The sequence below is a fragment of the Triticum urartu genome, chromosome 2 (assembly GCF_003073215.2).
Source record: "Triticum urartu cultivar G1812 chromosome 2, Tu2.1, whole genome shotgun sequence".
In the NCBI taxonomy this organism is placed as follows: Eukaryota; Viridiplantae; Streptophyta; class Magnoliopsida; order Poales; family Poaceae; genus Triticum; species Triticum urartu.
In genome coordinates this window covers 749,121,511-749,193,599 of record NC_053023.1, presented here as the reverse complement: position 1 = coordinate 749,193,599, position 72,089 = coordinate 749,121,511, and the positions used below count along the sequence as shown (strand labels likewise).

Below are 72,089 nucleotides of genomic sequence, written 5' to 3'. Positions count from 1 at the left end.
CAACAGAGTATATCTTCACAAATTCTTCAAGAAGACTGCCTATGAACTCCTCACTGACAAGAAACCCAATGTGAGTTATTTCAAAGTCTTCGGTGCTAAATGCTGGATCAGAGATCCTCATCACAACTCTAAATTTGCACCGAAAGCACGTGAAGGTTTTATGCTTGGTTACGGAAAGGACTCGCACACCTACAGAGTATTCAACAATGTTCTTCACAAGATTGTTGAAACAGTAGATGTGCGGTTCGATGAAACTAATGGCTCGCAAAGAGAGCACCTACCTTCTGTGTTAGATGAACCAGCACCCGAGGATTCTATCAAGCACAAGGCTACTGAAGATGTCATTCCTACTGAAGAATCTGCTGAAGAATTCATTCCAAAACGTGAAGAACGTCGAGCTGATGCACCTGAAGAAAATGCTGAGGAAATTGATGCTGAAGAAAATGCTGATCAAATTCCTCAACGACAACCAGCTCATCCTCGCGTTGCAAAAGAAGTGCAAGTGGAGAAGATCATCGATGACATTAGAGCACCAGGTCCTCTCACACGCTCAAAAGCTTCACATCTATCTAACTTTTGTGGGCACTTTGCTTTTGTCTCTATCACAGAGACCACTAAGGTAGATGAAGCATTTTTGGAGCTCCATGCAAGAAGAATTACATCAGTTCAAGCTCAACAACATCTGGGAACTGGTCAATCGTCCCGATCCTCGCAAGCATAACATCATTGGCACAAAGTGGATCTACCGCAACAAGCAAGATGAAAATGGTGTTGTGGTGAGGAATAAGGCACGACTAGTAGCTCAAGGCTACACACAGGTTGAAGGAGTTGATTTCGATGAAACTTTTGCACCTGCTGCTAGACTTGAGGCTATTCGCATATTGCTTGCTTATGCTAACCATCATGATATCATATTATATCAAATGGATGTGAAAAGTGCATTCCTCAATGGTAAGCTTGAGGAACAAGTATATGTTGCTCAACCCCCAGGTTTTGAAGATCCAAAACATCCTGACAAAGTCTTCAGACTTATCAAGGCCCTATATGGCCTCAAGCAGGCCCCACGGGCGTGGTATGATACTTTGAAGGAATTCTTCATGAAGAAAGGCTTCATAGCCGGTTCACTCGATCCCACTCTTTTTACTAAATCTTATGATGGTGAACTGTTTGTGTGCCAAATATATGTTGATGATATTATCTTTGGCTGTACTGACCAACATTATAGTGATGAATTTGCCTATATGATGAGTGAAGAATGTCAAATGTCTATGATGGGAGAGTTGAAATTCTTCTTAGGTCTTCAAATTTGTCAACAACGCAATGGCATATTCATATCTCAGGAGAAATACCTCAAGGATGTCCTGAAGAAATTCGGCATGCAAGATTGCAAAGGCATAAAAATTCCTATGCCCACAAATGGTCATCTATGCACTGATGAAAATGGTATTGACTTCGATCATAAGGCATACTGCTCCATGATTGGCTCTTTATTGTACTTATGTGCATCTAGGCCAGATATAATGCTTAGTGTTTGCATGTGTGCCCGATTTCAAGCTGCACCGAAGGAATCACACCATAAGGCTGTGAAGCATATTCTTCGATATCTAGCTCACACACCAACACTAGGATTATGGTATCCCAAGTGCTCGGATTTTGATCTCATTGGATATTCTGACTCTGACTATGCTGGTGACCGTGTGGACCGCAAGTCAACATCTGGTACATGTCATTTCCTCGGACGATCCTTGGTCTGTTGGTCCTCGAAGAAACAGAACTGCGTATCACTGTCTACTGCTGAAGCTGAGTACATTGCTGTTGGTTCTTACTGTGCTCAACTGCTATGGATGAAGCAAATACTCAAGGACTATGGCGTCAACGTGAAGAATGTGCCTCTCCTCTATGAAAATGAGAGTGCCATCAAGATTGCTCACAACCCAGTTCAGCACTTGAGGACAAAGCACATTCAGATTCGTCATCATTTTCTTCGCGATCATGTGTTGAAGGGCGATATTTCTATTGAGCATGTGAAGACTGAAGAACAGCTAGCTGATATCTTCACTAAGCCCTTGGATGTGAAGAGATTTAGCAAGTTGCAGTGTGAGCTAAATATCTTAGAGTCTTCGAATGTACTTTGAAAAGGCACTCATCCTAACACTTATGCAAAATTGATGACTTAGATGTGCAACACATGAAAAAACGTTTTTCTTCAATCAATGAATAATAACACTCTAAATGTGAAGAAATTAACGAAGAATTTGATTCTCAGAACCCTACGACAATTGTACGCGCTGTTTGAAATCATCATTCTTATACGGTGGGTCACGCCACCACAAAAGTTGAAAATCTTCAATTTGAGTTTTTCCTCACTTTTGAAATTCCTCAGTTGTTCAAATTCTTCAACCTGCAAAATCTTCACTTGTGCCATCGTTTTTCTTCATTGGCTATATATATATGAGTTTATGTCCTCTACAGCATTCACTTATAGCTATTTCTTCAAGTTGGTTTTTCTGCTAAGTGAATGTGATCGGACCCTTCCCCCTCTATGCTATACTCAATCCAATCTGTTCACAAATTCTTCATGTGCGTTCTATTTGAAACTCGTTCAAAATCTTCACTGTGTCCTTGTCAGCTGAAGAAATTGCGAACGGAACGTTAAAACTAATCTTATCCAAATTTGCGGTTTTGCCGCTCAAACCGTTCCGCATCCCATGATGCATTTGTTTATTCACCCACGATCTTACACGATCTCCACTACACAGTACGTGGGTGACACATGTCGTGCGAAGGAGAAGGGTCAGGGGCACGTTCGTCCCAAATCTTCGGGCGAATAGTTTTTCACTGCTACTATAAATACCCCCTCATCCCTTCCTCACTTCTTTTACTCCGCTCGATCTCTCTCTCCGTCTCGAGCTTCCCAAACCCTAGCGCCGCCGCTACCCCATCGTCGCCGGTGAGGAAGAGCTTCACTGCCTCGACCTCGTCGTCATCGTACTCGCGCCGACCGCGGAAATCTTCACCTCCGCCGCCATCGTAGACGACTTCCTCCGCCAAGTTAGGGCGTGGAAGATCTACACCGACGAACTTCACTGTTTCACCTCTCTGTTCATCGTGTTCTTCATTCAGGGTAATTAAAAGTTACTTTTACTGCCCTCTTTGATTCAAAAGATTTCTACAAAATCTTCAAAGGTGTTTTATTTCTCAAATCCTCACACACAAAACACCTCACATGTAATCTGTTCTTGATTCATTTCCCTAAGCATCATTTTCTTCAAGATTCCTCAATTGTGTGGATCTTTGATCTATACAACTCTGGAACCTAAGATATAGTGCGCTTAGTAAAATTCTTCAAGACGCATCTGGTCAAATTCCTCAAACTTGTTATTTTTGAAAAACCCTCTGAGAACGCATATGACCTCTCCAAATTCCTCGCAACTATATACTCTGTTCACAGGTACACATGTCCGCTGCTGAATCACTAGGTTCTCATCAACTTAACTCATTTGCAGCGTTCCTTGAAGAAAAGTTGCACACTTCTTCAGAGAAATCAATTGTTCAAATTCCTCAACTGAAGAAAATGACTGATGGTAAAATGCCACAGAAAGGAGGAAAGAAGCCTGAGGTCATGACTGCTTTTGAAATCCCTGAGGACATTTATAAAGATTACTGCACGCCTGATAAAGCCAAGTTTGGCAAAGAAGATAAAAATCAGCGCAAGGTGCACATTCAGATGATAGAACGGGGATGGGCAAGAGAATGGAGGGAGTACGGATATGTTACTCCAAAATATATGAAGAAATTCGCTCTCAACCCTCCATGCCCAAGAGCCCCATTGGCACCTGGCCAAGTGGCTGATCCCACTAGCGTCAAACGCGGTGAGGACTTTCCTGAAGAATGGGCAAAGCGACAAGCCAAGTTGGCCAAGCAAGCCAGAGAAGCAGTGAGGAAATTCAATGAAGATTCTGCTGCTGCTGCTGCTGCCACTGAGGCCTCTATCAAGCTGAGGAAATCAATGGCAAAGAAGTCCGCTCGAAAGCCAAGTGCTTCACCCTCAGCTGCGCCCTCACGGCCAGAAAGTTCAAAATGTTCAAGGTTAATTCCTCAAGCTGCCCCTGCTCCTCCGAAATCCTCAGCACTTCCTCCAAAGTCCTCAGCTGTTCCGACAAAGTCCTCAGCACCTGCGCATCTTGCCACGTGTCAAAGGACTGCAGGCATCTCTATTGCCTCTGGTGTCTCAGCAAGTTCCTCAGCTGCACCAAGTTCCTCAGCTGGACTCTCTCTGCTGAAGAAAAAGGCTACTGCTGGACGCGGTACTCTCCCAAGTCCTAAGAAGAAGGAGGTAGTCTTCAGTGTACCGTCTGATGATGATGAAGCTGATGAAGAAGAACTTGCTGAAATCATCAGAGATAGGCAAGCTAAGGCCGCTAGTGCCAAAGGAAGCAATGTGCCGATGCTTATTGATCCAAGGTTGATCCTGGATTTCATTGATCTATGGCACAAAGATCCCAATACGCCTATGCCAGACTTCAAGCTGACGCCTAGCCAAAGTCACATGCTGACTCATTTCATTCAAGAAGAGAAATGGAAGTATGATAAGGCTAGGCAGATCAAGAAATCGCAGTACAGAAAAGAGAAACTGCTGAGGAAAAATGTTGTCACGATGAAACCTGAAGAACTCATCAAGATGCAGGCTGACATCAAAACCCTCAGCGATGAATTTGATGCATACTATGCTGACTAGAAAGGAGCAAAAGTCGGGTTTGTGAAACTGACTGAGAAATTCACAAATGTTGCAGCCCCATCGCAACAAGGAGTTCCTCAAGCTGAACCTTCAGTACAGCCCACTGAAGAACATGCCAGCACCGCTTATGACTTTCGGGCTGCTGAAGAAAATGCTAGTTCCAGGGCTGATGACTCCATCCCAGCCGCTGAAGAAATTGCCAGGGCATCCACTAGTGGTGCGCCTGAAGAAACTGAAGAAGTCAGGGCAACTGCATCAGTTGCGCCTGAGGAAATTCAACCAGATTCCTCAGCTCCACTTGCGCCTACACCAACTCCTATCCTTCCATCTGCATCAGATGTGAAGAAGACCAAGGCTGCAGAGCGGGCTGCAGTGAAGAAAAGGAAAGCATCAAATGCTTCAGAATCTTCAGCTCCAAAGAAAATGAAGCCTATGACCAGCTCGTTTGAAAATCCCATTGATGCTGTTCCAATTTCAACCATGCCATCAAAGGACCTTGTTCCTTTTGGTGAAGATTATGAGATCCCAAGCGGAACTGAAGAAGAAACTCAATCTGCTGCTTCCTCAGAGCAGATTGATGAAGATTTTGAAGTGGATGGAATCCCTTCAACCCTAGTGGTCTCATCACCAATGCCTCAGTTCACTGCTGAAGAGGCTGGTGTTGAAGAATTGGAAGATGAAGACGTGGACATTGGAAGCACAACTCCTTTGATGAATGATGAATTCTGGGAAAGTCAGCATCCCAATTCTCCACTCTTCACCCCACTGCAGCAAATTCCTCACTCCCCTGCACCAACTGTTCCGATGGGCTCTGAAGAAACTCATCCCACTGCATCTGTGCATGAAGAAATTCCAGCCACTAGTGCTGAAGAAACTGCTGCTGAAAATGTGACTGCACCTGAGGAGGAACCAGAAATTCCTCAGCCTGAAGAACCTGAGATCGCGATTCCTGAGGTAGTGATGCAACTCACTGACACTCCTCTGCCAAAGCTAAAGGATCCGTTCTCAAGTAAGCAAAAGTTCAAGGCTGAAGACTTCTTTGGTGAGCAAGTATTCTTCACAGATTACAACCCCTATGACTCTGCTCGCATAAGGAAGAGGCGTTTCTGGACTGCTAGTCAAGCCAACTTCTATTCCTCAGTGCTATTCAACAAAGACAAGGTCTTCGATCATATGCACATTCCTCATGTAGACATGGAGTCCTTGCCGTGCTTCACGCCAGTCCTCAGTGTTCTCTATGACGCTGGGCTGCTCAATTTCTGCACTGACATCTGTGATTGGAATGAAGAACTCATTCTTCAGTTCTACGCAACGCTGCACCTCACAGGCGATTCTGAAGATGTGAATTCATGGGTTCTGGACTGGATGACTGAGAACACTCATTACAAGGCACCAGCGTCTGAATTGCTTCGTGTCCTTCCACTAAGTCCTCCCCTTGAAGATGCACGTTGTGTCTATAGTGAACCTGAGCTTTCAAATCACTACATGCAAGTGCTGATGAAGCCTTTGAAGCCAGGGCAGGCCCCTCGAACCAAATTCCTCATCAAGGAATTGTTGTATGTGCCTCGGACTATCTATCGCATTCTGTCGAAAACTATGAGTCCTATCAAAGGCCACGACTCTAATGATGAAGAAGTCGTTGGTATCATGAAGAATATGCTTTTCAACATCATTCATGGCGTTCCCGTCAACTTCCATGATTTCTTCGTGAGGACTCTGTCAAATATTGCTACGTCACCATCTGAGCTGAAGCCTTATGCGCCATGGATTATGAGATTCATCAGGACAAGGTCTTCACTCAATTACAAGGCTGATACTCTGAACCACTGCAGCTACTTGACTCCTATTGAAGTCCTCAAAAGGACATTTTCCTCAGCTGAAGAAAAGGGCAAGGAAACTGCTGTGATAGATGAAGGCATTCGTCCATTGGATGGTCAATTTCACAAGGCTGCATCCTACTCCACCAATGATGACTCTACCACACATGACTCTGCCGCCAACAATGCCAAGCCAAATCCTCAAGCCACAGCACCCAGGGTGATGACTGATCGTGAGTTACTCCTCAGTCTTCATCAGAAGGTTGATCGCAATCATAAGTGGGTCAAGCGTCAGTTTGGTTCAATTCTTCACAACATGACTTCAACACACAATACAGTGAAGAAAAACCACTACTACCTTCATGAAACCCTCAACCGCACCTGGGCTGTTCTGTCTCAAGTTTACAGCGCTGAGGATTTGAAGAAAATGGGTCTCAAAGAAGAGTTTGACTGGTCTACACCTCCTCCGAAGAAATACAAGAAGGTCAAGGTTCCTTCTTTGGTGGCCAGCTCATATTCTTCATCGTGTGAGACTGATGAAAATGAAGACTTGGACGACACTGCGGCAGGCCCTAATTCAATGACCGACCCCAACAACGCTGGTGCTCCTTCATCAACTTGATTATCTTCAGGGGCGTTAGTCCTCAGTTTCGATCCTTTTGGTCATTCGATGACAAAGGAGGAGAAATCTGAGTTAGTCTTCAAGCGGGTCAATTATAAAGGGCATTTTTTTGCTAAGTTACAACTCTCGTTCTTCCGAAACTTTTATTGGATCGAGTTGTAATCTTAAACCCGATGGTGCTCTGATACTTTTGATGCACTATGCTCTGATACTTTTGATGCACTATTCTGCATGCTTATTCCTCGCTAATATTATTGCACGCATGCTGAATTACATCAGGCACCATATTTCATCATGCATTTCAAATTCTCCATATTATATATCAAATGCATGTATGAATTACAAGATATAGGGGGAGATCTCCATGATTCATCTCTTCAAGTGTGCATTGCTTCAATAGCAAATTCCACACTATGCATCTTCAGGGGGAGTTCTTCTATATCTTGCAATCAAATTCCTCAATATCAGTATTTACACTTCATATGTTTATCCCCGTTGAAAACTTAACCTATGTTGTCATCAATCACCAAAAAGGGGGAGATTGTAAGTGCATCTAGTGCCCCTTAGTGATTTTGGTATATTGAAGACTTATAGGTTAAGTATCTAATGTGTTTATGAGTGTACACAGGTCTGTAAGTCTATGAGGAGTTTGATATTTACAGAGAAAGTCGACCCCTAAAAATGAAGTTCTTCGACTGAAGACTTTGATACACCGAAGACTTTCTGAAGACTTTGAAAGTGAAGAAATTGGTGTGACCTTGAAGACATGGTTATCATTCGAGGAACATGAAGCGTGAAGACTTTTGTTTTCGTAGTTTCATTTTCTCTTTCTTGAGTCATAGGAAACACCGTACTGTTAAAGGGGGTCGAGGAAATACTAAGGAAAAATTTCCATTTGATGCTCAACTCAAATCCTACACCTACCAATCCCTTCGAGTGAAGCCATTGGAAATCTCATACAGTTCAGTCAATTTCTTCACTGACAGAGACACAGTTCTTATGGTCACTGAGGACTTTGCTCTGACTGAGGAGTTAGGAATTCGCCAGTGCGGATTGCCTACACAGTGAGGAACATGATAGCCCTGAAGAATTTGTACCTCAAATTTCCGACCATTGCTGTGCTACGCGCTAGCTGTCCCAAAATATTTTATCATCCAACGGTCATATCATTGAAGGGCATTTATGTCTTATCATGTCGGGCTGCTCCCTAGGCTATAAATAGCCGCCCCCTACAACCACTTGCTGGTTGGCTGCTCCGAGAGAAACTGACACTTGTCATTTGAGGGCAACCCATCCTCCGAGGACTTTGAGCGAAAATCATCAAGTGAGGAAAATCGAAACCCAAACCCAAACACCTACAAACCCAAAGTGATTGAGCATCACTGAAGAGATTGATCCTGCGTGGATCCGACGCTTGTTACCTTTGAAGACTGTGCTTCTTCCAGATGGTTAGGCCTCATGGTCTAGAGCATCCAAGAGGAATTGTGGATCGCCGAGTGACCGAGTTTGTCAAGGTTCGGAAGTCACCTAAAGACTTACCACGAGTGATTGGACGAGGACTGTGTGTCCTTAGTTCAAGGAGAATACGGTGAGGACTGGGTGTCCCGAGCTGCGTGCTCAGGACTGGGTGTCCGGGACTGTGTGTCCTCGAGTGTAAATACTCAGCCGCTCCAACTAGATGTACAACTGAGACAGCAGTTGGAACTGGTCTACCAAATCATTGTCTTCACCAAGCTTACTGGTTCCATTTCCTCAACTCTTTCATTTCCTCAGTATTGTGCTGCTTGTTTATCATATCTGTGTTTGAAGACTTTGACTGAAGATTTTCTCAATTTCCTCAATTCAATTTCTTCAGTCTGTTTGTCTTCATCTAGTGTTATCCTGTGTTTATGCTTTCTGTACTCTGTGTTTGTCTTCATTTCATCATGATGACTATGCTTGTATTCTGTTATGCTTTCATCTGAGTACTTATTCCGCTGCTAGTAGTTCTTTACTAAGGAATTTCCTCACAAGCAAATTCCTCAGTGAAGAATTTCATAAAAATCGCCTATTCACCCCCCTCTAGTCGATATAACGCACTTTCAATTCCTTTTTTAAGTAACTCCCAACAAAGTTTTGAAAACTAATTCATATTAGCATCCACATGTTACTCAAGATTGATGGCTAGCCCGTGCAGATGCATGGGTTGATGGCTAGTTGATCTTAACCCATAAACAACATCTGGACCGGGCATTGCAGGAATCTCCTTTAGAGCTCTAGAAACCTCTATCTCCTTTAGAGCTCTAAGCCATGATATTTAAGAAACTAAAATAGATACAAGTCCATACAGTTAACTTTAATTCATCTACATGGAATAAATTAATCTACCAATACATGCAACTTCCTTCTTATTTTGCTATATAAAAACACTAAAGTCCTAGCCAACAAATTTGAAGAGGCATTATCTCAAAAAAAAACTAATGCCATTTTGTATAATTTATAGTTTATATTTAGGGATCCCTTCCATTTATTATATGTGTATTTCATCATATACTTGATAAAATTACATTGTTAAAATATTATCTCTCAATATTTATAAAGATTACTATGTGCTTAGTTTTGATATTACTCAACAAATAGATTTGCTAAGTATAATAGAAAATCATTCCAGTTAAATCTATTCATTGAGAAAATAAGTTTTAACAACAATGGTAAAAATGTTTAGTATAAAGTTAAATCATCCACAATTCTATTGTAGTCTGCATCTTCGTATATGTACTTTCCATCAATAGTTCAGCGGCAGAGGCCCTCACAGACATTTCATCCTTCCCTAAAATGAACATTCGAGATCTGAGTTATCAGAGAAATGCACTTGTCTATTATCCTTTTGTAGGCAGTCTTGCTATAAAACAAACTTGTCATTGTCATTCATTTCCTTCGATAAACTGTAAATTTCTGCAGTTTCTTCTCATTTACTATAATAGTGTTCCACTGGTGCTGCACCATTCTCTTATGAATTTCCCTCCCTTTGAATATCTCAGTCAAGGTGTGATGAGGTACAGATGGGTTGCTCTGAATCAGTCTCTGAACCATCAAGGTTGCTGCAATGTCAGTCTCTACAATCATCAACCTTAGGAGGCAAGCACCTTTGCACACTTTATTCCATGGTTTTTATGGTGCAAAAAAATAATTATCTTCATAATATCTGATCGTGGAGCTTCCCCAAAGAGTAAAAGGAAAAAGTGGATAGACAACACAGTATTAGCATCCTCGTCCAGTCAAGGGTTTGATAAACTGCATCAAGATGGTCAATCCCCAACTCCATTGAATCAATTCCAAATACGGTTTCTTCTCTACATACAAATTCAACACTATTTAGAAAATATCACATGGATGCAGATATATATATATAAAGGATACAAACAAACAGAACACTGAACTTACATAATAGAAAATGATGACTGAATGTCCAAAGCTCCTTCAAATCTTCCACAATTGCAGGTTCATCAGAGAAGTAACATCAATATACAGATCTAATGAGAGCTAGACTTGCAAACACTCTCTAAGCTAAAATGTACCCAATAGAGTTATGTCCAAGAAACTCCAAGAACTGCCCACCATCTCGAGCATCCAACATGCGGATATTATGATAGGTATTCTACATATTAAAGAATAACAACCATAAAGATGGACTGAACTGCATGTGGTACCATCAGATGTAACAATGGGTAGTAACAAGCAGACATGAATGAGATTATTATAATTATGATATATCTTACCTCGGTAAGGATATCCCACATACGAAGAGAAAGTATAACTATACGAGTAACTCACCTTCATGACTTCATCAATATATAAAGTGACTGGAGTCCCATAATGCTTCATCTCAAGGGTAATTTTCCCATTATTCACAATCTCAGCTCTAACGCTGCACTTCCTGCAGCCCTTCAGTGAGTGTGTAGAAATAGAAAATGTGTGTTCATGGAGTTTCCCATAGAGGTTGTCAAGTTGCTCTTTATTGGGTTTTGCAAGAAGCTAGTCATGTGAAAGAATCTCTCGAATGAAATGTTCATGGTCGAATCCTTCTGGACTTGTAACCCAATTAGGAGGTATCGCCCTTTCTCCGTACCCATGGTCAAATAAGGGTATGTCTTGGGCATGGGCAAGTATAATAAGGTCAGGAATTTTCAAAAGCATAATGGAAGGACCAAGGTTGGAAAAAGCGGTAGGCGTAAGCGAGGCGGTTGGCCTTCGACTAGTTCCTAGGTGGTGCATAACTGGCCTATAGGTGCGGCCTAGGCGGTAATATAGTTTTCACTATCAGGGCGTATCTATGGTTATTATATGTGTATCGACATTAATTTAGGGCATATAATTAAGTTTGTTGTCAGGGTGTATCTGTGTCTATTATATGTGTATCGATATTAATTTATATGTGTACTAGCAAAAATGCCCGTGCGTTGCAATGGGAGAAAAATAATATCACAACCCTTCATCATCACCCACAATCCACGCCCTTTATTTCAACTTGATGCCCCATTTGTCTCATCGGCTATCTTTCTTCCCATTGTCACCCACGGTGGCCATTCTACTCGTCGTAATGCGTTCGAACGTGATCAATCCGAAAGCGATGGGTCATGCCACCACACTGACACTGAACCACACCGGCGCAAAGGAATGTTTATAGTTTGAAAAACTAACATCATCGAGCTAGACGTGAGGGCCGGCTGACGCAAGCTACTCCCTGATGCTCATGCATTGCCACGAAATAAAATTCTCTAGCAACACATGCTTGTAAATTAAATAAAATCCGTATTGCATTAAACTTAAATTGTATGCAATCATCCAGTGAAGTACGGTTTTTCCATCTATAGATCGAATGTAAACGGTATGCTGCTCAAGATCAATTCTTTAATGTCAAACATCAACCTTCCAATTTGCACATGCATGGTTGCATGACATATCACTGTGATATCCCTAAGAAATACTCCCTCTGTTCCTAAATATAAGTCTTTCTAGGAATTTCACTATGGACTACATACAGATGTATATAGATGTAGTTTAGAGTGTATATTCACTCATTTGCTCCGTATGAAGTCTCTTATTGGAATCTTTAAAAAGACTTGTTGGTTCTATTATAGAAGGTGTTAGTACGTTAATTGAGAGCTTGTTGTTTACTTTTTGGGATCGGTTTCCACTATGAAAATATAACTGAAGAAGAACCAAAAATATCACACACTACTGTTTTTCTTTCCTGTGAAGTGGATCTTTAATCCTTTGCTCATATTGCTTTAGGAAAATGGCGCCACCACCACCACCACCATGTCAACTGTGCAAGTCAAGGTGCACTAGCAGCCTTGCAATTGGCAAGTTGTTCGGCATCTACTTCCAGCCGAGTTTTCGTCATGCGGCGGTAAGAAATTAGATGAAATATAACAACTATTTTATTTTTAGTGTTGGCATTACTGCATTGTGTCATTTTGCTTTTTTTACACAGATCGTCCCATGCAATCTAAGGTTAAAATTCAACAAGTTGACATGAGACACTGTGACATTTGAGGCTCCTGGGGGGCCGTACACTATGGAGGTCGAGAAAGGACGCAATATGTCGCAGATTAGAGGAGATGGATGGGCCCGTTTCCTCGCCCGCATGCGTCTTACTGGTGGTGAGTTGATCAGCTTCTCCTTCAGAGCAGAAAGACCCAAGCTGGCTGTCATTTATATCAACCTGGTGGAAGATGACGAAGATGATGAAGATGAAGAAGATGACGAAGATAATGAGGACCCACTGGATGAAGATGATGAGAACCCACTTCATGAAGCCACCGTAGCTCAAAGAATGAGGCTGAGCGAGGAGGAGGTGTGCAGCCTATGGGACATAATTCCGCCACGTGATGACTTTGTCGGGGTGCCATTCGCGACCCGCCTGAAAAGTGCCATGGTCGATCGGCATGAAATGGTATGTTATACTGACTGTAGTAATTTGATGATATATATGCTTTATTTTTATACTTACAAATGCAAATTATGCGATGATATGCTTAGTCAATTCGATTATATGCTTAAGTCCAATGATATGTTGTGTGGAATCTAGTCGATGATATGCTTTAGTGTAGAGTCTGATCACATGCTTATTAGTGTAGAATCCAAGGAACTATTAATAGTGTAGATAATCCATATATACTTATTAGTAGAATTCATGCTTAATTAGTACAAATGTGTAGTACTGTGTCTCTTGATAGTGTAGAAATCTATACTTAATAGAAATATATTTGCAAGAGTATGTGCGAGGCTATTTATTAATTGATATGTTTTTCTTATTCAAAAATTGCCAAAGAACCTATCTGTGAGTTGTGGTATCGAGCCTGATGAAGAAGGCTCAGCTGGACTACACCTTACCGCAAGGGGCTCCGTCACCACCTGTACTTACCGCATGGACAGAGACGGTCGCACACACTTAAACTCGGTTGGATGGAAGAGATTCCTCGTTGGCGAGAATCTTCGTGTTGGACAGGCCATCCTAATTACTATCAGGAACACCCACCGCCCAGGCTTCAGGATGATGATCGTCACCGATATCATCTAGAACTACATATGTGTGTGTGGCTATATCATCTAGAACTATATATGATGATCGTCGTTGATATCATCTAGAACTACATATGATGATCATCGTCGATATCACCTAGTATTGTTTGAGGATGAATATTGACTATATATGAAATTCTTATCTAGTACTCCCTCCATTCCAAATTACTCGTCGTGGTTTTAGTTCAAATACAACGAGTAAGTTGGAATGGAGGGAGTACTACCCAATACCTATAATGCTTTATGAAATTGATATCTGGCAATTGCATATATCTAGTAGTACCTAGTATCTAGAAATTGCGGTTTATTGAAACTGAAACGGGGCAGGAACCGGGGGGGGGGATGATGAAAGTTATAGAAGTAGCGCGGGGCTAGGAAAGCGCTACAGCTAACTAATGGTACACTAGTAGAAAAGGGCGCAAAGGTCCAGGCCGGGTCAGCCCATTAGTCCTGGTTCAGTCTAGAACCGGGACCAATGGGTGCATTGGACCAGGTTCGTGAGCCCAGGGAGCCGGCCAGGCCACATGGGCCATTGGTCCCGGTTCGTCTGGACCTTTGGTCCCGGTTGGTGGGACGAACCGGGACCAATGGGCCTCGCTCCTGGCCCACCACCATTGGTCCCGGTTGGTGGCATGAACCGGGACCAAAGGCTCCCCTTTAGTCCCGGTTCATGCCACCAACCGGGACCAGTGGTGGTTCTTATATATACCCCCCTCGCGCCAGAGCAGAGCACACTGCTCTGTTTTTTCTGGCCGAGGGAGAGAGGGCTTGGTGGTGCTCTAGCTCACCTCCTATGCACACAAGGTGTTCGATGGAATGCCCGAGCCACACTACTTAAGCTTTCTCCCCTCCAAGCTCGACCTCCAAGTTCCATTTTCCTCAATATTTGTCTAGGTTTAGCGGTCCGTCACGCCCTGTCCCCGTTTTCACCGCCGTCGATCACCCACGTCGAGCTCATCGGCGGCACCACCGTGGTGAGCCTCTTGTTCTTATCTTCTTTCTGAAAGGAAAAAATATTCTTACTTGTATGTTTACATAGATACTTGTATTATTTTCTTACCTTTATTAATGCATCTTATATAGTGCGATGGTTTTGGTATCCGCCCCTGTCGGCCCTCGTCCTGTCTATGATTCGGATGTGGTATATATATTATCTTTATAACTATTGGTTCATTTATTGTTTATGAAAATTATGCCGACCAACGTGACATAGATTTTATTTACCTAAGATGTATGTGAACCGGAAATTCCAACCGACCCTATTGTCGAGAGGTTAAATTTAGTTGAAGAAGAAAACCATTTCTTGAAGGAAAAAATAAAAAAATTAAGGAGGAGAAGATGATATTGGAGTTGCATGTAGCGGTTGTCCTCGATGATCACAAGATCAAGATGGATGCAATGCGCTTGAAGATTAGAAAGATTAGAAAATATGCCATTCATACCGAGGCTTGGTATCATTATGCCGTTGGATCAATTGTTACCTTGGTTGCGATTATGATCGCCTTTGTTTTCGCATTTAAATGTTTTACATAGTTTCAATGTATGGTTTAATTAATTAGATGCTCTGGAGAGCTATATGTTGTTAGATGAGAACTATGTATGTACTTTGGTTTTAATGTGATGATGAACTTCTATAAATTTGGACACTTAATTATATATAATGCACGCAGATGAACCGGCAATGGATGTACGGTGACAGACACACCTCCAAGTACATTAAGGGCGTGCGTGAGTTTCCCGATGCGGCTGAGGCAAACAAGCAGAATGGTTTTATGTGTTGTCCATGCACTAAATGTGGGAATACGATGTCATACTATAACCGGAAAATCCTTCACACCCACCTGCTTTACAAGGGTTTCATGCCACACTATAATGTTTGGACGAGGCACGGAGAAATAGGGGTTATGATGGAAGACGGCGAAGAAGAAGAGTACGATGACAACTATGTGCCCCCTGAATACCGTGATGCTGCAACGGGGGGAGCTGGTGAAGATCAAGAGGAACCAGACGATGTGCCCAATGATGCTGCAACGGGTGAAGCTGCTGAAGATCAAGAGGAACCAGACGAGGTGCCCGATGATGATTATCTCCGCCGGGTCATTGTCGATGCAAGGACGCAATGCGAAAGTCAAAAGGAGAAGCTGAAGTTCGATCGCATGTTAGAGGATCACAAAAAAGGGGTGTACCCCAATTGCGAAGATGGCAACACAAAGCTTGGTACCGTACTGGAATTGCTGCAGTGGAAGGCAGAGAATGATTTGCCTGACAAAGGATTTGAGAAGCTACTGAAAATATTGAAGAAGAAGCTTCCAAAGGATAACGAATTGCCCGACAGTACATACGCAGCAAAGAAGGTTGTATGCCCTCTAGGATTGGAGGTGGAGAAGATACATGCATGCCCTAATGACTGCATCCTATACCGCGGTGCATACAAGGATCTGAACGCATGCCCGGTATGCAGTGCATTGCGGTATAAGATCAGACGAGATGACCCTGGTGATGTTCACGGCGAGCCCCACAGGAAGAGGGTTCCTGCGAAGGTGATGTGGTATGCTCCTATAATACCATGGTTGAAATGTCTGTTCAGAAACGGAAAGCATGCCAAGTCGATGCGATGGCACAGTGGGGACCGTAAGAAAGACGGGAAGTTGAGAGCACCCGCTGATGGGTCGCAGTGGATGAGTTTGCAAAGGACCCAAGGAACGTATGGTTTGCTTTAAGCACGGATGGCATTAATCCTTTCGAGGAGCAGAGCAGCAATCACAGCACCTGGCCTGTGACTCTATGTATGTATAACCTTCCTCCTTGGATGTGCATGAAGCGGAAGTTCATTATGATGCCAGTTCTCATCCAAGGCCCTAAGCAACCCGGCAACGACATTGATGTGTACCTAAGGCCATTAGTTGAAGAACTTTTACAGCTGTGGAATAGAAACGGTGTATGTACGTGGAATGAGCACAGACAAGAGGAATTTAACCTAAAGGCGTTGCTGTTCGTGACCATCAACGATTGGCCCGCTCTCAGTAACCTTTCAGGACAGACAAACAAAGGATACCACGCATGCACACACTGTTTAGATGACACTGAAAGTATATACCTGGACAAATGCCGGAAGAATGTGTACCTGGGCCATCGTCGATTTCTTCCGACCAAACATCAATGTCGAAAGAAAGGCAAGCATTTCAAAGGCGAGGCAGATCACCGGAAGAAGCCCGCCATGCGTACCGGTGATCACGTACTTGCTATGGTCAAGGATTTACACGTAATCTTTGGAAAGGGTCCCGGCGCACTAGCTGTTCCGAATGACGCTGAGGGACACGCACCCATGTGGTAGAAGAAATCTATATTTTGGGACCTACCCTACTGGAAAGACCTAGAGGTCCGCTCTTCAATCGACGTGATGCACGTGACGAAGAACCTTTGCGTGAACCTGCTAGGCTTCTTGGGCGTGTATGGAAAGACAAAAGATACACCTGAGGCACGGGAGGACCTACAACGTTTGCACGAAAAAGACGGCATGCCTCCGAAGGAGTATGAAGGTCCTGCCAGCTACGCTCTTACGAAAGAAGAGAAAGAAATCTTCTTTGAATGCCTGCTCAGTATGAAGGTCCCGACTGGCTTCTCGTCAAATATAAAGGGAATAATAAATATGCCAGAGAAAAAGTTCCAGAACCTAAAGTCTCATGACTGCCACGTGATTATGATGCAACTGCTTCCGGTTGCATTGAGGGGGCTTCTACCGGAAAACGTCCGATTAGCCATTGTGAAGCTATGTGCATTCCTCAATGCAATCTCTCAGAAGGTGATCGATCCAGAAATCATACCAAGGCTAAGGAGTGATGTGGCGCAATGTCTTGTCAGTTTCGAGCTAGTGTTCCCACCATCCTTCTTCAATATCATGACGCATGTCCTAGTTCATCTAGTCGACGAGATTGTCATTCTGGGGCCCGTATTTCTACACAATATGTTCCCATTTGAGAGGTTCATGGGAGTCCTAAAGAAATATGTCCGTAACCACGCTAGGCCAGAAGGAAGCATCTCCATGGGCCATCAGACAGAGGATGCCATCGGGTTTTGTGTTGACTTCATTCCTGGCCTTAAGAAGATAGGTCTCCCTAAATCGCGGTATGAGGGGAGACTGACTGGAAAAGGCACTCTTGGAAGTGACTCAATAATATGCAGGGACAGATATTTTTGGTCTCAAGCACACTACATAGTTCTACAGAACTCTACCTTGGTGACCCCGTATGTCGATGAACACAAGAACAGTCTGCGCTCCATTCACCCGAAGCAGTGCGACGGCTGGATTACATGTGAACACATTAGGACTTTCAGCAGTTGGTTGGAAGCACGTCTCAGAGGTGACAACACTATTTGTGATGAGTTGTACTTGTTGTCCAGGGGACCATCTTTGACTGTATTGATTTACAAAGGATATGAGATAAATGGGAATACATTTTACACGATTGACCAAGATAAAAAGAGCACCAACCAAAACAGCGGTGTCCGCTTTGATGCAACAACCGAGAAGGGAAAGGACACATATTATGGTTACATAGTGGACATATGGGAACTTGACTACGGACAAGATTTTAAGGTCCCTTTGTTTAAGTGCAAATGGGTCAATCTGTCAGGAGGCGGGGTACATGTAGACCCACAGTACGGAATGACAACAGTGGATCTGAAAAATCTTGGGTACACTGACGAACCGTTCGTCCTAGCCAATGATGTGGCACATGTTATCTATGTGAAGGACATGTCTACCAGACCGAGAAAAAGAAAAGATAAGGAAACGAATACATCATACGATGAGCCAAAGCGCCACATAGTTCTTTCAGGAAAAAGGGACATCCTAGGAGTGGAGGGCAAGACAGACATGTCTGAAGATTATGAAAAGTTTCATGAAATTCCTCCCTTCAATGTCAAGGCTGACCCAAGCATCCTGATAAACGATGAAGATTATCCATGGTTACGGCGCAATAAGCAAATGACACAAGCGAAGAAAAAGTGACTATTATGATGTGGCTATTATGGTTACGGTGATACCATGCCAAATTTGTAATAGACGAGTATGCTAAGACAACTTTTCCAGAGTTCATTTGAAAACTATGAATTTAGGTCGAATTTTCTCTATAGGTGCATCTATGTTCATCTTTTTAGTAAAGTTAATCACAAACTTGTGATTCACACAAATTTCAAAGAATTCAAATTTTAACTATTCAAATTTGAAAAGTAATGGCATTAACAGAAAGTTTATAATTTTTCTAAAACTATTGGCACTAACAGAAAGTTTATAATTTTGCTGACCTAAAAGCAAAAAGAATTAAAAAATAAAGCAAAAAACTGGAAAAAAAATAGGGCTCGCCCCTGGCCCATGACCATTAGTCCCGGTTTGTGCCACAAATCGAGACTAAAGGGCTAACCCTCGTTGCACCCAGAGTTTAGTCCCACCTCGCCAACCGAAGGGCGCCCACACCGGTTTATAAGCCCGTCCCTCTCTGCGTTGTTGAGCTCCTCTCAAAGTGAAAATAGATGCCCCTATACAGGAAATTTGACCTAAATTCATAATGAATTTCTCTGAAATTCATAGAAATTGATTATGAATCTAGGTTTAATTTTCTCTATAGGTGCATCTATGTTCATTTTTTAGTAAAGTTAATCACAAACTTGTGATTCACACAAATTTAAAAAAAATCAAATTTAAACTATTCAAATTTTAAAACTAATGGCACTAATAGAAAGTTTATAATTTTTGTGACCTAAAAGAAAAAAGAAATCACTAAAAAACTATAAGTATTTAGTTCTAAGTAGAAATGAAAAATAAATAGAAAAAAAGAAAAAAAATGCCTATAATATTTGTTATGACTAACTAAAATTACCAAATTGAGTATAATGATAAAACACAGTAATATTAAATAGCAGGAAAAAGAATGACTCAAAAATCAATTTTTATAGTAAAGTTATTCATAAACTAGTGATTCACACAAATTTTAAAAAACTCAAATTTAAACTATTCAAATTTTAAAACTAATGGCACTAACAGAAAGTTTATAATTTTTGTGACCTAAAATAAAAAAGAAATCACTACAAAACTATAAGTATTTAGTTCTAAGTAGAAATGAAAAAATAAATAGCAAAAAAATGCCACCTACTGGGCCACCACAGCCTGAATACGACTAGAAACCCAACCATGGGCCAGGATTCAGGCCCGCAGCAGGCCCAGTAGGCCCATAGGCATTGCAGTGGCACCAACTGGGACCGGCGGCGGCCTTTGGTCCTGGTTGGTGGCACCAACCGGGACTAAAGGGGGCATTGGTCCCGGTTTGTGCCACGAACCGGGACCAAAGGCCTGGGTATATAAGTAGCACTTAGGAAAATTTCACAGTTTCCCTCGCCAGTTGCCCCCGATGACGCCGACCTCATCGACGCCACCAGGCTGCCCCGATGCCGTCCGCCGCCCCTGCCATCGCCCCCGACCGCGCCGTCGCCGTCGCCGTCGCCCGAGCCTTCCTCGTCGCCGACGCCACCTCGCGGTGAGCGCCGCCCCGTTCCAACTGCTCCTCCCCCTGTACTGGCCGCTGCCGCGCGCTGCCATCGCGCCGCCGCCCCTGCCCTTCGTTGCCGCCGTGCGCCGCCCTGCCCTGCGCGGCCGCCGCGCGCCGCCCCTGCCCTTCATTTTTTTAGTTTAATTTTTTTCATATGTATGTGTATGTATATTGTATATGTGTATGTATACTGTATATGTGTATGTGTATGTACATGTGTATGTATAATGTATATGTGTATGTGGTTAGTTTAATTTTTTTTGTTCATAGAAATTTTGTTCATATATATATATAAAAAGTTTTTGTTCATAGAAAGTTTTTTGTTCATATATAGAAAGTTAGAAGAAAATTTAGAATATGCTAAAATTTAGAGGAAAAAGAAGGATAGGAAAGAAGAAAATAAGAAGGGGAAGAAAGAAGAAGAGGAGAAATAAATAAGAAGAGGAAAAAAGAAGAAAAAGAAGAGGAGAAGAAGAATTTCTATTTTTTCTTCTTCTCCTCTATTCCTTTCTTCTTCTCCTCTTTTTTTTCTTCTTTTTTTTCTTCGATCTTATCCTCTATTCCCTCTCCCGATAACTTCAACACGAGGGGGGGTCGATATACCCCTCGGATAACTTCGACATGAGGGGCGGTCGATATATATACCCCCTCTCAACTGTGATAACTTATACCGCGGGAGCACCCCCCGATCCTCTCGCTCGACCAAAACTCTCGAGGACACCCAAACCCTAGAAAAAACGATGTCGGTCTCCTACCCCCTCCCGCCGCGCCCCTACCCGACAAACTCTCTCGAGGCCACCCCAAACCCTTGAAGCGTTGTCGAGGCCACCCCAAACCCTAGAGAAGCAGCGTCGAGGCCACTAATTAATATATATGATTCCTTACTATGATTAGCTAGCTAGTTCTACGTTTGCCACTAATATATCCATCTGTCATGTTTGAATAATAATTGCCATGTTGTAAATATTTGTAGAAACTATGGACACCGCCCGAGACGAAGCAAAAGAAGCGTTGTTGAGGGACATAATCGCACAAGGAAGTAGATCCGGTGAAAGCGAAGCGCACTCTGGCTTCCCTCGCAAAACCACCCAAGTCTTCACCGAAAGGCAACTATGAGCACATTATTGCAAAGATATGTGCCAAAGCGGAGCGGTCGGGAAGTACAGTCAGTGATCAAAGGATGAAAGAACGACAAGCAGCTGGGAAACAAATTGCCCAGCTCGGCGAACAAGGGAATCAATCGTGCCCCCCCGCACAAGGTGCCTAGCAACATCGTCGATCCGAGGATGGTGCCCGGTTATAGCAATCTTGCAGATTACCTGCCCGACGATGTAGATTATGATCCCATGGACGTGCAGATACACATATACGAGTACGGGAAGCCTCTCGTCAAGGATGAAAAATCTCTAACAACGATGATGCGAAGATTGCATGCTTGGTACTTGAAAAATCTGCAGAGAGTCTGGGGGGATGAGTACTTTGTATGCGAGAGTTAAACCGGAGCATGACCTCGTTGGAATTGATCTGTTGCCTATTCCATTTGAGGAGTTCTATCAGTTTTTCATTCAATTGGCCCTCGATAAAGCAGCGGTCACCTGCTACTGTCTGTAAGTACTACTACTTCTGTCATTAAGTCTCTCTATATAGCTCAGCTCTTTCATTGCATGTATTTATAATTATCCTCACTATATTATGCAGATTGAAGATCGCCGAATTGAAGAAAAGACAAATCGGTGATATTGGGTTCGTTAACACATATCTCATAGATGCAACTGAGGTTGAACATCGTCCCGCAGATACCGAGACCAACTTGCTACGATCATTCAAAATAAACGAAAACAAAGATATAATACTCTTTCCTTACAACTTCAAGTGAGTGTTACTGTCTTGTGCATATTCGGTTTCCCTTATATATTAGTCCAGGTTATAGTAATGTAATTGATGAGTTATGCATGCGTGCGCAGGTACCACTATATTCTCCTAGAGATTAGGCTTGAGCAGGGAGTAGTAACTGTCTTGGACTCTAAACGAAAAGATCCCCAGGAGTATGCGGACATGACTGAAATCCTCGAGAAGTAAGTTAAATCGATCATTATCCACCATATCAGGAACTTTGTTCATTTTCTGATATCAAGTAATTGTTTTCTTTTGTCTGGCAGGGTTTGGAGAAAATTCACCAAAAAATCTCCAGGACTGCCCAAGATGCTGCAATTTAGATACCCGAAAGTAAGTACTATAGTAGCATGTTCCGCGCGTCTCCGAGCTATTGATTCAAGCGCTAGTTTCATCAATACCATTTGGCATTCTTACTTATCTGTTTGATTGACCTCTATTTCTTGTAAGTGGTTGTGGCAGGAACAAGGGAATGATTTCTGTGGATACTACGTTTGCGAGTCCATCCTCCACACGACCTGTGAGCGGGGCGGGTACTCTGACGAACAATATGAAGTGCGTAAGAAATAATATTCACAATTTTAGTTCATTACCATCATTTGTGTTGAGTTTCATTCATTCATATATATATGTATTGACCCCCTTCTTCAAATTAGATGTTTCGGCAGCGGGATGAACTCCTAGCACCAGATCGCATGCGAGCAATTCAAGAGGAATTGGCGGCATTCTTTCTTGACCACGTGATCGCTGAAGACGGAGAATACTATGTGGACCATGCGTCCGTAATTTAGGAGATTATATTTGTAAGAGATAATTATTGTATATATGTAGCCGGTAGTGTCGGATAGATATACGAGAACTTGTTGTTCGACCAATCTCTCGGAGAAGGAGAGGTGGTCGATATCACTTCTCTCTGTATGCATATATGTTCATGACGATCTTCTATTTCCTTCGTTTGCTTACTAGCTAGCTATAGCGTGTCTAATCCTCTCTATACGTATGTATAGTACGTAGCGTCGACCAAGCACGGACATAAGAGAGGACACTTCTCTCTATTAATTAGCTATCTAACACAATATATGAAATACCTAAATTAACCCCCCAAACCCCCCCCCCCCCCACCCTTTAAAAAAAACAAAAACCCCAGCCACAGAAATGCTGACGCGTGGAGGTCTATTGGTCCCGGTTGGTGCCACCAACCGGGACCAAAGGCCCTCCTGCCTGGGCTCGGTGCACAGCCCACGTGGAGGCCCATCTGTCCCGGTTCTGGTTTGAACCGGGACTAAAGGGTGAGGGCATTAGTAACGACCCTTTAGTCCTGGTTCAAGAACCGGGTCTAAAGGCCCTTATGAACCGGGACTAAAGGCCATTTTTCTACTAGTGGTAGCACGTTTTGGAAAAGTGATGTTGTTATAGTCAATAGTAGTAGCGCGGGTACGGACCGCGCTATTACTAACAGTTAACTGTAGTGTCGTATTAGTAGTGCAGCTGCCTGCGCTGCTAATAGCCTTAAAACCCGTGCTACTATTAGAGTTTTCTCTAGTAGTGTGTGCGTCTGCTTTAGCGAAAACAGCTCGCGGGCATGAAAACGAGCTGCTTCCCAAAACTGGAATTAGCTATTTAGGCCGGCCCAAACCTACGCTGCTTGAAGGGGGAGGGGGGTGCGCGCGTGGTCGCTAAGCAATGACCTGCCTGAACTCAGCAAGCTGAGAGGTAGGGCGCTCGCTAACCGGCGCCAAACACAACCTCCCTCTCATTACTTGATGTAGGGCAAACTAAGGCATAGCCTAGTGGTGGGAAGGAGCTGATGCCTCCCATCCATCTAGGTTCAAGGCATTGTATTTGTAAATTAGGTTTGTTCTTCAGATGCTTTGATGAAAATCAAAGCCGCGATATGTACCAAAACTATATTACGAACGATGTAAGCTAGCAAACTCCTTTTGTAAGTTGCTCTGTGGTTTGACTCCCACTCTCCTTGTTGACTAGTCGGTCAGATCTTTTCTCTTTTTATATAGGGGATACTTGGCGCCAGAATTTCGTGAAGGTGGTGTAATCGCACCCAGTGCTGACTTGTATAGTCTTGGTGTTATTGTCATAGAAATATTGACATGGGAGAAGGGGTATCAACTGACTAGGAATGTAAGAACAATATATGCCATTGTTAAAAGATAATATCTCAACTTCCTTTTTGGCTAAGAAGGACCAACTTTTAAAAAATGGGCACCCATTTACTTCTCATATTGTCACTATATTTTAGTTTCAGATGTATATAATCATATTATTTCTCGAAGCACACCCAGAAGTGGGAAGCATAGTTTGGCGGCAAAAGAATTAACACATCAAATTATTGTTTAAGAAGTTTTCTTCTCAGTTTGATGCATCATTTCTGAAAGTACAATTTACATTGTGATAGACCTGACTTGAATCTAGTGGGACACGCTCTACATTCCAGTGAATTTTTGTTCTTCGTTTGATGCTTGAAAGTTGCTGTATGGTATACATATTATTTCCTATATAGAAAGATGCTGCAGATCCATTCCATAGATCATAACCCACCATTGAAATTCTTTAGGTGCTTGAAAGCTGGAGGGATCACAACGAGACACAGAATCCGAACAAATACGAGTATGTACGAAATAGCTTTAGAGTGCAGAGACTTCAATCCAAAGAAGAGACCGACTACCGCACAAGATATAATTGACAGACTTCACAGAACGGAGAGTATCCAGGTATATTAAAAAAATTGACAGTTTGTAAATTTCATCCTTTAATACTAAGTGCTACATATACCACTCGCATCCTTGGTATACGACTTTGTTACTTGATGAACAAGGCTAGGAATCCCATGACATTGATTTGCTTTAGTCGCACATCCCTGCTTGGAAACTAGAACCTTACTAATGGCATCTCCAACACGGGCCCTAAAAACACCCACATACATGCGGTCCAACCCGGACATGTTGTGCTATCCACGTGGGCCTGTATCGATTCACTCGGTGGTCCAGACATATTTTTTCTTGCAAATCTGAGACAAAGTAAGGTGGCATTGCAGGTGTCCGGACCGCTACCACGCGTCCCGTCTGACTGCCCTGACCCACCAAAAACCATAACCCTTGCCCGCTTCCCGCCCGAAAAAGTCGGCGTGGCTCCAGAGCGTCAGTGCTGCATTAATGCACGGCCAGAGTAGACGCGACCTCTCATGGCCGACATTGAAGCGGCGCAACGGACGAGAGAGCGCTGCCTGTGCCGCTTCCCCGTGCTAGCGACTGCTCCGCGTACAAGCGACACTCCGTCGGTTCGTCACGTCTACACTAATGATATGCACTTGCCAAGGAATCTACCTCAGCGCCACCCGTCCGTCCGTCTGCTGCCCACCATTAACCTCAATGCCACAGCCCACAGCCATCCGCCCACTATATAAACTCCAGCCTTGGTCATAGCCGCAGTCATCCTCCTCCGATCACTTTCTCCTCTCCGCACCACGCCCGACATGGCCTCTTCGTGCTCCAAAGCACTCTGGGACACCCTCTCCTCAGAGTAGAAGGAGATGGACACCATTGCTGTCGGTTGGCAGGCCAACCAACAGATGGAGGGCGACGACGCCCGAATGGAGGACAAGGCGGCACCACCCTCCTCGCCGGTGCAAGCGGGCCTCACCATCGGCGAGTCCTGTGCGCACTACACGGACATGATACGGGAGGAGGAGGAGGAGGCCAGTTTCCGGTAGGCATAGGCCGACCAAGCCTACAACCTCCGCCTCCTCAAGGAGCACCGGCACACGGAGGAGTTGCTCGTCACCGGCCCATCCATCGTGTCGGACGTGGACGTGCCCAAGCAGGATGCGCTGCTCAAGGCCTATTGCTCCGCCCGCGAGATCCGCCATGACTGCTGGCGATACCACCAACATCAGGCAGAGTTAGAAACCGCCTACAGGGAGTTCGATGAGGTGGCGGATGAGGTGTCGGGCAAGAGCGATGATGGGGAGGACATCGCCAGCAGCGCCCCGGCCGCGACCGGCCCGCCGCCACAACGATGAAGTCGGGACGTCCGTGGGCACCGCCAACAGCGAGTAAGAGTAGTGCATGTTAGGTCACCGCTGCTCGGGTCCCAAGAAAGACACCGCTCTTCCCCACCTGTTGAAGCCAAGCTTAGTGGGCCGAACATCGTCGGCGGATTAGCTGCTTGGCGGCGACGTGGGGACGGAAAACTTGTTACGAATGCGAAGCTAGAGAGCGCCAAGGCATAATTAAAGAAAGCGAAGGCAATAGCCGGAGCTTCAGTTCTCGGGGCTCATGGCCGGGCATGGGGAACATGCACTGCCGATCATTTAAATTAGGTTTAGAGTATGGTTGGTCCAGTTTATATAAAAATGTAATGAATTACATCCGTTTTATATGAGAAATGTTCGAAATGTAATGAATTTCGTCCGATTTATATGAAATCCGTCGTGCTCGCACGAATTTCATCTGGTTAGTTCACAGTGGTTGAAACGTATGAAGGCAGCGTTGGATGGACGCCTCCTGCACCCTTGTCTGTTGACAGATGCCGAAGCAAGTTTGCGGGTCAGTGTTGGAGATGCCCTAATATCTGTTTAGTAATACTAGTAGATTTGGACTGTTGTCAATCGAACAACTTTAAAGTTTGACCATCAGTATATATTACTAGATCTTTTATGAGATATATTTTCATAATATTCAAAGCCGCCTCCCGCCCGACAGCCTGCTGGCGCCGTGTTGTTGCCGCCTCCGCGCAGCGCCGCTCTTCTCCTTCCTTTATCTCGCATGAACACACACCATGGAGAAACTCTATACACACACACACACACCAAGGAAGAGCACAAGAGCTTTGCGTAGAGGCCCTGCCCCTTGGTGTAGACATGATGGTTACATTAGCCCTCTCGGCTCGAACTTTTCTCATTCATCAGTACAACTTAAGTAGTACAATAGACTCACGCGCAGCCAAGGCAACAACCTGTCCGGTTCTCATGCCATGCACCACACGACTTGATCCACTAATCAACTGACCCATGCACTAACTACTAACTCCTAAGGTATACGGCCGCCCGCACGTACGCTAACAACCTGGACGCACCACACCAGCAACAGTCTGCGATTTGCAGCGCCCGCGCACGCCATGGTTTTGGGTACCGGACGGTAAATTCGGTTACCGTCCGGTAACCGCGTTTCCCGGTATCCCACGATAATTCTGTATCTCGAGCAAAAAGAATCAAACTTTTTGAATTTAAACTCCTAACGTCTAGTTAAATAAGGCGTATCTATACAAGAGACACATGCTAACTCGTGTCCGAGTGGTTAGTATCCTTTTCCCGCAACAGCGCGTCATGTGTTCGAGTTCTGCCGGCCGCACTTTTAATTTTTGAAGAAATGCACGCCACACTGTATACTGTAATTTTTACGAAAAATATGTGGGTGCGAGGGTCGAACTCGGGACCTGCATGTGCGTGAGTGGAGCAGACCTGCTTACCACTGCGCTAGTACCTGCGGACAGTGCATTTTGTGTTCCAAACTTATGTATTCTGGTCTTAAAAAAATTTGAATTCAAATTTGAATTTTAAATTTCGCTCGAATTTTTATCGGTATTTCGTGGTTACCGTGGTAACCGAGTTTACCGCCCCCCCTCGAGAAAAATGTTCCATTCGGAATCCAAAACCTTGGCGCACGCACAACCTGGGAGGCACCTCGCTTCCGCTGCGCCCGCTGATCCTATACCTCCGTTGACTTACGATCGCAGGCCTAGCCACAACCAGCTCGACTCGCTCTAGACACGAACACGGCAACGCACCGGCGCTCGGACTCGACCTACACTCATACACCATGACACACTCGTGATTTATTTCCTAACACGCCGCAGTGGTATAGCCTCTCTGGCGCCCACGGCAAGAGGGTCCGACATGGCCATAGCCTCGGCGAGATCATGCTCGCCGTCTGGCTCGGCAGCCAGGCCGACGAGGCCTTCCCGGAGGCGTACAACACGGAAGCTCCCTCGCTCTCGCTGTCATCAGAGGCGCTCACCAACATGCGCTCCCAAGTGTACTACTCCCCAAAGGTCATCTGTCTCAAGGTCGCCGTCATCGCGGCGCAGAACCTGATCGGTTGAGGAGATGGAGAAGTTAGAAGAAACTGAGCCTCTAACACCTGATTTATATGAAAAAAGAACCAACCTATGTGTTGAGTTGAATGATATTCTTGTGGATGAGGAACTATTTTGGCTTCAACATTCGAATGAACGTTGGTTGCTAAAGGGAGACCAAAACACGGCTTTTTATCATCGGGTTGCGAATGGTAAAAAGAGAAAAAACACCATACATTCCCTAACCGATGGGAAGGTGGTGATTGAGGGCACAAAAGATCTCCTAAATCATGCCAGCTCTTATTATAAAGAGTTATTTGGGCCGGCCAGAGGAAACATATTCCATCTATCCCCTGATACCTGGGATGAGGGGGAAAAGCTTGCTAGGGATGATAACACCCTACTCACGAGTGAGTTTACGGAAGAGGAAGTTAAAAGAGCTTTATTTAGTATGAAGAGTAATAGAGCCCCTGGACCGGATAACATCCCAACTGAGTTTTACAAACACTGCTGGGATTTTGTGAAGGGAGATCTAATGCGACTTTTCAAAGCTTTCCATGACAACACTTTAGACATTGCGCGCCTAAACTATGGCGTGATCACTTTGATTCCTAAGATGAATGGGGCCAAAAAAATCCAACAATACCGCCCCATATGCTTGCTTAGATGCCCCTATAAACTCATCACCAAGGTGCTAGATAACAGGGTCGCTGTTTATGCTGATAAGCTAATCAGTCGACATCAAAACGTTTTCATTAAGCATAGAAATATTATGGATGGGATCCTTACACTTCATGAGGTGTTGCATCATGCTCATGTCAAGAAAAAAGTTGGGGTGGTCTTAAAGTTAGACTTTGAAAAAGCCTACGACAAGATAAATTGGGACTTCCTCCTTGAGTGCCATAGGAATCGTGGATTTGGGCCAACCTGGTGTGGATGGATTGAAAAATCTTACATAACGGCACTGTGAGCATCAAACTAAACAATGAGGTGGGACCCTATTTCCAAAGCTATAAGGGAGTTTGTCAAGGTGACCCCCATTCTCCGTTTCTTTTCAATCTAGCTGTTGAAACCCTTTCGAAGATGATACGTAATGCTCAAAAAGAAAAGCTCCTGACTGGTCTTGCCCCTGACCTAATTGAAGGGGGAGTAGCTATACTCCAATATGCAGATGACACGGTCATTTGTTTTGAGCATGATAAGGATGCTGCTATAAACCTGAAACTTCTGTTATATGTATTCGAACTTATGTCGGGATTAAAGATCAATTTCCTTAAAAGTGAGGTGCTGTGTGTCGGGGGGGATGAGGACACACTAGCGTTTTATGCAAATCTGTTTAATTGTAAAATTGGACATTTTCCTATGAAATATCTGGGAGTGCCAGTTAGCTTCTCTACGTTGCGTGTCCTTGAGTGGGGTTTCATGGATGAAGGATTCCTTAAATGCTGTGAGGCCTGGATTGGTAATGCGGCTTCCTCTGGAGGAAGGCTGATTTTGCTTAACTCCTCGCTCACAAGCATTGTATATTACTAATATGGCTATGTTTCTTCTTCCGAAGACGGTGATAGTAAAACTTGACAAACACCGTAAACGATTCTTTTGGCAAGAAAATGAAGGGCGAAAACGGTACCATTTGGTTAGGTGGTCCAGAATTTGCAGATCGAAAAGTAAAGGGGGCCTGGGGGTAAAAGATTTGCATAAACAGAATGTTAGCCTCCTCACTAAGTGGTGGTGGAAATTGGAGAACCAACAAGGGTTGTGGCAGGAGGTTATATGGGCCAAGTACTTCAAAAAAGACACAGTTGCCTCTGTGAAAAGTAAGTTTGGTGATTCCCCTATATGGAAAGCCATTATGAAAGTTAAAGAGAATTACTTTGCAGGGAGGAAAGTGATCCTCAATTCAGGCAATCTGGCCAGACTATGGGTTGATCCTGTGGGAAATGAGCCCCCTTTACGTGATAAATTCCCTATGTTATACAATATATGCAATTATCAAGAAATCACAGTGTCAGACTTCAGAAAAGGGGTTGAGGGAGACTTTTTTAGAAGAAGACTTCACACGCCCCTTGTGGAGCAATGGAGAGAATTGGAGACGGTGGTGAACTCCTGGCCTCAGTCAGATGCGCCAGATGAGATTACCTGGGCTTTGGGGAAGAAGAAGAAATTCACAACCAAATCTGTCTATGAATATCTAGAAAAAAACGTGAGGGGGTGTGATTACAAATGGATATGGGCATCCAAGATACCCTTAAAAATCCAAATCTTCCTCTGGCAACTTTTTCAAGATGCCATTCTCACTAGAGATGTGATGAGCAGAAGAAATTGGGCGGGCAACCCCACATGCTCGTTCTGCGACGAAAGAGAGACCTCGCAACATCTTTTTTTCACATGTCCTGTGGCTAAAGTAATGTGGAGAACTGTTGGGTGTGTCCTGGGCACGGATCGATGCCCAAAAAATATGTGGCAATATTTTGCATGGTGCTATATGTTCATCCCTGATGGAGAAAAATTCTATACTTTTGGCCTGGCAGCTATGTGCTGGGACAAGACTGCCGTAACAAATTGACATTTGAATACAAACAGATGAGGTCTCCTTTTGAGGTTGTGTACTCAGCTTGCGGATATTTAAATTACTGGGCAGGACTGATGAATGGAGCTGATCGCGAGGCCATGGAGTGTGGAGCCAAAATGCTGAAGACCAGCGCGTCGACCCTGATGCGTATTTGTGCGGCGCCGGGGAATGCAGAACAAGATCGATCCTGACATGGAGGTCTTTTGCTACGTTCAGTCGTCCATGTGCATCGCTAGTATTTCCGATGTGTTTTTCTGCTTAAACTCAGGGAACTTTGCGGCTCCTGCGCGAGCTTATGTCTGAGCCTCCTGTGGCTGGTGTGATCGACTTTGGTTGCTTTTGGGTTGGTGATGTTGGTTCTGTCGGTGTCACTGGGTTTTCGCCCTATGGTAGGCTGCTCGATGACGAGTGTCTATTGTGGCTTTTCCAGTGATGCGCTGAGCTCGCATTTTCCTTTTCAGTTTCCTTCTAGTTGCAACAAACTTTGTATTTCTGTTATGAAAGTAATGGAAAGGGGTTATGCCCGGCTAAAAAAAAGAACCTGATCGGTCCGCCGCTCGCGCCCACAAACGCGAAGATCCAGATGTGCAGCCAAATCCGGCGGACGAAGCCTGGCCAGCCGCAGGGGTCGGCGAACCAGACGTGGAACGAGGAGTTGATGTTCGTCGCCAGCGAGCCGTTCGAAGACCCGCTGGTGGTGACGGTGGAGGAGAAAGTCGCCGGCAAGGACGAGCCCATTGGCCACGTCATCATCCCCGTGGCGTCGACGTACGTGCCAGGGACAACCTGGCCAATTCGCTGCCGTCGAAATGGTTCAGCCTGTCGCCCGGCTTGACGGTAGACGAGGTCGTACAGCTGGGAGGTTTTCGACCTCAGCAAAGTCATCACCATCGCTGTCTTCAACAACAACCACCTCTCCGGGCATGGCAACGGAACAACCAAGGACCAACAGATCGGCAAGGCGCGCGTCCGGCTCGCAATATTAGAGAGCGACCACGTGTACACGCACTACTACCCGCTCATGGCGCTGAGCCCGAGCGGACTGAAGAAGATGGGGGAGCTCCACCTCGCCGACCGGTTCACCTGCACGGCGTGGGCCAACATGCTGGCGCAGTATGGGTGGGCGCTGCGGCCCAAGATGCACTACACGAACCCTCTCTCCGTGCGGCAGCTGGACTACCTCCGGTACCAGACGATGGTGATTGTGGCCACACGGCTGGGCAGGGCTGATCCGCCGCTGCCTAGGGAGGTGGTGGAGTACATGCTCGACGTGGACTCGCACATGTTCAGCCTACGCCGGAGCAAGGCCAACTTCTACCGCATTACGTCGCTCTTCTCCGGCGTCGTCATCGTCGCCAAATGGTTCGACGACATCTGCAAGTGGAAGAACCCACTGTTGACGATGTTGATGCACGTGGTGTTGCTGAAGCTGGTGTGCTACCCGGAGCTGATCATGCCGGCCGTGTTCATATGCATGATCATTGTCGGGGCGTGCAACTACTACCGGCGGCCACGGGAGCCTCCACACATGGACACGATGTTGTCACGCTTGGAGCTCGCGTCTCCGAACGAGCACATAGATATGGTTATGTGGTGGTACCAGGATCTGGCGTACCCCGACGAGCTGGATAGAGTTTGACACGTTCCCGACATCCAAGCCAGATGACACGGTGAGGCTGAGATACGATCGCATCCGGAGCCTGTCTGGGATGGTGCAGACGGTGCTCGTCGACCTAGCTGCACAGGGGGAGCGCGCGCAGTCGCTGCTCCGGTGGCACGACCCCAGGTTGACGCCTGTCTTCATGGCGCTTTTGCTGGTGATGGCTGTCGTACTCTACTTGAAGCCGTTCCGGGTGGTGGCCATGGTGATGGTGCTATACTTCCTCCGACCGCCGTGGTTGCGGGGCAGGACCAACCTGCTCCTCAACTTATACAATCGTCTGCCACCCAAGTACGACGTGATGCTATAAGATTATTATTTTTCCATGTGATGATGTTGTAAGGTTGATGCATGCAGGAGTTGTCCTCTTTTATGTCTTCGTTTTGGTTGACTATATATGTTACCTTCTTAGAGCATCTTCCACACACGAGCTTAATAAGCCGAGCACAGGAAAAAACGCCTATTTGGCTCGTGAGGGACAAAAAACTGCGCTCGAACATAAGTTGTAAAATAGAGCGCGCGCAAAAAAGAAGCTGTAGCTTTAGCGCACACGGGCTGCGAGGCTGCAGATTTAAGGCGCCGGCTTGTGCGGGCGGGCTGCTGCATGTGGGGCCGTCGGGTTGGGTGCCGTGTTTTTGTGCGTTTGGTAAACCTACCGCGCGCAAAAACACTATTTCGGCGCTGGGAAACTACCGTGCGTCTATTGGAAATGCTCTTATCTTTATCTGTTTTATATCTACTTAGATATGACTTTTCTCGATTCCATAGAACATTAGTCACTTCGTTCTAAGTCTTATCTTTATTGGAACTAATTCTGTAAACATACAAAAAGTGAAAATCACTGTCAGAGTTGTGCCATGAAGAATAGAAAAAGTCAAGTGGTCTTATTTATTGTCTCTAATGCAGGACTTCGATTGTAATTCACTAGGCGCTATAGTGCTTATATCCGATGAAATAGGCAGGACAAGTGCCGATTCATTAGAAGATACCGAACTTTTGTTGATCTCAGAATTATCGTAAAATTCATTCTTTTTGGCCAATCAGTTTTGCATGACAACATTCTGCTTCTCCTGTCAAAAGAAAATGAAATTTAATTATTTCACTTTGTTCATTTGCCAAAATGTTCCAGAAGAATTGGTTAGACAAATGTTCAAGTGCTTCTTCTTATTGTGTAACAGCCACCAAAAAAATTCTATCATTCTCTTGAAATGTTGTATTACATGAACAGAAATGTTCACCTAATTTGTGATAAATAATTTTCATCAAAATAATAAATAGTAGTCAGGCGCTCTGCTCGGGTACAGCAATTCTGCGTATTTGCTTTGCTGTAGGTGCTGCATTTTTTTTTCTGTAAAAGCTCTGCTCGCTGCTTTGCTGAAGGTGTGTGGTCGTTCATCTCAAAAAGCAAAAAAAAAAAAGGTGCGTGGTCGTAGCTGCTGCTGATGGAGATTGTCACCCAATAGACGGTGTGTAGGCGAGTTTAAATTTTGTTTTTTGACGCACGGCGTGTAGGCGAGCTGAACTTCTAGATTACGGCAAGCGATATATAGACACGCGCCCCTTCGCACTAATGGCGAGCCCAATTAACGACTCCAAGCTAATTTTGTACGATGATCTTTGCCATTTTCCCCCTCTGTTTTGTAACGATGGGTTGGTTTTCTTTCGGTTTACATTTTTCCTTCGTTTGCTTTTCTTCATTTCGCCTTTTCTTTTCTGGTTCATTTTTTCATCCGGTTCTTACTGGGGTTCATATAGTTTTCAATGATTTTCCTTTTTTTGACCTTGTTTTTCTATTTAAAAATTGTCGAACATTTTATTATTATCCATGAATATGTTCTAAAAAATAATTTATTTAGAAATAATTTAATAAAATTATGAACATATTAAGCTTGAGATTATTTGTTATACTTCATGATAATTTTTTAAATGCATGGATATTTTTCACAAAAATCATGAACATTTGTTTGTAAAATCCATTATTTTTTTGTCGAGTCGCAAACAAATAGATGACCTGAATTTTGTCGAATCCCCAACAGTACAACGAGCGGGATGCCTTAAATGGAAAAGACAATGAATATCCACTGTGGCCTGCAGTAGACCAGTCAAGGGTATCCGTGCAGTGGGAATGCATATCCGCCGATGCCAACCATAGACTGGTTTTACCTTAGTACCTTAGTCTGTATAGTTTTCAGATGAAAATTATCCAAAATGTAGTGAATGTTGTCCGTTTTATATGAAATCAGCTGTGTTTGTATGAATTTGGTCCATTTAGTTCAAACAGTGGCTGACATGTATGTGAACGTTGGATGACAGTCTCCGGTATCAGTATCTGTGGACTGGTTCCCCTATCTATGGAAGCAAATATGCGGATCAAGTGTTGGAGATGCCCTAAGCTCCTCCATCACTGCATCCAGCGCGAGATCTGAAGCTAGGTTGTAGTGTCAAAAACGTTCTTATATTATGAACGGAAGAAGTACATGTTAATGGTGTTGCACGGTTGCTCGATGGGGCAGCCATTAGTTTAGTTTAGTTCCCTTTGACAGAGAGAACACCACGCCACCACCGTGAGATCTCAAGCCGAGTACTATTGTTTATAGATTGCTCCATAGTGTCCGTCTACAGATTTTTGTTTTCTTTGCGGGGACCCGTACGTCTACGGATTGGTCTGTCCGTGGATAAGAATACAGTAGCCGACCATCCAATCGCGTCTCCTGAACGTCCGTTCAGGTCAGGCTAATTCAAAATTCAAATGCATAGCATGTAATAACATTGCGTCCGATCACAACCAAAAAGACGACGATGTTCATAGTTATTCACATGCCCGATGACAAAAGTATCTCAGTACCGCCATTGATCGGATCGGTGCTAGTGGCCGACACACATCGCGCAACAACTCGTCCTCCCGCATGTCGTAGTTGTGTCCTCTACCCCTCGTCTTTGGATCAGAATTTGTCTGGATCAAAGTGGTCATCGTCTTCCTGCTCCTGCTCGCCAGTGTACGTGCACGACGATTGGTGGTCGACCGCGGGATGCAGGTGGTGGTGGTTCCTCCCTTCTCCTGGGTCTAGCAAGGTGCTGAGCGAAATCGGTTGCTAATGACGGCGAAGCTCATGGGCGCCGCTCTCTTTCTAAAAACATCGTCGTGGTTCTCCTTGGCGTGTATGTGTTTCAGGTGAAAATCATTGTCCGTTGTGGGCTAGATAGTGGTGACAGTTTGGGCCATTCTCCCTCTTAGAGGCGTTGTCGTGGAGCTTAGGTGTTTCCGGGCATTGCCTTGCGTTGTACTCAGTTCTTCATATGCTCTTTTTCAATAGCGTAGTCGCACGCATTCTGCGTGATCCAGTTATCCTGGGATCAACATTCTATGAGGACTACCCTAACACCTTGTATCTTTCGGCTGTGTACTATGTTTCGTTGTTGCTTTATTTATACAGTGGGTTGATAGTTAACCTGGTCATACTCTGAGGCGGGTCAGGTTCGGGCCAGTCATGGCAAAGACCTAACCAAAAATCCCAAGCGGCTGAACCGGCCCGGCCTGAAGAACACAAGCAGTGGCACTTTTAATTGAAATGATTATATTCAAGATATTATATTAATTTATTAGACCTATATTTTGAATAAAAAATAAATGGCCATTTCTAGGCTTTCGGGTCAGGGTTGGGGCGTAAAAGTTGAGCATGAACCCGGCCCAAAGCACATAAGCAGTGGCATTGTTAATTGAAATAATCATACTTGGGATATTATGTTAATTTATCACACCTATATTTTGAATAAAAAGTAAATGGTCATTTCTAGCTTTTTGGGCTTTCGGGCCGGGCTTTGGGTGTAAAAGTTGAGCCCGAGCCCGGCTTGAATGCCGAGCATTCGCTCTCGGGCTTCTGGGCCAGGTAGTCCGTGCATAGGCCAACTTGAAAGCTTGTCACAAGAGACGAAGACATCACGATTGCTATAATGTTGATGCACAAAACATTTTTTTTTCCTTTTTCTTATGCAAGTCTTTCAATGATGATTTTAGCAGACACTTCATTATAATTATTTTCATGAAATGGATCGGAGTGCTGCCAATTCATTAGAAGAAGGCGTACTTGCGCCGATCCAATAATTAAAAATCCAGAAATTATAGACGAGAAACATTATTTCTCGTTCCAAGATTTTGAAGTAAATTACTTTACTTTGTTCATTCGCTAAAGTCTTGCATCAATTTAGAAGAATCATTTCACATGGCTACAGTTAATGTTCAATTTTAGTTTTAGTCCATTTTTAGGTATAGTTTTTCTGTATATTGTGTAGCCATTTCCAAAAATATTTTGTCCTTCACGAGTGCTACCGACTAATTAGATGACGGTGAACTTGTGTCTATCTCGATTGTTTCATAAACTCCAGAAAATAACGTCCAACTATGTATGGCAGAGTTTAACTCTTGTGTCAAGATAAAATTGAAGGTAATTACTTCAGTTTTTTGTTTTGACAAAGTGTTCCTTCGGTTCAAAAGAATTGTTTCTTATGGTTACAATACATGTTCAATTATAGCTTTAATATTTTCCTTTTTTTGTGTAACCACTTGGAAAGTATATATATAGAACATTAAAGCCCAAGAATAACCGGAAAGCCCAGCCCACAAACAAAGAGATTAGGTTAACAACAACGTGGGATTTCGTTACTAATAGCCTGTTAGTGGATCGGTCTATTCGCTATGAGGAAGGCCTTGACGAGTGATCTATTTGTCCGTATGACAGTCACCCTATGGGCTATTTGGGCAGCAAGAAGAAAGGCCATCTATGAGGACATATTTCAGAGTCCGTTCTCGACCCACTGCTTTGTCAACTCATTTTTGAATGATATTGAAATAGTGAAGAAACCGGATAGTGTTGCAGTGAACTCAGCACCCGTGCGACCGTCACATTGGATCCAACCTCCTCCTGGCATGATGAAAGTGAATGTTGATGCGGCTACTAGGCGAAGATTGAGCTTTGGGGCGGTTGCTGCAGTCTGTAGGAACTGGGAGGGAGCTTATCTCGGAGCGTCAGTAATTTTGTTCAAAGGTATCTCTGACCAAGCAACCCTAGAAGCGTTGGCAGTCCGGAAATCAATGGCACTAGGACAAGACCTCCACCTGCAGGCGATTCATGTTGCAACTGATTGCAAAGGTATTGTAGATGACATCAGTCAGAAGAGTATCCCTAGCTATGGTGCTATTATACATGAGATCATAGATTACACTTGTAGTTTTTAGTCATGCAATATTGTGTGCATGAATTTAGGAGCTCGAATTTCGAGGCTCACAATCTAGCGAAGCATGCTTTGAAACTGGGGGCCGGCCGCCATGTCTGGCTAGGCAACCCTGGTGAACTTCAGTTCGTCCCTGTAAATGCGGTGACGGTTTAATAAAAGCTTCGTTGATTGTCTAAAAAAAACTTCACTCCGAGTGGTCGTTGACCTGCGAGGCTCATCCCCTCTTCCTCCTTCAGTAGTAGATCTGAATCCCCATCGCTTTCACTCGGCATCGTTTCGTCTCATCGGAGGGCGGCCTGTCTAGGTAAAGCAGTACAGTAGTAGATCTTGTCTCGTCTCATCGTCTCGGGGGCTGGGATGTGTATATGCTAGCTAGGTTGGTTTGCCATTTGCAAATGGGGATCCTCCGTCTTCTAGTACATGGTGCATGTGGAAGCGTGCATGCGATTGTCCCAAGTAGATTTGATTTAGTAATATTTCAAGTATGAAACAAAAAAGAAAATTCATAATTAGGAAGGACAACATATTATCTTACATTTAAAAAATAATTCAAATGTAAAAAAGATAAGATCTATAAGAATGAAGAAGTGAAATAAAAGATAACATATTATCTTACATTTTGAAAATATTTCAAATATAAAGAATACAACAAATATTAGAATGAAGAAGTGAAATAAAACATAACATTTTATCTTACAAACTAAAAATATTTCAAATATAATAAAGATAAGAAATATTAGAATGAAGAATTGAAATAAAACACACCATTTTAGTTTATATTTCATAAATATTATCAATATAAAAAAGAGAACGAACAAATGAAATAAAACACAGCAGAATTTGGCATATTTTTTTAATTTTAGTAAACATGTTAGAAATAATATAGAAAAAAAGAGATTTGATTTTAAATATTAGAAATATAAAAAATAAAAGAAATTTTGGAGTTAAGAAGTGAAAAAAAGAGAGTAACAAATTTAAGAATTTATAAAAGCTAATTATTTCTGCGCGCAAATAAGGCTGCCCTGGGCCAGCCCGCCCGAATGGGGCCCAAGGCAGAGCCGCGCAGGGCACAGTCGTGGGGTGGTGGGAGTTTAGTCCCACCTCGCCAAGTGGGAGAGCGCCGCACCGGTTTATATAACCGGCTGCGACTCCCCTCTCAAGCTCCTATCATATGCAGGCAGTACATTGCCTAACTCCTATCCCCTCTGCCCCATGGGGCCTATTAACAGTAGAGATATTCTGCACCACAGGCCTGCATCCTGGCCCATAACGGCTGGGTTCCTAGTCGTATGCAGGCCGTGGTGTATGAATTCTCCTGCTCTGGTAGGTGGGCATTTTTTTTGGCATATTGCCATGTGTTTTGATCTTCAAATCACGTACTAAATTATACACATCCTCACTTGCATGCAATACACATTTTTTTGAATATATGACAAGTTAATGTTTTGACCTTCAAATCACCTAATAAATTTTACACATGCTCACTTACATGTAATACACATGGCTATTAATGGGATTTCAAAAAAAAATAAGACCGTGGTGTATGAATTCTCCTCCCACATGCATGCCATGGTCATGGTAGGGTGTGCATAAAGTTTGGTATCATTTGGTGGGACCGGCAAGGAAAACCTCTTTTAGACTTGTCCTCCGGCAGATCCGAATGGTCCGACTTGTACATGGTTCATGTGGAGGCATGCATGAGATGACCCCAACTTTTGGGACCATGTGGGCATGGTCAATGTGGTCCCCCAGGCAAGGTGTGCACGAATTCGAACACAATACACATGTTGCGTCACGTCGGGGCACTATTCTAGAGTTTTATCGCTGCAAAACCCCTACAAAATGCATGGAGTGTCGAAAATGAACGATATGTGCCATGCATGCTTGTCATGGTCGTCGTAGCGTGTGCATAAAGTTTGGTCTCAATTGATGAGACCGAGAAGAAAAACCTTCTTCTAGTATATGGTGCATATGGAGGCATGCATGCGATTGTCCCAACTAGATTTGATTTAATAATATTTCATGTATCAAACAGAAAAGAAAATTTATAATTAGGAAGGACAATATATTATCTTTCATTTAAAAAATAATTCAAATGTAAAAAAGATAAGATCTATTAGAATGAAGAAGTGAAATAAAAGATAACATATTATCTTACATTTTAAAAATATTTCAAATATAAAGAAGAAAACAAATATTAGAATAAAGAAGTGAAATAAAACAAAACATTTTATCTTACAAAGTAAAAATATTTTAAATATAATAAAGACAAGAAATATTAGAATGAAGAATTGAAATAAAACACACCGGCTGTTCTGCTGCTCTTTTGGTGTGTACTGTACTGCAAAGCTAGTTTTCCCTGTGAAACTTATGCTTTATAAAAGCAGGGCTGGAAGCCTATGTTCTCTAAAAAACTACCGCCAAGATCTGAGAGTGCTTAAATCTTCTGGAAAAACACAAAGTTTGTGGTGCCCCTTTTTGCTTCACGTGATGGTTTGCTGCACCTGCATGTGGGTCTCTGCATTAGCTCTAGCTCGGCTGTAAAATAAAATTTATCTCCTTGTTAATTTGGGAGCAAAGCTTAGTGCGGCCTGAACATCGGGATGCTTCAACTGTGTTTTGTTCTGTTATTGTAACCACAGTCGAATCGGGCTGTGAGGTCGTTTGGAACCTGGTGTTTCTAGGTATGCGGAACAGTGGCTGTGTTTCTTTGGTCACAATTGATAATTCATCCTACCATCACTACTAGGAAAAGGGCTATAGCTAATATGGACATTAATGACGCACCATGTATGTGGTGCGTCACTGTTATATAGCAGTGACGTACTAGATACAGGTGCGCCATTAGTGTCCTAATTACTAATGACGCACCACACACATGGGGCGCCACTACTAACAAATTTTTATTTTTTTATTTTTCTAAAACTAGTAATGGCGCACCAAGGCACAGTGGCGCACTGTCCCCTGGTGCGCCACTACTAACAAAAATTCATCAAATTCACCCACCCCCCCCCCCCCCCCCCCCCCCCCCCCCCCCCCGACCGTCTTTTCAGTTTCAGAAAAAATAAAAGAAAATGATAGAAATGTCCAAAAAATAAAAGAAAATAAAATTCTCATGTGATATGTGGTCTAGTTGTTAGCAAAATTTAGAAACATGAATTTTCGACTTTTTTGCAAAATCTCTCGAGAATTTGTAAAATGGGCATAACTTTTGCATACTAATTACGATGAAAAAGTTTTTTATATGAAAAATCATCTACCCGAAAAGTTACATCCGATTTCAACGGGAGGAACCCCGTTGAACATTTTCAAAATCCCCAAAAACCTAACAGAAAAAAAGTTACGGAGCTTTTAAGATTTGGAGAGGCAAAACAATTCAAAAAAATTCAAAAAAAAATCAAACTCAGTAATGGCGCACATGCCCATGGTGCGCCATTACTATCTTCCCGCCTTCAAAATTCAAATTATATCAAGAAAATAAAAAAAAGTTAGTAATGGCGCACCTGGCCACGGTGCGCCATTACTATCTTCCCGCCTTCAAAATTCAAATTAAATCAAAAAAATAAAAAAGTTAGTAATGGCGCACCTCCCCATGGTGCGCCATTACTATGTCGTATATATGGCTGGGTGGGGTCCTCTCCTCCTTACCTCATGGCCGAAGATATCGGCCTGCCGACAAGGTGCAAGAGAAGCCTGGGCCATGGTGAAGACACGATACACCAAGGCTGACCCGAACCACATGGCCGAGGTCGGACCTGTAGGGTCTGATAGGAAAGAGATCCCCGTCAGTCTGGTATATGACCAGGTAAAATTAGCCGCAAAGTATTCCCAACAGGATTGTAGGCTAGACAACCTGTTGGATGGTATAAAAGAAGAATTTAGCCAGTCTAAGTGACTGTGTACTTCAATTGACATATTTTGTTCCTAGTCGGATTGTAAATCATTTGTCATGGCGGACCTTTTCGTTTCAACCTATGGACCTGACAGTCCGGAGTGTATCCGAGTACCCGCTCAGTTATGTAAACTGGGATACGCGTGGAAACCAGGCGTAGGGGTCATAAGTGCTTGAACAGACAAGTACTCAACTAGTTATGTTATATTACATGGGTAGTAAGAAACATCTTCCAGAGAGAATAGTTCCGTTAGGGGTTCCTTTCTATGGGTATGCATGCATTAATGTGCATGTCCGAACTGCGAACATAGACGCAGGATATAAAACATATGGGGGTTTGTATTGGAATAAGTAAAAGTCGTCTTTTGTCCACCGACCGAATATTTCCTTAAGAACGCTAACTTTCGGCTTCACCCAGTCTAAGGTACACATCCGGCTAACCGGCAGTAACAATCGCAGAGGTGCTCCCCTTATGCCTAGCCGAATTAACGGGAACGTAGGGCATAAACACAAGAGCCAGGCAACCCAGCTTGGCCAAAACTTAAGTCATATCGATGCATATAATGGCGAAAAAAGGTACATATGGAGAAGCGACCCATATGTAGTGGGCATAAAGCCCGGAATATAATTATATTAATCTTCTGTATAAGAAGCCCCCAGGTATAATGAGCGCGGACGGCGCGTCAAGATTGTGTAGTCAAGACACACTTTAAGCTTTTAAGTGAAGGAAATATGCCCTAGAGGCAATAATAAAGTTATTATTTATTTCCTTATATCATGATAAATGTTTATTATTCATGCTAGAATTGTATTAACCGGAAACATAATACATGTGTGAATACATAGACAAACAAAGTGTCACTAGTATGCCTCTACTTGACTAGCTCGTTAATCAAAGATGGTTATGTTTCCTAACCATGAACAATGAGTTGTTATTTGATTAACGGGATCACATCATTAAGAGAATGATCTGATTGACATGACCCATTCCATTAGCTTAGCACCCGATCGTTTAGTATGTTGCTATTGCTTTCTTCATGACTTATACATGTTCCTATGACTATGAGATTATGCAACTCCCATTTGCCGGAGGAACACTTTGGGTGCTACCAAACGTCACAACGTAACTGGGTGATTATAAAGGAGCATTACAGGTGTCTCCAAAGGTAGATGTTGGGTTGGCGTATTTCGAGATTAGGATTTGTCACTCCGATTGTCGGAGAGGTATCTCTGGGCCCTCTCGGTAATGCACATCACTTAAAGCCTTGCAAGCATTGCAACTAAATGAGTTAGTTGCGGGATGATGTATTACAGAACGAGTAAAGAGACTTGCCGGTAACGAGATTGAACAAGGTATTGGAATACCGACGATCGAATCTCGGGCAAGTAACATACCGATGACAAAGGGAACAACGTATGTTGTTATGCGGTCTAACCGATAAAGATCTTCGTAGAATATGTAGGAGCCAATATGGGCATCCAAGTCCCGCTATTGGTTATTGACCGGAGACGTGTCTCGGTCATGTCTACATTGTTCTCGAACCCGTAGGGTCCGCACGCTTAAGGTTACGATGACAGTTATATTATGAGTTTATGCATTTTGATGTACCGAAGGTTGTTCGGAGTCCCGGATGTGATCACGGACATGACGAGGAGTCTCGAAATGGTCGATACGTAAAGATTGATATATTGGAAGCCTATGTTTGGACATCGGAAGTGTTCCGGGTGAAATCGGGATTTTACCGGAGTACCGGGAAGGTTACCGGAACCCCCCGGGAGCTAAATGGGCCATGATGGGTCTTAGTGGAAAAGAGAAGAGGCAGCCCTACATGGGCTGTGCGCCTCCCCCTTCCCCTAGTCCTATTAGGACTAGGAGAGGTGGCCGGCCCCCTCTCTCTCTTTTCCCCCTCCGCGAATCCTATTCCAACTAGGATTGGGGGGGAATCCTACTCCCGGAGGGAGTAGGACTCTCCTGGTGCACCCCTTGTGGCCGGCCAGCCTCCCCCCTCTAGTCCTTTATATACTGAGGCAGAGGCACCCTAGAACACACAAGTTGATCCACGTGATCTATTCCTTAGCCGTGTGCGGTGCCCCCTGCCACCATAGCCCTCGATAATACTATAGCGGAGTTTAGGCGAAGCCCTGCTGCTGTAGTGCATCAAGATCGTCACCACGCCGTCGTGCTGACGGAACTCTTCCCTGACACTTTGCTGGATCGGAGTCCGGGGATCGTCATCGAGCTGAACGTGTGCTCGAACTCGGAGGTGCCGTAGTTTCGGTGCTTGATCGGTTGGATCGTGAAGACGTACGACTACTTCCTCTACGTTGTGTCAGCGCTTCCGCAGTCGGTCTGCGTTGGGTACATAGACAACACTCTCCCCTCTCGTTGCTATGCATCACATGATCTTGCGTGTGCGTAGGAATTTTTTTGAAATTACTACGAAACCCAACAAATGCAACGTGCCTCGTAGGGAGTTCTTGCCTATTTAGGTAGGCCAAGAAGGGTTCTGTCCACGGGGCGATGACAACCATAATCACGTGGGCCGAAGGTGTTATTTCGGTGGTGGAGCCTCCGATTACGTCAGAGTGTTTGGGATCTGGTGTTGTGGTCGGATCCGGACTATTATTGCCGGCCTCCTCTTCCCATACCACGGATGGCTTGAACAGCCTTTCCAAGAAGATATTAGATGGGACAGGGTCGCGCTTAGCGCCGATGCGAGCAAGGACATCTGCCGCTTGATTGTTTTCTCGGATCACATGGTGGAATTCGAGCCCCTCGAACCGAGCTGACATTTTGAGGATGGCATTGTGGTAAGCCGCCATTTTTGGGTCCTTAGCGTCAAAGTCTCCATTTATTTGGGATATTGCAAGGTTCGAATCCCCACGCACCTCTAAGCATTGAATGCCCATGAAGACTGCCATCCGAAGACCATGCAACAGGGCCTCGTATTCGGCTGCATTGTTGGAGTCTGTGTATAATATTTGGAGTACGTATTGGACTGTATCTCCGGTGGGGGATGTGAGGACGACGCCTGCCCCTAGACCAGCCAGCATTTTAGAGCTGTCGAAGTGCATGATCCAATTGGAGTATGCGCCGTATTTTTTAGGGAGTTCGGCTTCTGTCCACTCGGCGACGAAGTCAGCCAGTACTTGCGACTTAATGGCTCGCCGTGGTTTGTATGTTATGTCGAACGGGAGGAGCTCAATAGCCCATTTAGCAATCCGGACCGTGGCATCGCGGTTATTTATTATGTCGTTGAGTGGTACTTCAGAGGCCACCGTGATTGAACACTCTTGGAAGTAGTGTCGTAGCTTCCGGGATGCTATGAATACCGCGTATGCTATCTTTTGATAATGTGGGTACCGTGATTTGCATGGAGTGAGGACAGTGGATACGTAGTATACCTGCTTTTGAAGTGGGAACTTATGTCCGTCCGTCTCTCGTTCGACGACGAGCATTGTGCTTACAACCTGGTGTGTTGCCGCTATATATAACAGTATTGGTTCGCCGATGTTTGGCGCAACCAAGATTGGGTTGCTGGCCAAAAGGGCTTTTATTTCTTCCAATCCGGCCGTGGCCGCATCCGTCCACTTGAAGTGTTCGGTGCGCCGAAGAAGGCGATAAAGAGGTAGTACCTTTTCTCTCAATCGGGAGAGCGGCTTAAGGCAGCCACACATCCAGTTAATTTCTGGATTTGCTTGAGGTCTGTTGGGGTAACCAACGGTGACAGTGCTCACATTTTGGCTGGATTTGCTTCATTTCCGTTATTGGAAACTATGAAGCCCAATAGCTTTCCGACGGGAACCCCGTTGAACATTTTCAAAATTCCCAAAAACCTAACAGAAAAAAAGTTACGGGGCTTTCAAAATCTGGAGAGGCAAAAAAATTCAAAAAAATCAAACTCAGTAATGGCGCACCTGCCCATGATACGCCATTACTGTCTTCCCGCCTTCAAAATTCAAATTATATCAAGAAAATAAAAAAAAGTTAGTAATGGCGCACCTGGCCACGGTGCGCCTTCCCGCTTCAAAATTCAAATTAAATCAAAAAAAATAAAAAAAAACAAGTTAGTAATGGTGCACCTGCCCACGGTGCGCCATTACTATGCTGTATATATGACTAGGCGGGGTCCTCTCCTCCTTACCTCTTTATTATTCTCCTCCACTCCATCTCTCCTCCACTCCATCTCCTCCTCTCCTCCACTCCATCTCCTCCTCTCCTCCACTCCATCTCCCCTCCTCTCCTCCACCATACTCCCTTTATAACGCCAGGATAATTTGGCTATAGTAAAACTCTACTAATGATGCCACGTCACCTCCATTACTGTTGCTAGTCTTTCGTTAGATCAAACCGATTCAAAAATCAATTAAAAATATGGCAAACAAATAAATGTCTTCAAACATTGAAACAAAAATGTTCGGGCAGTGCCAAAACTGGCATAGGTAATTATAGTGCAGAAAACACCTTTTTAAAAAATGCCTAAATACATTAAAATGAAATAAAACAAAAGAGAGAAATAAATAAAAGAAAATGCAAAACAGAAAACAAAATAAAATAAAAGAGAGAACTCCCCCCCACTGGGCCAGCTGGCCTAGCTGTTAGCCAGGCCGGCCCAACTGGCCCAACCGGCCACCCCCCCCCCCCATTTCCCTTATCCCCCCACCCGGTGAGAACCCAAACCCCCACTGACACCCACTCCTCCCCCAACATATCTCCCTCCTCCCTCTTTCCCGATTGGATCGGGAGGGGAAACAAACCGCGCCGACGCCGCCGCCGATCCCCGCCGCCCGGAGCTGCGTCGCCGCCCTCCGCCTCGCCGTCTACCCCGCGGGCCTGCTTCCCCCTACGCACGTCGTCCCCGACGACCTCTTCGACCCCCGCTGCCCGAATCCCTACCGGCAATGTGAGCCCAGCCGCCGCGCTCGTCTCTGCGCGCCCCTCCTCGCTCCCTCCCTTTCCCCTGCTACACCCTCACGCGCCGTTAGCCGCGGCCACGGCGCCTGATCCGACCTCCTCCTCTCTGCGCTCCGGCCGCACCCGTGCCTGTTTCAGGCCCCCTACTGGTCGCGCTACTCCGCGACGCCCACGGCCGTGTCCGCGCGTCGGACCGCGCCGACCCCGTCCGAGACCGCGCGCCTCGCTCCCCTTTCTCCTGCTTCCGCCGCCTGCTCGCCCGCAACCGCGTCGGATCCCTACGCCAGAAACGGCCGGCCGGCGAGCCCCGTCGTGGCCGCGCCTTGGCCTTCCCCTGCCGATGCTCTCACTCTGCCGTGCAGCCCTGCTGCTGCTGCCATGTGTGCGTCGCGCTCTGCCCGCTGCCGCGGCCGCCCGTTCGCCACCTCCCCTTGCGCCGCAGCCGCCGGCGCTTGCCAGCGCGGCTGCGCCCTCCTGGGCGGGCTTCCCCGATGCCAGGCGGGTTCGCCCACGTCCAGGCGCTTGTCGCCCGCCAGCCCGCTCACCCGCTAAGGCCCCTGGCCCTATGACAAGGGGGCTCCACCACAGATCGTAAAAGAAAAAGAGAAGGGAAAATAAAAATGAATTAATAAAAAATAATTAATTAATTAGTACATTAATTAAGTTAATTAATCCTGTTAAATCCTAATAAAACTAAACAAAGTATGACAGGTGGGTCCCACTGGACCCACACGTGAGTTTGACCAGTCAACACCCCTATTGACTACTGACATCATGCTAACGTTAGCATGCACTATTCTGGATAACGTTGAATCAAATTAATTAATTAAATTCTAAAAATGATTTAAAACTTTAGAAAATCATATAAAATAAACCGTAACTTAGATGAAAATACTTTCTACATGAAAGTTGCTCAGAACGACGAGACAAATCCGGATACGCAACCCGTTCGTCTGCCACACATCCCTAACCTATCGAACTCACAACTTTCCCCCTCCGGTATCTCTGCCCGAAAACGCGAAACACCGGGAATACTTTCTCGGATGTTTTCCCCCTTCGCCGGTATCACCTATTACCGCGATTGGGCTCCCTCTAGCATCACGCTTTGTCTTGTCATGCATCGTCATGCATTTGTTTGCATTATATTTATTGTTTCTTCCCCCTCTTCTCTCGCTAGACTCCAGACCGACGCCGCTGCTACCCAGTACGACTACGGTGTTGACGACCCCTCCTTCTCGGCTGAGCTTCCAGGCAAGCCCCCCCCCCCCTTGATCATCAGATATCGCCTATTCTACTCTCTATACTGCTTGCATTAGAGTAGTGTAGCATGTTACTGCTTTTCGTTAATCCTATCCTAATGCATAGCCTGTCCTTGCTACTACTTTTGTTACCTTTACCTGCATTCCTACATGCTTAGTATAGGATGCTAGTATTCCATCTGTGGCCCTACATTCTTGTCCGTCTGCTTTGCTATACTATCGGGCCATGATCACTCGGGAGGTGATCATGAGTATATACATGATACATGTGGTGACTAAAGTCGGGTCGGCTCGTAGGAGTACCCGCGAGTGGATCTTTGCGGCGGAGCGACATGGCGGGTTGAGACCACTTATGTGAGAGGTGGGCCTGGCCCTGGTCGGTATCCGCGGTTACACCATTAACACACTTAACGAGATCTTGGTATTTGATCTGAGTCTGGCCATTTGGCCTATACGCACTAACCAGCTACGCGGCAACAGTTATGGGCACTCGACGTCGTGGTATCAGCTGAAGCCTTCGTGACGTCAGCGACTGAGCGGCGCGCACCGGATTGGACTGGAACGCCTGCTATGCTAGGTCTGCTTCCGGCCGCGTTCGCAACATGCAGGTGTGCTAAGGGCGATGGGCCTAGACCCCTGTGCGCTTAGGTTTAGACCGGCGTGCTGACCTCTCTGTTGGCCTAGGTGGGGCTGCGACGTGTTGATCTTCCGAGGCCGGGCATGACCCAGGAAAGTGTGTCCGGCCAAATGGGATCGAGCATGTTGGGTTATGTGGTGCACCCCTGCAGGGAAGTTTATCTATTCGAATAGACGTGATCTTTGGTAACAGGACGACTTGGAGTTGTACCTTGACCTTATGACAACTAGAACCGGATACTTAATAAAACACACCCTTCCAAGTGCGAGATACAACCCGGTGATCGCTCTCTAACAGGGCGACGAGGAGGGGATCGCCGGGTAGGATTATGCTATGCGATGCTACTTGGAGAACTTCAATCTACTCTCTTCTACATGCTGCAAGATGGAGGTGGCCTGAAGCGTAGTCTTCGACAGGATTAGCTACCCCCCTCTTATTCTGGCATTCTGCAGTTCAGTCCACCGATATGCCCCTTTACACATATACCCATGCATATGTAGTGTAGCTCCTTGTTTGCGAGTACTTTGGATGAGTACTCACGGTTGCTTTCTCCCCCTTTTTTCCCCCTTTCCTTTCTTTCTGGTTGTCGCAACCAGATGCCAGAGTCCAGGAGCCAGACGCCACCGTCTATGACGACTCCTACTACACTGGAGGTGCCTACTACTACGTGCAGCCCGCTGACGACGACCAGGAGTAGTTTAGGAGGATCCCAGGCAGGAGTCCTGCGCCTCTTTCGATTGTATCCCAGTTTGTGCTAGCCATCTTATGGCAAACTTGTTTAACTTATGTCTGTACTCAGATGTTGTTGCTTCCTCTGACTCGTCTATGATCGAGCACTTGTACTCGAGCCCTCGAGGCCCCTGGCTTGTATTATGATACTTGTATGACTTATTTATGTTTTAGAGTTGTGTTGTGATATCTTCCGTGAGTCCATGATCTTGATCGTACACGTTTGCGTGCATGATTAGTGTATGATTGAATCGGGGGCATCACAAGTTGGTATCAGAGCCGACTGCCTGTAGGAATCCCCCTTCCACACTCCTTGGCCGAAGTCGAGTCTAGACATTGCAAAAACTTTTTAGTAACATGGCTGTGTGTCTTACGGGCCCACGTCGCCATTGGGTAGTACTAGGATCTTTTACTCCTCGACCTTTACTCTGGGACTCTGAACTCTCTTCTACTCGGGTTAAATGAATTTACTAACTCTAACACTAGGTTCCCATGACCACATTCACCCCAAAGTTGGATAAGCCATAGTTATTTGTTAGAATAGTATTTTGAACAATTCCCACACTGTCATTTGACTCCTTTGAAACATCTTTGCTTTCAGATGGAACCCACGAGGCAGGTCGTGCGCCACACGACGGCCATTGGTGCCTCGGGATCACCTGCTGTGCTAGCTGAGATGATGACCTATCTGGGTTATCGCTGGCACCCTGAGTACACCGTCTACGAGGAGTACCAGGACTTTAACCAGGAGCAGTACCGTGCCATCGTCCACCTCTACTCTCGGGAGTATGACTCCACTACTGTGTTGCACACCGCTCATGGTGTTGGAGTGACCATCGATATGGCAGTTCACGATGCTGCTTATGCTCCTCTGACACGTCTTCGTGGAGAGTATCGGGAGTTGGACACATCCCCTTTCAGGCACATTGCTATTGCATCCGATGTTGGTGCGGAGGGTTACTACACTGCTGCCTACTCCACTGTCACCCGAGAGCCCTTCTACCATCAGAACTTGGTTCTGCATGCTGATGGGCTGGATCGAGCTAACCGAGCTCTTCTCCACGAGTTGTACACCACCCGTCAGCACCTTTACGGCTTTTTTCGGGGTGTCGCCGGGCAGGACGAGGCGGTGGCGAAGGCACAGGCGGGATTGGATGTGGGCTAGCGGCATTGGAATCATAGGATTGGGGATTGGAGATGGGATGATCAGGTCTGCATGCGTCGTCGGATTGGACATCAACGGTCCAGATGTTGACTGGCCTTCATACCCTAAATTGATTATCAAATGGTAAAAGAGCCAAGTTCTAACATTATCCTTATGGTGAGTTCAGGGGATTATAACGGGTTAAGTCGTTGTACGATTTACACCCAGCAGATTTACCCCATTTAGTGGAACTTCCATCAAGATATCAGATTTTCAAGACTGTTAACACGATTTTACCCCAATTTTGCATTTTGCTTATTTATGTTAGATATGGTCGGCATGTTGCGTCAATGGTTCGTAAAAAAATATGTAAAGATCGGAGGGCATCATTAACCATCATGTCCAGACTTCTCTTGCTCATCTACTCCATTCGTTTTCCTCGTACAGATATCTGTGGACCCCCGGCGTCACCTCACCTCACATATTGCCTAATTGACACGCATCAGAAAACGAGGGCCCAAAGCTTCTAAAAAGGATATTCTAGACGATTTTTCACTCGGGGTAATTAGTATCACAAATGCATATCTAGGGGATAAAATGTGGAATTCACTCAAAAATAAACAACCACAATGTTCAAGCTTCCCTAAAACGAAATTTCTAGTTGACATGAACGAGGGTCGGTTGGATCGAGAAATTGTGTCGCGGAACAAGTGTATGACAAAAATGATGGACTCAAGGGTATAACAAAAAAAAATGTTTATCGAGCCTTTACTTAATTATTAAGCATTTTTTTGATAAAGGGAGTTTTATTAACTCAGTATGTAGCATCAAGCGGATACAACACATCATGAGCGACACCCGACCTCTGCATATTCGGGATGCACACAGCCAAGAGTAACGAGTCCGACTAAAAATATAACATAACGACATATAGACATTAGTAAAGCCCTATAAGACCGACACTATGCCTATGTCAAAGGAGCAGTCGACCACCCATGGGCCATGTTGAGTGAAAAGCTCTGTGACCACCTACTCCAACCGCATACACACTACCTTGAACAACGGCTGGAAATCCATACGGTTGAACATCGACCACATACAAAGCCAGTGTGTGAAAAATAACCTGCAATGGAGAAGAGAGTGTGCCATTGAAAAAACAAAAATTATTTCTACTTAGCCAAAGCGACCATAATAAGGCAAACGCTCCCACCTTTATCAGCATGCTATTTGGTATTCCGTCCAGACAGTGACCATATATATTGGCAAACACTTGTGAGCGGGTACAAATTTGATGCAATTTGAATGACTGGCCAAGTAGAACGCGCAAAGTTGCATTGGAAGAAGAGGTGTTTGATTGCACCATCGTGGGCACAAAAACTACACTACTTCCTACCTTGCCAGTTGCGCCGAGCGAGGTTGTCTTTAGTTAGCACGACACCTCTCCGAAGATACCACATGGCAATCTTTATTTTTAGTGGTATCTTGGATTTCCATATTTGGTTATTATTATCGACTAGAATCTCATAATACACGAGAGCACGGTGCATAGTGTTAACTGTGAAAGATTCTGGTGTGGTGATATTCCAGCAAAACACATTTCGTCCTTCTGTCAGGTTGACCATTTCCAGTCTAGATAATAGTTGTTGCCATGACATGAGGTGGGGGGCAACCAAGTCCCACGAAAAGATACATTTGGGGGGTTGGAGCCGAGCACTTGCGCGAGTTTATCATTCTTATCAGGGACAATACGGTACAAGGCCAGATATTGTTTTCAGAGAGTGGTGTTTTCTAACCACTTATCCTCCCAAAAAAAAACCTCTGAGCCGTCCTTTATCGCGGAAGACCCAAAACGGAAAAGGTTCTTCTTTGCTGACATCATGCCTGCCCAAAAAATTGAGTCCCCTGGCTTCTAAATATGCCTGGGACACCACTATTTGACCTAGATACTTATTGCGTAGCAGAGTTTGCCAGACGCCCTCCTCAGTAAGAAGCTTGAAAAGCCATTTATTTAGTAAGTCATCATTATTGACCTTAAGGTCATGAATGCCTAGAACTCCCTGGTCCTTCGGTCGACAAACCACGCACCATTCGGTGAGCCGATATGTTTTTCGGTATCTCCTTGCTAGAAGATTCTGGATCTGAAATAATCCATCCTCTGCAAGACCCCTTTAGGGATTAGGAAAAACGATAGCATATAGAGAGCCATGTTTGTGAGAACTGAGTTTACCAAAACAAATCATCCCCCAACAGAGAGAAACTTACCTTTCCAACTACTCAGTCGTTTCTCTAAGCGTTCTTCAACATGTTTCTAGTCTGCAATAGTGAGACGCCGATAGTGAATCAGAATTCCCAGATAATTAATCGGGAATTGGCCTTCTTCACAACCAAACAAATATGCATACTATGCAGCCGCCTCTTTGGCTTTTCCGAAGCAGAATAATTCACATTTATGAAAGTTTATTTTAAGAACAGACATTTGCTCGAAGGCTGAAAGCATAAGTTTCAGATTCCTAGCTTTATCTAGGTCATGTTCCATAGAGAGAATCTTATCATCGGCATATTGCAAAATGGAGAGCCCCCATTAACAAGGTGAGGCACAACTCCTGCAATTTATCTGTCCTGCTTAGCATGTTCAATCAATATTGCTAGCATGTCAGCAACAATGTTAAACAACATTGGAGAAAGTGGGTCACCCTGACGTATTCCTAGGTCATCATTGACTTTAATCGCCACACTACCTCCCAAAATAAAAGTTTGGACCCATTCATGCCATTTCTCAGAGAAACCTTTCATTCAAAGGGTTTCTTGAAGGAATGACCACTTTACTTTATCATAGGCCTTTTCGAAGACAATTTTGTAGACAACCCCACTCATGTTATTTCGATGCATCTCATGAACGGTCTCATGAAAAATGACTAATCCATTGAGTATGTTCCTTCCTTGCATTAAGGTTGTTTGTGATGGTCGAATCACATGGTCATCAACCATATGAAAAAGTGACCACCCGCAAGGCGATCCAAGACGGTCACAAGGAAGTCTCGTTTACCAGCCTTGGAAATAGCCACAAAATCTAGCCCAAGTTCATGTACACAATCACCGACGTGTTTATGTTTAGCCAATTCTGTTACGTGTTTATGTTTAGCCAATTCTGTTAGACCTCTTCTATTCCAAAACATGTCTCTCATGTGGAAACTCGTGTTGATGTGGATGACTTGGCGTTCTTGGGCGGTTTTTGTTTCTATTTAGAGGAATGTGACTTTGATTTACGTGAAGACACAGTGTAGTCATAAAACACTTCATCCATTCTAACCTCGGTAACCTCACCAACCAAGTGCGAAAGAAGTGGACCATCATATGTGGCAACCACCTCCTCCTCCTCCCCCGTCTCGGGGTTAGGAAGGGTATTCAGACATTTTGAAGAAACCTTTAAATGGTCTATCTCCATACGTTTGAGCACCCCAACTAACAACTTTATTTCATGATCACTCTTTCCAATAGATACTCCAACATTCTTTGAAGTAAAAGGAATGTGAGAATCCGAGAAGGAATGAAAAGATTTTGCGGAAGATATACGTGGTGCAGAGTCCAAATTGCGCGCGGCTTGACGTTTCATGGCCTTGCCCAGAGAGTCCTTGACAGTCGGAGAAGAGCCATCAATGGAGATTGTGTGCCTTCGGCCGGTCTGACTATAGCTGGGCCAACAACGTGTTGGCTGACCTTGCCAACGCCATCGCTCTCATGTCAGGCTGGTCCAGTCTGGACAAGACTTATTTGCTCCATCATTGTGCTCCCATCCGTGCTCCCCTCCATTTAGGCAAAACTCACAAAATTGACATGTGGAGGAAAGTATTTCACAAATTGAATCGTGTATGAAAAAAATCACTCAGGTGACCTTTCGTACAGCGCCCGACAGCCAAGCGTTGCATCCTACTGAGTAGCGCCTTACTACCAGGCGCTGCACATCTGGCCAGCGTGGCAACCCTGGTATAGGCCTGCCCCACACCTGATAGTGCAGCGCCTAGCAGATAGCTCCACGAGGTGTGAAAAGGCAATACCACACTCTCATATTTTAACCAGGCGGAGGGGGGGGGAGGCGGGGAAGGTGGTTGCTCTTGCATTCGCATCGCCCGCATATCCAACGCTTCTCTTCCTCCCCTCCTAACAGGTAGGTGCTGCACATTACACGTGCGACGCCTAGATGTAAGGCGTTGCAAGGCCAGGTGTGTGGCCGGGCTGGGACCATGGGTGCCACGCTGGACAGGCGTGCAACACCTGTCAGTAAGGCATTGCATGGCCAGGTGTGGGGGCGGGCCTAGACCAAGGGTGCCAAGCAAGCCAGGCGTGCAACGCTTGTCATTAAGACGCTGCACATTTGGGTGCAGCGCCTCACTATAGGACGCTACATAAAATGATGAGTGGTGTGAAATTTTTTCAAACACGGTTCACTTTGTGAAATACTTTCATCCACATGTCAGATTTGTGATTTTTGCCCTCCGTTTATTCTTCATCCAACGGCCAGACCAGATCTCCTTCCCCACGTCAGTTTTTTTTTCTTTTCAGCTAAAGGAAAACATACATTCCCATGTATTCTCCCCATGGCCATCGTATTTTCGTCTACACGGTCCGCGTATTTACGACTGCGACATGAACAACGACATGGGCGGCATGGGGCGTCTCTGGCGGCAGTGAATGCCGGAGGTGACTTGACCCACGCGAGGACGACGCAGTTGTTCATGGCCGTGGCCCGTGGGGTCTGGGGGGCACAACAGTGTTGCTCGGCCCTCGCTTCGATGCTGCGGTGAGCTGGCCCGGACGACGGCACGAGGACGTAACTTCGAATGCTGCGCGTCACGTGCTACGGCAGCGATAGGAAGCTGCACGCGCCATCTCTGATTTCTTGTGCCTGGACACGTTGAATAGGAGCTCTCATATGCCGCCTATCGTGAGCGACACGCCCACCTCGCTACAGGGACAGATTTTGTGCCAAGCCCACAAAGCACGCCTAGCTGGGCTACACTTTCTTTTATATCGCCTATAGGATACGTGGTAGGTAGGCTTCCTTTTATTTATTTTTCAATTGTTTTCTAATATATATGTTTTGGCAAATATTGTTATTTTACTTACTATGAAAACATTTCTTAATGTATAAAAAACGTTCAAAAATATCTATTCAGATTTTTTTGGTTTTCCTTTATTTTTTTCCTTTTCATTTTTAGAATTTTTTCGAGTTCGGTACCTTTTCAAAATCCATGTACATTTTTCCAAATTCATGAAAACTTTTTCAAACTTAAGAATATTTTCAAACCTATGAATATATTTTCGAATCCATGAACACTTCTTTCACATGGATGAGTTTTTAAATTTGTGAATAGATTTCAAACTTGCCAACAATATTATAGTTCAGGAACATCTTAAAATTTCATGAACGTTTTTATTTTGTGTTTTGCTCAATATAAGAATTTTCTAAATCTAATGAAAAATAAAATTCACTTTTTATTTAACTAGTAGTTGTTGGCTTTTTACTGGCTACTGAGCCAGGTGAGCAATAGAAGTACTAGACCTTCCGAGCGATTGTGGGAAGCCTTACGGGGCCACGACCGGGCTAGTAAGAGCACGAGCATCAACTTTCGTTTCTGGCGACTGCACAAAAGGAAGAGGAGCTCACGTATTGCCTGTGACGAGCGTCATACCTAGCAGTGGGCATTTGGGTAACCGAACCCGAATCAAACAGATATAACCAAATTTTCGGTTATTTCCGTTTTTGGTCTTCGGTACGGGTTTTATTTTCTGTTAATTTGGTCTTCGGGTTAGGGTTCGGGTTTTTAGACTTCAAACCAGAATAAACAAAACAAACCGATAAAACCACTCTCCCACGAACCTGTCGCTCTCTCTCCTCACCCCACATGACGCCCCTGGTCCCCACCACCTCTCTCTCCTCAACCCACGTCCCCACTAGGCCACCAACTATCTCTCCCCGTCCCCCACAATTTTTGGATCGGAGCAAAGCTCCTCTCTCCCCCACGCGCCATGGGCAACGCCACAGCCTGCAACGGAGGCGATCTCCTCCCCGACCTTAGTGCTCCTCTTTCCCCTGCCCCTCGGACAAGACTCCTGCTTCCGACCTGGACCTCACCGTTTCCTACCACCATATCTCTCCAGCCACTGTCGTCCCCTCCTCTGAAGAGCTCCACCATGCCATGCCGTCCACTGCTCGTCGCCTCATCTGATCCAACGGCGAGCCCCGGATTCGAGGAAGATGGCGACCTACGACCTCATCCACGTGGTTCCCTCCCGCACGTGGTCGCCTGAATCCTGATGCAGAGGACATAGGGTCTTCTCTCTCCCCGTATTTTCGGGGATGTCTACTTCCTCACGATTAGCCACTTGGATGAAAGCAACTCATGGGTGTTTGATTTTTTGACGCGCGCATTTCTTTGGGATGTGGCGGGGTAGAAACTCATGTGTGGCCGTACGTTTGTTTTGTAAATTTTTTGAACTTGCTTGCTCCTTCACCGTGTGGCTTTAGCCGTTCAAGATGTATGTGCTTCACCTGTTGTGTTGGTTTTCAATTATGCTTTTCCTTTTTACGCCGTTCTAGCATGAAGTAGGCCAGGTTGTGTCACAGAAAATATATGTATGTGTTCGCATGCAAGAGGAACCACGTATAATGGTTAAGAAATGAGAGCAAACCGGTGGTCAGCACCGCGTACGTACGTTCAGATGCAAGGCAACAAAGGTACGTTCAAATCAGCTACTGCATGCATGCAGACGAATGGGAACACGCCACTTGGGTGGACGAGCGACCAATTGCAACTGCCCGAAGCGGAGATCAGGGGATTTGCACTTGGATCCAACAACAAGACGACAAAGTGCATGCAGTCGAGATGGAACATGACGTCTGCGTACGTGACTGGCCAATAATCACTCGCCGAAGCGGTGCTCTGGGGATGCTGATGGGGAACGAAGCAGAAAACAAAAATTTTCCTACGGTTTCACCAAGATCCATCTAGGAGTTCATCTAGCAACGAGTGATTAGATGCATCTACGTACCTTGTAGATGGCGAGCAGAAGCGTTCAAAGAACGGGGATGATGTAGTCGAACACGACGTGATTCAAATCACCGATGATCAAGCACCGAACGGACGGTGCCTCCGCGTTCAACACACGTACGGAACGGATGACGTCTCCTCCTTTCTTGATCCAGCAAGGGGGAAGGAGAGGTTGATGAAGATCCAGCAGCACGACGGCGTGGTGGTGGATGCAGGGCGTCACAGTAGCAGGGCTTCGCCTATACTGCGAGAGAGAGACGTAACGGGGAGAGAGGAAGCACCAAAGGCTGAGGTATGAAGTCCTCCCTCTCCTCAACTATATATAGGAGGGCCAAGGGGGGGGGTGCGCCAGCCTAGGAGATCCAATCTCCTAGGTGCGGCGGCCAGGGGAGGGTTTCCCTCCCCCCCAAGGCACCTCGGGGTGCCTTCCACCACTTGGACTCCTCCTTGGTGGAAACCCTAGGCGCATGGGCCTAGTAGGGCTGGTGCCCTTGGCCCATGTAGGCCAAGGCGCACCCCCTACAGCCCATGTGGCCCCCCGGGACAGGTGGCCCCACCCGGTGGGCCCACGGGACCCCTCTGGTGGTCCCGGTACAATACCGATAACCCCGAAACTTGTCCCGATGCCCGAAATAGCACTTCCTATATATAATTATTTACCTCCGGACCATTCCGGAACTCCTCGTGACGTCCGGGATCTCATCCGGGACTCCGAACAACATTCGGATTCCTACATATACATATCTTCACAACCTTAGCGTCACCGAAACTTAAGTGTGTAGACCCTACGGGTTCGGAAGACAAGCAGACATGACCGAGACGACTCTACGGTCAATAACCAACAGCGGGATCTGGATACCCATGTTGGCTCCCACATGCTCCACGATGATCTCATCGGATGAACCACGATGTCGAGGATTTAATCAATCCCGTATACAATTCCCTTTGTCAATCGGTATGTTACTTGCCCGAGACTCGATCGTCGGTATCCCAATACCTTGTTCAGTCTCGTTACTGGCAAGTCACTTTACTCGTACCGTAATGCATGATCCCGTGATCAACCACTTGGTCACCTTGAGCTCATAATGATGATGCATTACCGAGTGGGCCCAGTGATACCTCTCCGTTATATGGAGTGACAAATCCCAGTCTCGATCCGTGTCAACCCAACAGACACTTTCGGAAATACCTGTAATGCACCTTTATAGTCACCCAGTTACGTTGTGACGTTTGATACACCCAAAGCATTCTTACGGTATCCGGGAGTTACACGATCTCATGGTCAAAGGAAAAGATACTTGACATTGGAAAAGCTCTAGCAAACGAACTACACGATCTTGTGCTATGCTTAGTATTAGGTCTTGTCCATCACATCATTCTCCTAATGATGTGATCCCGTTATCAATGACATCCAATGTCCATAGCCAGGAAACCATGACTATCTGTTGATCAACGAGCTAGTCAACTAGAGGCTTACTAGGGACATATTATGGTCTATGTATTCACACGTGTATTACGATTTCCGGATAATACAGTTATAGCATGAATAAAGACAATTATCATGAACAAAGAAATATAATAATAATGCTTTTATTATTGCCTCTAGGGAATATTTCCAACAGTCTCCCACTTGCACTAGAGTCAATAATCTAGTTACATTGTGATGAATCGAACACCCATGGAATTCTGGTGTTGATCATGTTTTGCCCTAGGGAGAGGTTTAGTCAACGGATCTGCTACATTCAGGTCCGTATGTACTTTACAAATCTCTATGTCTCCATTTTGAACATTTTCACGAATGGAGTTGAAGCGACGCTTGATGTGCCTTGTCTTTTTGTGAAACCTGGGCTCCTTGGCAAGTGCAATAGCTCCAGTGTTGTCACAAAAGAGTTTGATTGGCCCCGACGCATTGGGTATGACTCCTAGGTCAGTGATGAACTCCTTCACCCATATTGCTTCATGTGCTGCCTCCGAGGCTGCCATGTACTCCGCTTCACATGTAGATCCCGCCACGACGCTCTGCTTGCAGCTGCACCAGCTCACTGCTCCTCCATTCAACATATACACGTATCCGGTTTGTGACTTAGAGTCATCCAGATCTGTGTCGAAGCTAGCGTCGACGTAACCCTTTACGACGAGCTCTTCGTCACCTCCATAAACGAGAAACATTTCCTTAGTCCTTTTCAGGTACTTTAGGATATTCTTGACCGCTGTCCAGTGTTCCTTGCCGGGATTACTTTGGTACCTTCCTACCAAACTTACGGCAAGGTTTACATCAGGTCTGGTACACAGCATGGCATACATAATAGAACCTATGGCTGAGGCATAGGGGATGACACTCATCTCTTCTATCTCTTCTGCCGTGGTCGGACATTGAGCTGAGCTCAATTTCATACCTTGCAAAACAGGCAAGAACCCTTTCTTGGACTGATCCATTTTGAACTTTTTCAAAATCTTATCAAGGTATGTGCTTTGTGAAAGACCTATGAGGCGTCTTGATCTATCTCTGTAGATCTTGATGCCTAATATATAAGCAGCTTCTCCAAGGTCCTTCATTGAAAAACTCTTATTCAAGTAGGCCTTGATGCTGTCCAAGAGTTCTATATCATTTCCCATCAAAAGTATGTCATCTACATATAATGTGAGAAATGCTACAGAGCTCCCACTCACTTTCTTGTAAACGCAGGCTTCTCCATAAGTCTGCGTAAACCCAAACGCTTTGATCATTTCATCAAAGCGAATGTTCCAACTCCGAGATGCTTGCACCAGCCCATAAATCGAGCGTTGGAGCTTGCACACTTTGTTAGCATTCTTAGGATCGACAAAACCTTCCGGCTGCATCATATACAATTCTTCCTTAAGGAAACCATTAAGAAATGCCGTTTTGACGTCCATTTGCCATATTTCATAATCGTAGAATGCGGCAATTGCTAACATGATTCGGACAGACTTTAGCTTCGCTACCGGTGAGAAAGTCTCATCGTAGTCAACCCCTTGAACTTGTCGATAACCCTTAGCGACAAGCCGAGCTTTATAGATGGTCACATTACCATCCGCGTCTGTCTTCTTCTTAAAGATCCATTTATTTTCTATGGCTCGCTGTTCAACGGGCAAGTCAGTCAAAGTCCATACTTCGTTTTCATACATGGATCCTATCTCGGATTTCATGGCTTCTAGCCATTTGTTGGAATCCAGTCCCGCCATCGCTTCTTCATAGTTCGAAGGTTCACCGTTGTCTAACAACATGATTTCCAAGACAGGGTTGCCGTACCATTCTGGTGCGGAACGTGTCCTTGTGGACCTTCGAATTTCAGTAGGAGCTTGATCAGAAGTATCTTGATCATCATGAATAACTTCCTCTCTAGTCGGTGCAGGCACCTCAGGAACATTTTCTTGAGTTGTGCCATTTACCGGTTCAAGAGGCAATACTTCATCAAGTTCTACTTTCCTCCCACTTACTTCTTTCGAGAGAAACTCTTTCTCTAGAAAGGATCCATTCCTGGCAACAAAGATCTTGCCTTCGGATCTGAGGTAGAAGGCATACCCATAAGTTTCTTTAGGGTATCCTATGAAGACGCATTTTTCCGACTTGGGTTCGAGCTTTTCAGGTTGAAGTTTCTTGACATAAGCATCGCATCCCCAAACTTTTAGAAACGACAGCTTAGGTTTCTTCCCAAACCATAATTCATACGGTGTCGTCTCAACGGATTTCGACGGAGCCCTATTTAAAGTGAATGCGGCAGTCTCTAAAGCATAGCCCCAAAAAGATAACGGTAAATCGGTAAGAGACATAATAGATCGTACCATATCTAATAGAGTGCGATTACGACGATCGGACACACCATTACGCTGAGGTGTTCCAGGCGGCGTGAGTTGTGAAACTATTCCACATTTTCTTAAGTGTGCGCCAAATTCGTGACTCAAGTATTTTCCTCCACGATCTGATCGTAGAAACTTGATTTTCCTGTCACGTTGATTTTCAACCTCACTCTGAAATTCCTTGAACTTTTCAAAGGTTTCAGACTTGTGTTTCATTAAGTAGACATATCCATATCTACTCAAGTCATCAGTGAGGGTGAGAACATAACGATAGCCACCGCGAGCCTCAACACTCATTGGACCGCATACATCAGTATGTATGATTTCCAATAAGTTGGTTGCTCGCTCCATTGTTCCTGAGAACGGAGTCTTGGTCATTTTTCCCATGAGGCATAGTTCGCACGTGTCAAATGATTCATAATCAAGAGACTCTAAAAGTCCATCTGCATGGAGCTTCTTCATGCGTTTGACACCTATGTGACCAAGGCGGCAGTGCCACAAGTATGTGGGACTATCATTATCAACCTTACATCTTTTGGTACTCACACTATGAACATGTGTAGTAATACGCTCGAGATTCATTAAGAATAAACCATTGACTATCGGAGCATGACCATAAAACATATCTCTCATATAAATAGAACAACCATTATTCTCGGATTTAAATGAGTAGCCATCTCGTATTAAACGAGATCCCGATACAATGTTCATGCTCAAACATGGAACTAAATAACAATTATTGAGGTTTATAACTAATCCCGTAGGTAAATGTAGAGGTAGCGTGCCTACGGCGATCACATCGACCTTGGAACCATTCCCGACGCGCATCGTCACCTCGTCCTTCTCCAGTTTCCGTTTATTCCGCAGCTCCTGTGGTGAGTTACAAATATGAGTAACGGCACCGGTATCAAATACCCAGGAGTTACTACGAGTACTGGTAAGGTACACATCGATTACATGTATATCAAATATACCTTTGGTGTTGCCGGCCTTCTTATCCGCTAAGTATTTGGGGCAGTTCCGCTTCCAGTGACCCTTCCCTTTACAATAAAAGCACTCTGTCTCAGGCTTGGGTCCATTCTTTGACTTCTTCCCGACAGCTTGCTTGCCGGGTGCAGCAACTTCCTTGCCGTCCTTCTTGAAGTTCTTTTTACCCTTGCCCTTCTTGAACTTAGTGGTTTTATTTATCATCAACACTTGATGTTCCTTCTTGACTTCTACCTCTGCTGATTTCAGCATAGCAAATACTTCAGGAATGGTCTTTACCATCCCCTGCATATTGAAGTTCATCACAAAGCTCTTGTAGCTTGGTGGAAGCGACTGGAGGATTCTGTCAATGACCGCGTCATCCGGGAGATTAACTCCCAGCTGAGTCAAGCGGTTATGTAACCCAGACATAGTGAGTATGTGCTCACTGACAGAACTATTTTCCTCCATCTTACAGCTGAAGAACTTATCGGAGACTTCATATCTCTCGATCCGGGCATGAGCTTGAAAAACCATTTTTAGCTCTTCGAACATCTCATATGCTCCATGTCTCTCAAAACGCTTTTGGAGCCCCGGCTCTAAGCTGTAAAGCATGCCGCACTGAACGAGGGAGTAGTCATCAGTACGTGTCTGCCAAGCGTTCATAGCGTCTTGGTTCTGTGGGACGGGTGGATCACCTAGCGGTGCTTGTAGGACATAATCTTTCTTGGCAGCTATGAGGATGATCCTCAGGTTCCGGACCCAGTCCGTATAGTTGCTGCCATCGTCTTTCAGCTTGGTTTTCTCTAGGAACGCGTTGAAATTGAATACAACGTTGGCCATTTGATCTATAGGACATATTGTAAAGATTTTAGACTAAGTTCATGATAATTAAGTTCATCTAATCAAATTATCAATGAACTCCCACTCAGATTAGACATCCCTCTAGTCATCTAAGTGTTACACGATCCAAGTCAACTAAGCCGTGTCCGATTAACATGTGAGACGGACTAGTCATCGTCGGTGAACATCTTCATGTTGATCGTATCTTCCATACGACTCGTGTTCGACCTTTCGGTCTCTGTGTTCCGAGGCCATGTCTTCACATGCTAGGCTCGTCAAGTTAACCCTAAGTGTTTTTGCATGTGTAAAACTTCTTACACCCGTTGTATGTGAACGAAAGGATCTATCACACCCGATTAACACGTGGTGCTTCGAAGCGACGAACTGTAGCAACGGTGCACAGTTAGGGGAGAACACTTCTTGAAATTGTTGTAAGGGATCATCTTATTTACTACCGTCGTTTTAAGTAAACAAGATGCAAAACATGATAAACATCATATGCAATCAAATAATAATAGTGACATGATATGGCCAATATCACATAGCTCCTTTGATCTCCATCTTGGGGCTCCATGATCATCCTGTCACCGTCATACTCATCGACATGTAAGTCGTGATTCCTATTACAAGAACATGATCAATCTCATACATCACATATATCATTCATCACATCCTTTTGGCCATATCACATCACATAGCATACCCTGCAAAAACAAGTTAGACGTCCTCTAATTGTTGTTTGCATGTTTTACGTGGCTGCTATGGGTTTCTAGCAAGAACGTTTCTTACCTACGCAAAGACCACAACGTGATATGCCAATTGCTATTTACCCTTCATAAGGACCCTTTTCATCGAATCCGATCCGACTAAAGTAGGAGAGACAGACACCTGCTAGCCACCTTATGCAACTAGTGCATGTCAGTCGGTGGAACCTGTCTCACGTAAGAGTACGTGTAAGGTCGGTCCGGGCCGCTTCATCCCACGATGCCGCCGAATCAAGATAAGACTAGTAACGGCAAGCATATTGATCAAAATCAACGCCCACAACTACTTTGTGTTCTACTCGTGCAAGAGAACTACGCATAGACCTAGCTCATGATGCCACTGATGGGGAACGAAGCAGAAAACAAAAATTTTCCTACGGTTTCACCAAGATCCATCTAGGAGTTCATCTAGCAACGAGTGATTAGATGCATCTACGTACCTTGTAGATGGCGAGCGGAAGCGTTCAAAGAACGGGGATGATGTAGTCGAACACGACGTGATTCAAATCACCGATGATCAAGCACCGAACGGACGGTGCCTCCGCGTTCAACACACGTACGGAACGGATGACGTCTCCTCCTTTCTTGATCCAGCAAGGGGGAAGGAGAGGTTGATGAAGATCCAGCAGCACGACGGCGTGGTGGTGGATGCAGGGCGTCCACAGTAGCAGGGCTTCGCCTATACTACGAGAGAGAGACGTAACGGGGAGAGAGGAAGCACCAAAGGCTGAGGTATGAAGTCCTCCCTCTCCTCAACTATATATAGGAGGGCCAAGGGGGGGTGGTGCGCAGCCTAGGAGATCCAATCTCCTAGGTGCGGCGGCCAGGGGAGGGTTTCCCTCCCCCCCAAGGCACCTCGGGGTGCCTTCCACCACTTGGACTCCTCCTTGGTGGAAACCCTAGGCGCATGGGCCTAGTAGGGCTGGTGCCCTTGGCCCATGTAGGCCAAGGCGCACCCCCTACAGCCCATGTGGCCCCCCGGGACAGGTGGCCCCACCCGGTGGGCCCCCGGGACCCCTCCGGTGGTCCCGGTACAATACCGATAACCCCGAAACTTGTCCCGATGGCCGAAACAGCACTTCCTATATATAATTCTTTACCTCTGGACCATTCCGGAACTCCTCGTGACGTCCGGGATCTCATCCGGGACTCCGAACAACATTCGGGTTACTGCATATACATATCTTCACAACCCTAGCGTCACCGCACCTTAAGTGTGTAGACCCTAGGGGTTCGGGAGACAAGCAGACATGACCGAGACGACTCTCCGGTCAATAACCAACAGCGGGATCTGGATACCCATGATGGCTCCCGCATGCTCCACGATGATCTCATCGGATGAACCACGATGTCGAGGATTAATCAACCCCGTATACAATTCCCTTTGTCAATCGGTATGTTACTTGCCCGAGACTCGATCGTCGGTATCCCAATACCTTGTTCAATCTCGTTACCGGCCAGTCACTTTACTCGTACCGTAATGCATGATCCCGTGATCAACCACTTGGTCACCTTGAGCTCATAATGAGGATGCATTACCGAGTGGGCCCAGTGATACCTCTCCGTTATATGGAGTGACAAATCCCAGTCTCGATCCAGTGTCAACCCAACAGACACTTTCGGAAATACCTGTAATGCACCTTTATAGTCACCCAGTTACGTTGTGACGTTTGATACACCCAAAGCATTCTTACGGTATCCGGGAGTTACACGATCTCATGGTCAAAGGAAAAGATACTTGACATTGGAAAAGCTCTAGCAAACGAACTACACGATCTTGTGCTATGCTTAGTATTAGGTCTTGTCCATCACATCATTCTCCTAATGATGTGATCCCGTTATCAATGACATCCAATGTCCATAGCCAGGAAACCATGACTATCTGTTGATCAACGAGCTAGTCAACTAGAGGCTTACTAGGGACATATTATGGTCTATGTATTCACACGTGTATTACGATTTCCGGATAATACAGTTATAGCATGAATAAAGACAATTATCATGAACAAAGAAATATAATAATAATGCTTTTATTATTGCCTCTAGGGCATATTTTCAACAGATGCGTGGTTGGGGCCAATGGCAACACGACAAGGAGGTATGGGCGGTCCGGCAGTTGGTTCAGCGACAACGAATTGTTTGGGTAATTTAAAATTGACCGGGACACCCACGCCAGTCCAGCTTGCCGCCTACTCAGTTCTTAAAGATGTTCCAGAGATTGGCACCGCTTGCATGGTCTACTCTGGACGCGTCTGTGTTTTGCTTTTTGTAAGCGGCGCCGCTTATATGGGTCATTCTACACCTGCCGCTGTTCTACACTCTGTGTTTGGTTTTGTTTCCAACTCTCCATCCCTCTATACACTATAAATAGGTGTCCCCTGGAAAGAGAGCTATGGTGAGTTATGGCCTTGGACTGGAACATCTTCAAGATGGAGGCCATCGTCAACACTGGCTCAGAGTGGATCTTTTCACTGCTGGATTAGTAGTAGTAATAATGTTGGACCTTGAAGTTGAACCAATTGGTTTGAAAAAGGATTTACACCATTTGTTGTTGATGTCTTCCGCTTCATCTTTGACTAGTACAAATAGATACATAATTACTAGACTAATTTACTTTTTATAAGAAACATTAATTAAGCAGATTCAGGTCGTAATTTATCAAAAAAAATCCCACTCCCTCTGTTTTAAAATAATTGAAGCTCTAAATTTATTCCAAGTTAAACTTCTTCAAGTTTTATCAAGTTTGTAGAAAAATATATCAATATTTGAAACACAGTATTTTTATTAGAATCTTTAAAAAAATATGCATACTATGTATATTTAATTTTGTACATCTTACCATATTTTTCTATAAACATGATTAAACTTAAATTAGTTTTACTTAGCACAAACATAGAGCTATAATTATCTTAAAACAGAGAGAGTAATAACTACTATCAGTGTAATATACCTGCATCTATTCTGCTCATCTTAAAACATATGCGTCACGTGGTGGCACCTGCTCATGGCGGCGTCCCACAGTGGCACCAGCGATAGGAATCTACGTAGTCGGTAGCGCGAGGATGTGTTCGGCGGTGGCAGGGTTCGCCGGCGAAAGGTGATGCCCGGAGCTGAGAGCCGACGGTGCATGACTAAAAAAAAAACTAGTTTGCCTCGAGCGGCCGACTCAAGTGGAAAGAAGAAAATACGTATAAACCCATCCAAAGACTGAAAAATGTACGGGGCACTTGGTAGTTTTTTTTTGCTGGAAAAAATGACGTGGGGGAGAATATTTAATCTGATCGTTGGATGGAGAATGGACGCAGGCGAGCATTGCCTTCGGCCCCGTCCGGTCTAGTGGTCAACTGCAGCCAGGTTCACCTCTGACCCAGCTATCGCATAGGTTTCGCTAAAAAAAAACGCTATCGCATAGGTTCCCTGCACGCACAGATGTACCATCGTTGGTCTTTAAAGAGTTGTTCTCACGGACAGAGTTTTGAGCTCAATTTTGTGCATCACGGTCCAGCAAATCCTCCTATGGTTTAGCGCATCTGCAACAATGATCCTCACAATCGTTTGGACCGCGCTGTCTGAACCATGAAAATCATGCAACGTGGACCTGTATCAGGCCGCGGCGCGGTCTAGACGTGTTTTCTCCCGCAAACCGAAGACAAATGCATGAGTCTGACCGTTGTCACGCCCACTTACCGTCGTGGTCTGCCAAAAAACCCTCCACCCTCCCGCACGCTTCTTGCACGCCAGTTGTCTGCATTCATGCTACTGTACAACACGCAGCTCCACATTGAAGGCGGCTCAGGGCGGATGCGACCTCTCACTGTCTCCGCCATTGAAGCAGCGCGCAGGCCGAGGGCGCCACCCGCTGCATGCCCGGCTGAATAGCCTCCTCGGCACATTCAAACGCCTCCATTAAACCCGCGTGGAAGCAGATGAACCTACTCCGACCACGAGCGGGCCAGGCTCCTCTCATCCGCCCTCTATATAAACCAGGCCAGACGACGGGCAAGAATCTTACCGCTCCGCCGCTCCCCATCTCCCCCTTTCACCATTTTCTCCAATCTTTCAATGACATTCGACGAGCCAGAAGAGCAGTCTTCGGCATAAAAGCCAGCTACGTGGCCCACCGAGCTCGGCGGTTACGAGCAAGGCACCTCGTTGCTCCACGTCCCTCGCCTAGCCTGATGGAGCAAGTTGCCGCCCCAAGCCGGCGCTTGGTTCAGCAACTCGCGCTCCACGCCAGGTCGTGCAGGAGTGGCGAGTTGCTCCATCCCGGCACGCGCGGGGAGCACGGTGGCACGAGCATCGTTGCTGCCGTCGAGGAAGTCATGTTGTGTCGTGCCTCCACCGCATGCGACCGTGCCAACCGTCGTCGACGCGCGCGTAGCTGCGCCATGCAGGCAGAGAAAGAAGCCGGCTGTGTGGATGTTGACGAGGTGGTGGCGAACATGTCTGTGCCTGCCGCCATCATCGAGGAGAAGTAGAATAATAGAGGCCACCGCCGCACGCGTAGCTACGCCATGCAGGCAGAGAAAGAAGCCGGCTGCGTGGACGTCGACAAGGTGGCGGCGAACATGTCCGTGCCCGCCGCCATCATCGAGGAGAAGTAGAATAATAGAGGTCGCCGCTGCTTGGGTCCCAGGAAGGTCACTGTCGATTATCCGGTCGGTTCTCCTTTATCTCGGACCATCCTGGGCACCCCTGAGCTCCAAGAAAGCACCCTTCTCCTCCGACTGATGCACCCTTTTTGCCTCTCCGATGAGCGGCACAGCTGGACATAGGGAATATATGGGGAAGAATATGCCTGCGGGACTCCCGGTAGTCCGATTAGCGGGCTGCCGGACATGGGGAAGACAAAGGGATCCGCCGCAACCGGCCGTAGATAGTGTAGTAAATCAGTGTGGTCAGTGGCAGAGCTACATCAATAAATCTGGGCGGACCACTAGGAAGAAAGCCCACTATATTTGCACTCACGGCCCAGTATAGCGTCGACCCCTCACTGTATTGCCATGGATTGGCTGGGCCGCAGCCCTTTTTGTAACATATAGCTCCGCCGGTTAGTTTCTTAGTTGAAAAAATGTCCAAAATATAATCATTTTTGTCTCGTTTTGTATGAAATACGGCCTTTTTTGCATGAATTACTTCCGGTTTATTGAAAAATAGTTTGAAAAGTATGCGGCTACGGTTGGATGGCGTATCCGTGTCCATGCGATGCGAGAGGAAATTTGAAAGTTGAAGTTGGAGATGCCCTTAGCTCCCTTGTCAAGACCATGATTATGTTGCTCCGAGATAGGAGTTATATATATAGGTGTATAATGAATTAAGCATCATCAGGAACGAAATCGTCATCCTCGAGCACAGACTTGAAGTAAGCCCCTGCAGAGACGAGACCGTGGGAACACCAGCCTCATCTTGCTTGTTAAAAATTTCCATACTAAGCACGGCCACCTGGATGCGAATAATGGCACGTCGGCGCAGAGAAATCAGATGGACATCTTGCGTTGAGCCCACTGCCCACAAACAAAGAAAATGACGAAGCGGCGGTGCAATCAGTCGGCTGTGGCTGGTGGTCGGTCAAGATGCCACGGGACTGGAGGTCGTGCGTGCGGTGCGGTGCGGTCGAGGCAAATTCCATAGTGCAGTTTGAAGTACACGAGCTATCCATTCTTCCCTATTTTTCAATCAATCTTATCAACGACTGCTTCCATCTTGCCGCTGGTCACGTACGGTCCGAGGCGACGAACCTCACCGCGTCGGAAGGAATCCTATCGCTGCCGACGCGGCGTCGCACGTAGGCATGGGGATAAGGCAAGGCAAAATGTACTACTAGTTTGTATTCAGGAGTAAATAATAAAATTATATAGAAAGAAAAGTTAGTTGCGGGGTCCACCAGGACAGCTGTTCGCTCGTGATTGGAGCCCGCCCGGTTTTTTCGGTGGTTGCGTCCATGGTGTGTGTCCTTGAGACTTGAGTAGATGAGTAGAAGAAGCAGAGCAGGCAAGCGCCAATCGGCCAAGCGACCATCCATCCATCACACCGACGCGCGCGTCCCTCCCACTAGCCTCGCCGACAAGGACCGAGGACACGGGCGCCGCAGGGATGCATTGCAGTTCCCCTGGGTGTCCGGGCGCGACATCAAGGACAACTACGGCCGGACGGTGCATATCTTCTCCCTGGTCAGCTGCGAGCGGCGGATCGCGTGCCACCTGGACAGGGTGCGGCGAGGCGCATCCTGGTCGCGGCCGGAGCAACGGGCAGAGGCTGAGGTGCAAGGGAGCTCGCCACGGACAGCGTGACCGGGCCGCAGTCCATGAGCGCTAACTGGAGCTTGTGCTGCACGGCGCACCAGATGAGATGGGCAGCTGCAGCGCCACGACCTGACACGCGCGCGGCTACCCAACTCGACGCGACGGTGACGAGGTACTGCGATGAAGCACGACGGCGACCACAGAGGCTACGACGCAGCGCGGCGGCGACGGAGATGCTGCGAGGCAGCAGGCGGGTGGTGACGGCGGATCTTGCAGTAGCAGCCGCATCGATGCACGCGGTGGTCGGAGGGGACGCCGTCCTTCGCGGCTGGTTGCTGGAGAAAAGCGAATCGAAAGGAAGGGGAAGAGAAGGTCGCTGGAGTTCTCGTTGGAGATAAGGATAAGGGAACGCTCGGGGAAGAAGAGAGAAAACTACTGGACGAGCTTTCTCTCGCGTGAATAGATGACCAGTTAAGGGAACGCTCGGTGGTGGTCACCTCACAGGGACGCGTGTCAAGCATTGGAGGGGGCTTAAGCTGCCATTAAATCATCCAACTGTTTTTGATCGTTTTCCTAAATAAAATTATATAGAAAGAAAAGTTAGTTGCGGGGTCCACCAGGACAGCTTGGCTCGTGATTGGAGCCCGTCCGGTTTCTTCGGTGGTTGCGTCCATGGTGTGTGTCCTTGAGACTTGAGTAGATGAGTAGAAGCAGAGCAGGCAAGCGCCAAGCGACCAGTCCATCACACCGACACGTGTGTCCCTCCCGACTAGCCTCGCCGAGAAGGCCCTTTATCGCGGTGATCGAGGACACGGCGCGGAATGTGTGCAATGCCGCCATCGTCGGCTCCGGCCGCCGCGGTGGTGGTCGTCTAGAAGGGGAACTACTTCACGGTCAAGGAATACATGTCCATCGACGGGCGACGGGAGGGCCCGTCGATGAACCAGCTCTACGAGTATGGCGGCTTCGTGTTCGTGCTCACGCTCAGGCTCAGTGGCAGCGGCAGCGGGCTCCTCCTGGCCGGCTTGCATCAAGACACCCCACAGCGTGCGCAATGAGTGGGCGGCCACGCCCACGCACGGCTAGCCGCAGTTGGACAAGTCAGAGTACAGCGCCGCGGCCGGTGCAAGAGGAAGCTGGAGGTTTGCGCCATGGTGACCGTCGCAGCAGAGCAGCGTGCTCAAGAACCCTGCACAAGGTGGAGACGCCGCTGATGGACGTGGCCGCCGCGGGGACGCATTGCAGTTCCCCTGGGTGTCCGGGCGCGGCATCAAGGACAACTACGGCCGGACGGTGCATATCTTCTCCCTGGTCAACGGCGAGCGGCGGATCGTGTGCCACCTAGACCCGGTGGACAGGGTGCGGCGAGGCACATCCTGGTCGCGGCCGAAGCGACGGGCAGAGGCTGAGGTGCAAGGGAGCTCACCACGGACGGCGTGACCGGGCCGCAGTCCAAGAGCGCCGAACTGGAGCTTGTGCTGCACGGCGCACCAGATGAGATGGGCAGTTGCAGCGCCATGACCTGACACGCGCGCGGCTACCCGACTCGACGCGACGGCGACGAGGTACTGCGATGAAGCACGACGGAGACCGCGGAGGCTACGACGCAGCGCGGCGGCGACGGAGATGCTGCGACGCAGCAGGCGGGTGGTGACGGCGGATCTTGCAGCAGCAGCCGCACCGATGCACGCGGTGGTCGGAGGGGACGCCGTCCTTCGCGGCCTTGCGGCTGGTTGCTGGAGAAAAGCGAATCGAAAGGTAGGGGAAGAGAAGGTCGCTGGAGTTCTCGTTGGAGATAAGGATAAAGGAACGCTCGGGGAAGAAGAGAGAAAACTACTGGACAAGCTTTCTCTCGCGTGAATAGATAACCAGTGAAGGGAACGCTCGGTGGTGGTCCCCTCACAGGGACGCGTGTCAAGCATTGGAGGCGGCTTAAGCTGCGATTAAATCATCCGACTGTTTTTGATCGTTTTCCTAAATAAAATTATATAGAAAGAAAAGTTAGTTGCGGGGTCCACCACGACAGCTGTTGGCTCGCGATTGGAGCCCTCTCGGTTTCTTTGGTGGTTGCGTCCATGGTGTGTGTCCTTGGGA

At 45.8% G+C, this 72,089-nt stretch overlaps 1 pseudogene; it reads left to right on the top strand.

Moving 5' to 3' along the window:
- The first annotated feature begins 26,675 nt into the window (after nucleotides 1-26,675).
- Nucleotides 26,676-32,814, top strand: LOC125538546 (annotated as a pseudogene).
- Nucleotides 32,815-72,089: the final 39,275 nt, after the last annotated feature.